Here is a 65589-nt window from a genome sequence, read left to right as displayed (position 1 = left end):
TGTTATAATCCCAGCCTATGCTATAAATCTAAGTAATTAAAGTCAACCTTTATTTCTTTCTACATCTTAACGTATTGCACTCCGATAGCCAATATTCTGGCTTCTGAGCATTTGGTTGCTAGCTCCGATAGCCAAAATAGTGGCTTTCCCAGGCGGTAACTTTGAAGCTCTGTTTTCCCCATTTACGGATAACATTATGTGAATTTTATTTCACAATAGTGTACATAAAGGATTAAATATTCCTTAAAATGTATTCGTAGTCAAAACACATTAAAGGATTAGCTTATATAGTGTTTATTAGAATTTTTGGCTTTTTTGACCTACTTTGTATTTTTCTGTGTGCCGTTTTATTTGGTCAGTCTGTATCGGTACATTGTTCGCGGCGGAGCTCCTCCTACTGTGGTGACCATTATTCTGTGAACGTTTCAAAACTGAAATAACAATGAAATATTTTTTAATATATTCTTATCGCCATGGATCAATTTAATGAATATTTCGAAGAAAGTGAAATAATAAATCAAAGTGTAAATAATATTGAATCTTCCTTGAATAATGCTTTTGAAAACATTGAAGACTTCCAACCTGACTGTGATGACGACCTTTTGATATTTGATAACGTTGACTCTATTGTGAATAATTCTATGCTAAACGGTAACGAATCAGATAGTGGAAGTGATATCGAAGCGCGACCAAGTAAAAGAAGGCGAGTTGTTTTTTTCTGAAAGTGAATCAAACAGTGATAACTGGGAAATTTTAAGTAATATTTTTCAACCAAAAATTTATGATTTTTCCATTGGTAGCAGACGCGCTGGTCCTAATATCCCATCAAATTGTAATGAGCCGCTAGATTTTTTCAAATTGTTTTTTTACTGGTGAACTAATAAAATCCATAGTCAGTAATACTAATAATTACGCAAATAATATTATTTCAAAAACTCAAAATTTAAGTAAAAATTCTCTTTGGCATTCTTGGAGAGATTTGGATGAAGGAGAATTTAGAGCTTTCTTGGGAGTCATATTAAATATGGGAGTGAGACCACATCCCAATCTCCAAGATTTCTTCTCGACTGCTTTTGTCGCTTACTCCCCATTTTTCAGAAGTATTTTTAAAAGAGATCGTTTTTTACAAATATTTTGGATGCTACATCTCAATTCCAATGAAACAGATAACAACGAAACACTTGAAAAAAGAGTTGATAAAGTAAATGGATTTATGTAACATATAGATAGTAAATGTAGAGAATATTTATATTTATATAATTATTATTATTAATTAATTATTAATTATTATAATTATATATGAATATATTTTATATTTTATGTTCAAATCTGCCACGGTGTTTCTAGAAGTGCACAATAACTCTGAGCATCGGTAATCGGCCGAAGGAATAGGCCACCTGTGCAGTGTAAAGAGAACCGAGCAACCGTGTCAAGTGTAAATGCGTCAAGTGATTTATAATGGGTATTCTTTGAACTATGGTGACTGTAAACAATATCCGATACGACAGGGCAACAGTACTACATCTCAAAAGTGAAAGTGTTTTTATGGACCCTAAATTAGCTGCAAAAATATCGTTATATGACCTTGGACGCGATAATAATACTACTCATAAAATTAGATCTCGGGGTTGTCGTGCTGGACGCTATCATAAAAAACATTTTACAACAAGTTTTAAAAGTGATAGTGTGTTGAACCCTTCAGTGACTGCAAAAGCAACCATATACAATCCAGTCCGTGATCCGAATGTGAAATTTAGATACAGGGGGTGTCGCGGTGGACAAAAAACAAAATATTTATGCAGGGAGGAACAATACGTTCCAATAATTATTAATAATAACAATAGTAATGAAAATAATAATAAGTATCCGTCAGTACAGGGTGTTCAAGTAGTCGGACCAATCGACAAACAGAATTACCTACCGTCTATAGCCCTCCGCGATTCTGATAAATTCCACAACAACTTAAATGAAATTAGATTAGAACGACATGCCAACTACAGGAGCAGACAGCTTGCGATTGGTTCCTGGAATGCGCGATCCCTTAACAACAAACTAGAGGTGGTGGACGATATTTTCAGCGACCAAAAACTCCATATCCTTACGGTCACAGAAACTTGGCACGAGAACAGTGATTCGTACTCAATTAAGAGACTCAGAGCTTTAGGGTATGTGGTTCTTGAAGAAGCCCGACCTAGTGGGGACCTACCATCAAACAATATCTCACACGTGAATCACGGGGGTGTCGCGATAATAGCCCGATCAGGATTACGGCTAAACAAAGTAGCTCTCGGTACATTTAACACGTTTGAGTATATTGGATGCAGGGTTTCTTCTTCAGGAACGTCGTTCATGTTGTGCACCCTTTATAGACCCGGATCGAAACCAATCTCTGTCGAATTTTATAATGAGTTTTCACAGTTTTTGGAACTCTCAGTCGGACTCTCCGACGCACTCATTATTACAGGCGACATTAATATTCGTCTCGAGCGCGTGACATCACCAAACACTGTTAAATTCTTAGATCTGTTAGCCAGCTTTGGATGCCACCAATGGGTCGACGTCCCAACTCATGATGCTGGTGGTACATTAGATGTACTAATTTCAAAGAACAGTGATACACCGCTTTCAGCAGATATTCGTGATATAGGACTGTCAGACCATCGGCTCGTTTGCACTGATATTGATTTTAACCCGCCTAGAGTACCATATAGAACAATTGTATCAAGGGAATGGCGTAAATTTTGCTTTAGCGATTTTCTGGAAGAGTTACAGACCTCTCTCTTATGTACACCCAATGTTTGGGAAACAAAGACCCCTACCGAACTTGTCAAGACATATAATAAAACACTTTCATGTCTGTTAAATAAATATGCCCCGACATCATCAAAAACACGGAAAGTTCGAAAGTCTGACGGCTGGTTTGACGATGAATGTCGAAACCAGAAGAGACTTATGCGGAAATTAGAGAAGACCTATAGGAAAAACTCGACACTCAACACGACGCCCGACGCCACCGAGATGACGGAGCCCGCAGCAGGCCCCTCTTGGGCAACAGGACCCAGTCCTGCCCCCACGCGCCCACCGATAGGCCCAGCGTCGGCCTACGTGGCGCCCCCGAGACCGCAGCAGCCGATGGAGACGGCTGCCCCCCAGGATGGAGGCTGGACGAGGCCGTCCAACCCCGTGAAGAGGCCCATGTCCCCACGGGGACCACAACCGCTCCAATGTGGCAACCGTTTTGAAGAGTTGCCCGAGGTAAGCGAAGGCGCCGGCGCGCCGCGTATCAAGCGTGCCAACACTAATTCATCTTTCTCCCCCGCAGGTACCGGCAGGAGAGACCGCGTTCCCCCGGTTGTGATGACCCTGAGGAACATGACACACGCGCAGATCACAGCTGCGGTCCAAGGACACCTGGGGGCTGGTAAGCTCTTCACTTTCAGGTACAACAGGGGCGGCACGGCTAACATCTTCGTGCGCACGATGGAGGACCACCGCGCCCTTACCAACGGGCTGCGAGCGGAGGCTCGCGGCTTCCACACGTTCACGGCCGAAGCGGAAAAAATGAAAAAGGCCGTCATCAAGGGCCTGCCGCTCGTTGAAGTGGAAGAAATCAAGGCAGATCTGGAATCACAAGGATTCCCAGCAGTGAAGGTAGCCGGTGCCCCAAAAGTAAGCCATAATGGCAAACATTCATTTCTTCGGCACTTTAAAAGGAACCATATTATTTTGGGAAACCAATCAATGATGCAATATTCAAATTAGTCACATGACCCTTTTTTGCATCTTAGGGATTAAAGTCCACAAAGCTCTCACGGTCCCAGAGACGTGGAATACTATATAAACAGGAACAAGCTGTTCCCCTACGTTCACAATTAACATCACTTGTGCTGCTTACACGCTGCACCTCTACGCATTATTGTCATTGTCATTTAATTAATGTACTTATCATTTAATTAAGTAAATAAGTGTACTTCTATCTAAATAAAGTAATTCAACTAAATCTATAAAGTTGTTTTTGTGTGGAATCCATATATTCACCTCAAGATACTTACACACTGGAACTTGTATCACTCCAAGATACGTACACACTCACACCTGCAGATCTTACATACACATCTTCAGTGTCCAGATCTCTAAATTATTATATCAACCACGAAGAGAACTTCTCGACAACCGCTCGCCGTACAGAGTTAAGTTTTTATTTACTGCGCCTCAACCGAGGGTCGTAGCAAATTGGTGTCAGAAGTGGGATTGCAAAGACATTCCCAAAGGATCTTTTGTGACGACGAAAGAATCCTACCTCATCACTTCACCGGAACAACGACGACAAGTCTGGCAGATACTCTCCTCGGAGAAACCCTTTTCGAAGGCAGGGACGGCTCTCCCTGAAATCAACCTAACTCATCGACGTGACCCTGGAGAAGAGAAGAAAACGGCAACAACGTAGATCGCGGAGACAACATCTACGGTGAACTTCAGTTCTTCAAGCAGCCAAGAATCCAATCCTGTCAACTCTAAACCACGAGCATCGAGACCTTCACTTCTACAAGCAGTATGAACTGGCGACTCGTCCTTCTTCTACTGTAAGTCCATAAAAATTTTTGTCCTGTAGAAATTTTTACACTGTACTTTCCCAATTCCCTTATTGACAATTAATGCATTTCTTCTCGCTTATACACCGTGAACCGTGTATTAGTGAAACTCTTATATTTCTTTTCTTTCTTCAACGCGTAATAATAAATTTCGTAAAATAATTAAAATTTAATAAAAACCTTTTAAATTAATTCGCGTTAAATTCAGTTCATTTCTTTAATAATAATAAATACTTCTCAAAATGAACGATAAACCTACTTCGTCCTCTCAGGAATCCCAGGAAATGACTTTACCATTACCTGTTTTATTTAAATTTATTAAATCTTACGATGGAAACAGAGATAAACTCTGTGCCTTCTTAACTAATTGCGACCGTGCTGTAGTACTAGCTCAGCCTAATCAACAGAATACGCTTCTTTCATATATATTAACTTCATTATAAGGCCAAGCAGAAGTCATCTGTGCCAATCACGTTCTCAATAATTGGTCAGAATTAAAAGATCTATTAAAAAGATCATTCGGTGAACGCAAACATTACGCACACCTATTATTGGAATTGCAAAATTGCAAACAATTTCATAATGAGAACGTATCTCAATATATTTTACGGATAGAAAATTGCATAAAAAACCTCTTAGTCTCAATTAATCAAAATAATAATAATCCCGCAGAAATGTTAGGCAGAACAGCCAGCATCCAAGAACTCGGTATGCAAACATTTATGTATGGAACTAACCCTTCCATAGCTACAATTTTGAGATCGCGCAATCCGAAAGACCTCAATGAAGCTTTTACAATTTCACTAGAGGAAGAGAGAATAAATAAATTACTGAATTCCTCTAAAACTAATAATATTAATAATAAATCATGTACGATTTGCGGTAAATCGGGACATAACAATTTCAATTGTTATAAAAATAAAAATCAAAGCAATAATTCGAACTTTAATACACGTAAAGTTATGTTCGTAAAAAATAATAATAATAATTTTAATAAATCTTATAACCCAAATTCGGGATCAAGTTATAATAATAACTATAATAACAATTTTTGTCCAAATTCGGGACAAAATTATAATAATAAAATGTGCAGGTACTGTAAAAAACCTGGTCACATAATAGATGAAGGCAGAGTATTTATTTATTTATTTATTTATTTATTTATTTATTTGTTAAGACATACACAGTACGATAAGATACAGTTAGAAATTTTTTAGTTATTACATAATTGTAGTACCTATTACGTATGTCCATAAAATGTCATTACGTAATTTCGCCTGAGATTGTTATAAAAGGAAGGAAGTGTGTGGATAGATAATAATAAATGAATTGAAAATAAGAATTATAATTATAATTATAAAATAATAATTATAATAATAATTATAAAATAATTATAAAATAAGAATTGAAAATGAGTATTAAAATATAAAAATGAAAATCCAAATCCCAACAACTCTGCAACTCTTAATTCGTCTTCCCTACCAAGGAAAAATGATTCAAAGGTAAATCATTTAAACTCCAGATCTGCAGTAGAATCTCGAGCCGATCTACTGTAAGTCGCGAGCTAGGCTCAAGAGTATTCAAACGTTCCATGTTAACATCTAATAAAAATTATATAAATTATTCGCCATCTCATTCAGATACGTTGCGTCGTGTGGTTCTTCAAATACCTACAAATGGTATTATTTTTAAAAGACATTTTCTTGTCGACACAGGAGCAGCCGTATCCCTCATCAAGACTCACTGTCTTGGCGAAGGTACTTCCGTAAATTCGGGCAAAATTATAGAGATTAATGGCATAAGTAGATCGAAAAAATCGATCGAATCTATTGGAATCGTTCAAATTAAATTAAGTTTCGGCAATGAAACTATTATTCATGATCTCCACGCGGTGGATAGTGACTTTTTAAACCTTGGTTATGACGGAATTTTAGGGAACGACTTTTTTGAAAACAAAAATGCGAAAATTGATTATAAAAATAATGTAATACGTATTAACGATTACTCTTTAAAGTTACATATTTCTGATCCTAATGAGCATTTGACTCCTATATTTACCTTATCCCCTAGATCAGAAACTCTTATTAAAATCGATATTTTAAACCCTGAAATTAAAGAAGGGATTATCGACGTAAAAATACCTATTGAAGGTGTATATTTAGCAAATGCTATAACTAAAGTAGATGCGAATAATAAATCGTTTTGTACTATTTTGAATTCAACAGACGAATATGTTGACATTAATATCATGAAAATTTACTTAAAACCTATCCCAGAAAATGTTTACCATTTTAATCAAAATTCTAATAACGATGGTAAAAAACGTAAAAAATTAATTCGTGATCAAATTTGTATAGATCATTTAAATTCGGAAGAAATTAATTCTTTATTAGATATTTGCGACAATTATAATTCTATATTTTATCTCGAAGGCGACAAACTTACAGCAACCGATGCTATTAAACATCGAATTATAACAAATACTCAAAGTCCAATACCTACATACGAAAAATTATAGATACCCTGAAGTACATAAAGAAGAAGTAAATAAACAAATAGATAAAATGTTAGAAGATGGTATTATTCAACCTAGTGTTTCACCATGGTCAGCTCCTATATGGGTTGTACCAAAGAAAATTGACTCCTCAGGAAAACCTAAATGGAGAATAGTCGTAGACTATAGGAAACTCAACGACGTGTCTGTCGGAGACGCCTTTCCATTACCTCACATTGTAGATATCTTAGATCAATTAGGTCATTGTAGATACTTCACAACACTAGATCTTGTTAGCGGATTTCATCAAATTCCTATGCACGAAGATGATATTCCAAAAACTGCTTTTTCTACTCCCAATGGACATTTTGAATATACACGTATGCTTTTCGGTCTTAAGACTGCTCCAGCAACGTTTCAACGGTTAATGAATAACGCATTAATCGGCTTACAAGGATTATATTGTTTCGTCTATTTAGATGACATTGTCATATACGCAAATTCTATAGAAGATCACTCTAAAAAACTCACAACTATATTTCAAAGACTTGCCGATAATAATCTGAAGATTCAACCAGATAAGTGTCATTTCATGCGAAAAGAAGTAACTTATCTAGGTCATTTAATTTCAAACGACGGTGTTACTCCTAACCCCGATAAAATCAAGGCAGTCTCTGAATTTCCTATTCCCAGGAATCCTAAAGAAATTAAATCATTCTTAGGTCTAGCTGGTTATTACCGAAGATTTATTGAAAACTTCAGTAAAATTACGAAACCCTTAACTTTTCTTCTAAAGAAAGATATTAAATTTGACTGGAAAAACGAACAGCGAAATGCTTTCGATACATTGAAAGAAAAATTAACTTCTTATCTTATATTACAATATCCAGATTTCACTAGAGATTTCGTTTTAACTACTGACGCCTCAAATTATGCAATAGGTGCAATTTTGAGCCAAGGAAAAGTTGGAGAAGATTTACCAATATCTTATGCGTCCAGAACTTTAAATAAAGCAGAAGGTAATTAAAGTACCTCTGAAAAAGAACTTTTAGCCATTGTTTGGGCTGTAGGACATTTCCGTCCTTACCTTTTCGGAAGAAAATTTAAAATTTACACTGATCATAGACCATTAAAATGGTTAATGAATGTTACCAATCCCAGTAGCAAATTGTTACGTTGGCGATTAAAACTCGAAGAATACGAATACGAAATAGAATACAAACCAGGCAGAATAAATTCTAATGCCGATTGTTTGTCTCGTATTCCAATAAACATTGTAACAGAAGATAAAAATTCACCTTCTCAAGATATCATTGATCTTTTAAACGAACCATGTCTCGACGAAATAAATGTCGATGATTTAGAAACTTATCTTAATAATTTACCTACAAATAATTTAGAAATAGATGATGTTCTATCACCAATACCTTTAAAAAATAATTTAAATAATGATACTTACGAAAATTACGTGAAATTTTATTCTAATAAAAATGAACCAACTATTTTTAGTTTTAATGAACATGATTCATTCTTTATAAATAATATGTCAAAATATATGGCATACCCAACTTCTATCGATCTAGATGATCAAAACCCTTTCTGTGCTGAAATATTATCCAATTGTTCAGACACTGACGAACTTTTAGAAATACCAAAAAATTTATATGGTATTCATGAATCAAAATCAACAGATAATAAGAAAACTTACTTTCATTGCTTTACCAAAACTCATTACTTCGACAAAGCAACTCCTAAAGATATTTTCCTAACACTTAAAAATTTAAGATCTAAACTTATTGAAAAACGTGTAACTGAAATTACGTTACCGAACTTCCAAAACTCATTTGATTCCATTCCTTTTATAAAAATAAAGGAAATTATTCAATATCTTTTTAGGAACTTAAAGATTAAAATCAATATTAATCACAATAAAATCATTAACCCTTCAACTTCGCAAATTCCCGTAATATTAAAAGAATGTCACGATAGCCCTATGGCCGGACATCCAGGTTTCTTCAGAACCTACAGTCGGATCAAAGAAAGATACCGATGGGAAAAAATGAAAGATGATATAGAAAATTATGTGAAAAATTGTATCCACTGTCAGAAAAATAAAACTGACAGAAGAGCATATAAAGCTCCAATGGAAATCACTACCACTTCCACGGAAGCTTTTGAAAGAATTGCGGTCGACATATTCGGACCACTTAATGAAACTGTCAATAATAATAAATACATCGTCACATTTCAAGACGATCTTACTAAGTTTTCTCAAGCTTATGCAGTTAACTCTACGGAAACAGAAACTGTAGCTGATTGCCTCGTTAAATTCTTTTCTCACTATGGAATACCTAAGTCAATCCTCACAGATCAAGGTGTTCAATTTACTAGTAATTTAATGAAACATCTTACCAACCTATTTAAAATAAAACATTTGAAAACTACTGTTTATCACCCACAAACAAATGGAGCACTAGAACGCTCTCATTCCACTTTAAAGGATTATCTTACTCATTATATAGATAGCGACCAAACAAATTGGGACGACTATATCCCTCTAGCTATGTTTTCATATAATACAAGTACTCACTGTACAACTAAATTCACTCCTTACGAACTTGTCTTTGGACATAAACCTATTTTACCAAGCTCTTTAGAAAACCCAGATTCAAGCCCAACTTACGAAAGTTATCTTAACCAATAAAAGTATAAATTCGCCATTACCAGATCACTTGCCCGTGAAAGAATCGGACATGCCAAAGAGACATCCAAAAAATATTACGGTAGAAATGTATCGAATAATATTTATAAAATTAACGACTTAATATTAATAAAAAATACTAATAAACCCAAATCATTAAGCAAGAAACTTATTCCTAATTGGAAAGGACCGTACAAGATTGTAAAGGTTCATAATAATCATAATGTTACCATACGAATGGAAAATAATTCATTAAAAAGATTCCATGTTAACAGAATTAAGCCATATCGCGCTTTCCCTCCTGTTCCAGGTCCTTCAAGACTATTTTTTCTTTCCCTAGACAAATACGAATTTTAGAAGATAATTATGCCTTAACTAAAAGCACATGTTCCAAATATTTATCATACGTACCTAACGACAATTGCAAAGATCTTTTAAAACCTGTTTTTAATACTATTAAAAAATGTAAAACTAAATATGATATGAATCAATTACACACCTCGTTTCCAACCAACGCACAAAGCGCGGTTTAATCGATGGTGTTGGAAAAATATTTAAAGCTGTTTTCGGAACCCTCGACTCCGAAGATGCGCAATATTATGACGATGCGATTGAACGCGTCATGTCAGATGACAACCATATTTATAATCTGATGAAAGAACAATTACAAGTCACTAAATCGACTCTTATAAATTTCAATTCTACCCTTGCTAAACTTAACTATGACGAATATACTATGAATAAAAATAAATAACTATTTTAAGGAAGACCACGATAAAATGAATATGCAAGAAATTAAAAATATACTTATCTCGCAAACAAGCTCTTTATTCGAAACAACCGAATACTTTTATGAACAAATTGATTCCTTAATCAATGTTATTTTATTTTCTAAACAAGGAATTTTACACCCAGACATAATTACTCCTCAACAACTTTACTTCGAGCTAAACTCTAATATTAAACATTTACCAAGCGGAAAAGAATTCCCCTTAAGTTTAAAACTCGAAAATATTCATTCTTTAATCGATATATCAGATTTAATTGCTTATTATATTGATGATAAACTCATCTTCATAACAAAAATACCTTTAGTAACTTCGCAGGAATACAACCTATTTCATGTAGTTCCTCTACCTGTTCCAAATATTGATATCCCTAATACCTTCTCCTTAATTATTCCTAACCATAAATATTTAGCAATCACAAAGGACAAATCTTTTTATGTGTACCTTGATAATTTTAAGAATAATTGTAAAACTATTACCAATGAAAATTTTGTATGTAAGGATCTAGATGTGTTATCCACTCTCTCCGATCCAATATGCGAGACAATTTTATTGTCTGCTTATATTAATGAAATACCTAATGAATGTTTTAGTAGGATCATCAAAGGCAACATAATCTTATGGCAGCCTATAAAAAAATAATAAATGGATTTTTACTTATTCTCATCCTTCTAAAGTAACTATCGACTGTAAAGATAGAAATAATATTTTTGATATCAAACTATTACATACTGGAATATTAACTTTAAATTCAAGTTGTAGAGCCTATGTAGGTCTCACACAATTAATTGCAAAAAGTAATCTCATCACAGAATATTTTAACCCTATCCCAACTTTAAACATTGTCGACGACAATTGCTGTAATATGAAAAAATATAATGAAACCTTAAATGAACTTGAACCGATAAATTTAATTAACTTGCAACACGATGACATTAATTTGGCATCTCATAAAATCGACCAATTCAATGACGATCTTAAATCATATAATTCAAAGCCACTCATTATTAAACATTCAACAAAATTTCAAATTGTTATCTATACGTTATCTGCTATGCTAACTATATTTATTGTTTACAAACTATTGAAATGTTGTAAATTCTTTAGAATAATTAATTCTTACTTTTTAAATAATGACGACGATAATAAATGTTGTGTCAGGATATATAATCAATGTAACAATCCTAGACGATCCACTACAAGGATCCAACCAAGTATGACATTCAGAAATTTAACAAATCTTGAAAACGAAGAAAGTTTGAAGTATAATTACAGCAACTAAACTTAAAAAACCGTTGCTTTCATTTTAAGGGGGGAGATATGTTATAATCCCAGCCTATGCTATAAATCTAAGTAATTAAAGTCAACCTTTATTTCTTTCTACATCTTAATATTACTGTTAATCCTAGCCGGTGCCCCAAAAGTAAGCCATAATGGCAAACATTCATTTCTTCGGCACTTTAAAAGGAACCATATTATTTTGGGAAACCAATCAATGATGCAATATTCAAATTAGTCACATGACCCTTTTTTGCATCTTAGGGATTAAAGTCCACAAAGCTCTCACGGTCCCAGAGACGTGGAATACTATATAAACAGGAACAAGCTGTTCCCCTACGTTCACAATTAACATCACTTGTGCTGCTTACACGCTGCACCTCTACGCATTATTGTCATTGTCATTTAATTAATGTACTTATCATTTAATTAAGTAAATAAGTGTACTTCTATCTAAATAAAGTAATTCAACTAAATCTATAAAGTTGTTATTGTGTGGAATCCATATATTCACCTCAAGATACTTACACACTGGAACTTGTATCACTCCAAGATACTTACACACTCACACCTGCAGATCTTACATACACATCCTCAGTGTCCAGATCTCTAAATTATATATCAACCACGAAGAGAACTTCTCGACAACCGCTCGCCGTACAGAGTTAAGTTTTTATTTACTGCGCCTCAACCGAGGGTCGTAGCAGTAGGTACCACGATGCTAGGTGCCAACAGAATATTTAATCCTTTATGTACACCATTGTGAAATAAAATCCACATAATCTTATCGGCAAATGGGGAAAACAGAGCTTCAAAGTTACCGCCTGGGAAAGCCACTATTTTGGCTATCGGAGCCAAATGGGGTGCATTTGGAAATATTAACCAATTTGGTTGTTTTATATTAACTTTGGTTTAGGTACATAAATTTAAAATGAAGTTGATTTTTAGAATCAGATACTTTAATTTATAGTTTATAAAACATAGTAAGTTACCTACTAAAAGTGGTAGATACTATCAGTATCACCCAGGTGAAAGACCATCATTCCGAATGGTAAAGTTGCTTGAAATGGCTTATATCTGATTAGTGACCAATACCATATCATTCGTTTTCCTATTCCATTCAAGTCTTCCAACATACTTTGGCTCCGAACAATTCAGACTCATGTGCGTTGTTCACATATGATACAATAGTTAAGGGGTTGTGCTGAAAAAAATTTCATCCCTAAATACTTAAATTACAAAGATTAAATTTGTTCCTGATGTCCTAGGAAGATCCAAAACACAGAGCACATCTAATTACAGGGGCAATTGAAATCCATAAAAACCAATTAATACGACGGATGAGTTAAGCATACTAGTTCTTGATATCCGGTACGTGGCGACTATACCAAAACTAAACGCCGAAAGGCACATTAATTTTACTAAATATTGTAGTGAAATACCGGCCCATACATGCATAAACACACACAGAATCTACAAGTCTGCTCTGATGATGTACACACTGTAATGCTTTTCGAAATGTTAGATAAACAAGGAGGAAGCATAGTATCCCAAAAATGAATCACGATAATACCTACTCAAAAATAATAATCTCAAATGAAATCTGCAGGATCTCCATTAAAATTTTAACAAGATTACAAAAAATCGACTCTTAAAAGTTTCTGAAAAACATTTGAAAATATTCAAATGAAGTTCCCCGGCTACACCCTATTCACATAAGGGTCCACCGACATTGGGCTTTTGACGGTTCAATCACTACAAATGCTGTTCTGGTTTTTCCTTCATAAAAGGAAGAATCTACATATTGGTGTTCCCGAATTAGTAATAACAATAACCCATTATTTGCCATCACATCAGAAATTACCATAATTTATTTTTTACCCACAATCTACAGTCGAAAAATTGCCACCGAATTAATATTCATCTCGAATCGAGGGGTTAAACATAAAGAAATGTGTTTTTATTATGATACAAGTAGTATTATTTGACAAAGGCCTTTTTATCTTGTGTATGTAACTGTGAAATTATTTGTGAATTTTGTTAGATATTTAAAAAATATTATTTTTCCGGTAAAATGTATAAATTGCATATGTTCATCTTCATACCGAGAAGATCATCATAATATTAATTGGTATCCATAATTATTGTTCATTGAAATATTTTTTATAAACATTATTATTCAAAATTCCAAACTTATTATTATACTATTTTAAAAAAATGCAGGTTAATGTGATGTTTAAGTAATTAACAGGTAGGTAGATATTTTCCTGCCAACTATGAAATTCTTTTTTCAATTAAATTGTTAATTCAAACCCCATCTTTTCGATAAAACACCTGATCATTATTGTTTGGCACTCAATTATTTTGTGAGTGGACGAAGATAATATTTCCCTTCGCACAATGTTTGGGTGAGTTAGGAATGTCAATCTTTTTTTTAATGGTTTAATTGTTTTTTAAGACTTTTTAAAAATAATTTGGCAAGATGACATAGAGTTTTACAAATTTAAATACTTTTGTTTCAAGCGTGATATTAGTAAATATTTAAGTTTTTTAATTACTTTTTTTTAATACTTCGCTAATTATTTTCCCATTTGATCTCTGGTGATTTGACGTGTTGTTTTTGTATTTTTTTGTATTTACTATGCTTATATAATGCACATGCATAATAAGGATTGACTAGATTATCATTTTTGGAAAAGCGTGTGGAAGGGTTTAGTTTTTCCTGTGGGAAGATTTAACCCGGACATAAAGTCGGAGAAACAAATCTAAACAAAGCATGGGACACAACATGACAAAGAAAAATAAAAAGGAAACGGTCTCAGCTGGAAATCGAACCCAAGATCTCTATTTTACAGGGACAACGCCTCTATAAATAGGTCGGTAGTTTCCTAGTATCGATGCATCCAGTTGGTTGGATTTTAAGATTGGTATGATATCAGCTCGACTCATGTCCATAGGCATATGTGTGTGTCGTAAGAGGCTTGAGTACAGGGCGGCTAGAATAGTATGGAGATGATTTCCTGCGTACCTTATGTGCTCGATACCAATACCGTCGTATCCTGGACTTTTACCTAGGGCGGTTTGCTTAATCGCGCATTCGATCATTTCAGGAGTAATGTTCATGATCAGGTCATCATTTGCCGCAGGCAGACATGTCATCATATTTAGTTTCATGCTATCTCCTTGATCCGCGCTTAAAGAAAAAAAGTCTTTAAATTCGTTAGCAATGTTTTCATCCCCCGTGATGTTGTTGACACTTAGTGGAGCTTTGCTCTTGGCTTTCAGCACAGTTGAAGTTTTTTGCCAAAACTTTTTGAAGTCTTTGTTGTGCATAGCCGTAGCTATGCTATCCATTCTTGCTTGATTTTCCGAGTGCTGACATTTTCGGAGAGCAATTTTAAAAGATTTTTTACTAGTTTTTCTTTCGTCTGCAATACAACCTTCCGTAGGCTTTCCGGCTTGGACCCAGCAAAGGAATGCATGCCTTGAGTGGCGATACAGAGTTGATACTTGATCATTCCACCCTGGAACAATGTCATACTTTTTTTTGGGTCCTTTATTTTTGAATGCTTTTATAGCGGAGTTTCTCAGTGTTTTCACGATAGTGTCGTAGAGAGAATCTAGTTCCATTTTGTGAACTCTGTTATCACAGTTAAATCTGGAGGTTTTATTTTAGGCAATAATTTTTCCGCACAGGCGTTGTAAGTTTTTACATCATTTTCGGACTTTGCCGCCCATTTTCCAAAATCTCTTGGTGGATTTTGTCTGTTAGATATAATAGGGATTAGATCCACATCTATTTCGACATTTAGTGGGAGATGATCTGACCATGTCGCATTGGCTGTGATGTTCACATTCCTCACTGCACTGCTCAACCCCTGTGTCATAATACAGTGATCAAGCCATCTGGTGGTTCCATGGGCATCAAAATCAAAATCAAAATCAAAAATCAAAAAATTATTTATTGTAAAATTAAAATTAAAATTACAAAAGGTATAGCTTATGGGTAGACCCCATTTCTTCCAGCTAACCACATTTATTTAATTACAATGTTTATACAGATAAAATAACAATATACCAATGAAAAAATAAAAAAAATACAAATATATAATATATATATACCAATAAAAATAGGCGTTTCATTTACGTGAGGTATTCACTCAACGTGTAGTGACATTTATTAACAAGGAAAGTGTTTAGTAAGGATTTGAATTTGTGTGTATCTTGTATTTGTTTAATGTTATGTGGTAGGTTGTTATATACTTTAATGGCCATGTAGTATGGTCCTTTTTGGAATATTGTTTTGTTTGCTTTTGGTATTAGTAAGTTTTCTGTGAGCCTTGTAGCGTATTTATGTGTTGAGTTTTTTAGTGGGAACTTGTCTGTAGATGATCGCACTAACATGCATAACTCCAATATATATACGTCTGTGACTGTCAGAATTTTCAGATTTTTAAACATAGGTCTACATGAATCTAAACGATCAGAGTTTGTAATTTTTCTTATGCATCTCTTTTGTATGATGAAAACATCTTTAGCGTTTACCGAGTTTCCCCAAAAAATAATACCGTATTTTATTATTGAGTATACATAATACTTTTTTTTTTTTTTTATTTTTTTTTTTATTATTTAATATTTGTATGTTTTTTACAATAAATATACAATTTATACATATTATAAAGTGTTATAAAGGTAAATAATAAAAGCTTTTCCTCACCATAAAGAGACGAGGCTCTTGTGTTTGGTGAGTGAATCCTAGCCTAATTATATGGAATCATGTTAGTAAGTAAATAATATATTTGCAAAACCAAAAGGGATAAGTAAGAAATAGGCAAGATTTATCAATAATACAGTTTCAAGATTTGAAGGAAATAATAATAAGAGTAAGATATGGACTTTTATAGTACTTTTAGGTAATTTTTTAATTTAATTTTAAATTCCTGAATATCTTCAATATTTTTTAGATATAATGGAAGGATGTTAAAATATGTTATACCTAGATAGAGATAGGTATTTTGTGTGTGCTTTGTATTAAGTTTTGGGATTTTGATAGTTTTTTGATATCTTGCTGATGAATTGAATTGTAAGTTATTTAACTGTATTTCTTTATAAATTTGTAGAATTGAATATTTTTTATATATATTGTCTATTGTGGGTATTTTGAATATTGAAAAGAGAATCTCAGTAGAAAATTTGGATGGTTTTTTTTTTTTTTTTTGTGTGAATTTAATATATGAAGTGGATTTAATATATTCTTATAAGTTCCTCCCCAGCCAATAATACCATATTGTAATATAGATTGTACAATTGCATAGTACACTCTTTTTAGGTTTTCTTGTCTAAGAATATTTCTAAGTCTTATAAATATATAAATACATTTTCTAATTCTTTTGACAAGTTCACAAATTTGTTTTTTCCATTTAAAATGTTGATATATATATATACCAAGATATTTAATTTCAGAAGTTAGACTAAGTATAGAACATTCTTGATTGCAATTAGTTCTGTTACATTTAAGTTGATGTATTATAATTTTTAATTCTGGAATTGATTTAAATTTGTTGATAGAGAATGGGATACATTTTGTTTTTCAGTATTTAATGAGAGGAGGTTTTTATCGAACCAATTTTTCAGTATATTAATATCAGTATTTGCTAAGTTATTAACATTATTCCAATCAGTACCTTCAATTATTATAACAGTGTCATCAGCATAAGATATTATTTTTCCATTTAATCTTTGATTGAATATGTCATTTACATAAATGATAAACAGTAACGGTCCCAGGACTGTACCTTGAGGTATGCCGAAGTGACTTGTTTTTTGTTGACTAAGTACATCGTTGATTTTTACGACTTGAGGGCGTTTGAAAAGGTAGCTTTTTATCCATTCTATAGCTGTACCACTTAATCCAATGTTTCTTAATTTACTTATAAGTTTGTCGTGTGATATGCTATCAAAAGCTTTTTTAAGAACTATGAAAATTCCAATGCATTTTAATGATTTATCTAATGAATTATGAACAAGACTAGTTAATTTTGCAATTGCATCCTGAGTGCTTCTACCTTCCATAAAACCGAACTGATTTTCATTAATTAATTTATTACATTTTACAAATTGATTTATCCTTTTTTTAACTATCTTTTCAAAAATTTTTGCTATGTTCGAGATTACTGATATGGGTCGGTAATTGCTAACTTCTTCTGGGTTACCAGATTTAAATATTGGAGTAATGGTAGTTTGTTTGTAGATTGATGGGAATACTCCGCTTTGAAAACTTGTATTTATTATATGCATTAATGGTTTGGAAATTAGTTTTGTTTTTTAAAATATCAACTGTAATTGCATCAAAGCCCGGAGCAGAACCTCCTTTCATTTCAGTTATAATAGAAACTATTTCGTCCTCTGTGGTGATTTCAAATGTTGCCATTTTTTTTTCAGCATCAATATTACTGTCTGGAGATGTTATATTTGGGTCAATATGTATAAGATTGGCTAGATTTTTCCCTACATTTGCAAAATATGTGTTAAATATATTTGCAGCTTTTGATGGGTTTTCTTTACAACATATTTTCGAGTTATCATGATTAATAGCACCGATTTCATTATTCCTGTATTTTTTTTGTCAATTATTTCATTTATCACCGTCCATACTCTTTTACTATCATTTTCAGCCTGATCCAACTTATGTTTATAATAACTTTCTTTTGTATGTTTTATAATATAAGAAAGTACATCGTACATCGCTTACGTAAGTGAAAGTATCAGAGCCTAGATGCACCATATCAGTGTATGTATAGTTATTCTCTGTACAAAATTGTGCAAGTTCACGTCCAAAAAGAGATCTCGGATCTGCATTAAAATCTCCTATAATAATTGAGTTGGAACTGTTTTGTTCCTCAATAATGGCGTTTATTTTTCCCAAACAGTTTGAGAATTCCGGTAAGTTTTCAGCTGAATTGGTTGGCATATAAACTGTTACTATAAGGAGAGTTCCATTGGATGACTCTATTTCAATAGCCGCGATTCGAGGTTCTCTACAATCAATAAGAGTAGTTTTAATTGTATTGCGCCATAAGATACCAACGCCTCCGTAGGGGCGGCCAATTAAGTCACAATTTTGATTAGGGAACTCACTTCTCTTCGATAGTTTCTAGCTAAAGGAACCCAAAGTGACAATTATATTTAGCTCTTCGTTGGTGGAGTGATCTCCACAGAGTGTCGGTAGCAATATAAACTTTGGAAAAAAGCAACAATAAATTCGGTGTAATTTCAACTTCCACAAAGTGTTTTATTCAAAGAAAATCTATCCTTTTGTTCTTAAAACTTATTTAAACACCTACTGTAGTGAAAATAAATTTAAAAACGAAAAAAATCCTATTTATTTGTAGATTAGGTCAATCCTCCGTTGTCTCTACTGGCAAAGACGTCAGTGATAGTTTTTTTAAGGCTTTTTTTTCAACTCTCAGCACTTACAAAGCATCGAGTCTATCTTGACTAAAGTAGAAAAATACCGTTTGCTCTCTACCGATGTAACAGGGATTGTACACATATTTTTTTTAACAATTTAAACCACATGAAAATACCTTGAAAAAAGCATCCATTTAAATAGTTGTCAAATACATATTGAACCATCGGCATTTGTGAACAGTTCATTCCTATCCAAAAAATTGCCAATGTATAGCGCCCTTGAGGTGATTTCTCACGAAAACGGCGCTATATAAATCAGCCAAATATTATTATTATATGTATAGGCACAAAAATCGAGATCAGGAAAAGTTGTTCTATACTCAGGAAAATGATCACAAAAGAGTAACGTATCTGGTGAAAGGTGATCTGTGAACTGAAATCCTGATTTTCTAAATCCTTGAGATAATATAAAATCACACACTTAAAAAACACTCACAACACTAAGCACGGAAAACAAAAACAAAAACTGCTCTGTTTATCGCACCCGCACAAACACTCTGCTTTATTATTTATAAAACTCCTTTTAAAAACTACGGTTTTAGGTTTATGTTTTTGACTTGCACTCCTGTAATACATAAAATGGGCCGGGTTCAGAGCATTGTTTTTTTTATAAATAGAACGACTACTCATTTTTGTTTCTTCCTGTCGCATCCTAAACATGTAACATATTGACTTGTCAGAATGTGTCTCTGCATTGTTATGCTGGTGTTTGTAGAATTCTGTCTTTGGTCGACACTGAGCGGAACTCATTGAGCAAACAAACTGAGCAAAAATCAAAAAAAAAGTATTCCCACAGTCACGTTTCTACAGCGCCGCCATCAACACGTTCCCGTGCGCGCCTCTCCATACTGTGCCTATCTACAGTTTACCGATTGCCACGTGCCCCCAGAGTGGTTATAATCGAAGTTTTTAAATAATCGAAGTACAACAAGTCATCTTGCCTTCACGTTTTTCTTTGCCAAATCAAGTTTTTTCGTGCAAGTGCCCCCCGCGCAGCCAAATTGTGCCACATACATTTTATCACGCGCCCACGCCGTGTTCAGTGCTCCGCCATCAACCAACCTCACGTGCCCACCGTGCCCGTGCCCCATTGTGTCGTGCAACACGTTCATTCGGCCTTCGCGTTTTTCTTATTAAAGTTTTTTCGCGCAAGTGCCCACCGCCCCAGTTATTGTGCAATTTCTCGCCCTCACACAGTTCAGTGCAATCTTATTCAAACCAACATTTCAAATTTCACTTCATTCACGTAATCTACGCCGTACAAAGTGCCACCGCCTCGTGTCTGTTCCCAGCCTTCCACACTCATATTCCCGTTCAAAAATCACCCCAGTTCCAGTTCCAAACAAACTTTTTCTCACATCATCCAGTTCCAAAAATTTAACCAGTTCCAAATCACTCCAGTTCCAAAATCACTTCAGTTCCCAAACCTTTCCGGTTCCTACCTACAGTCAAGTGCTAATCAACATACAGTGTCTTTGAACTTTTGCCGTGAATCCGGGTTTCAACAGAGTATTAGCCGCCTGAACGACGAGTAGGGCTCGTTGCTCGCTCAAACCCGGGTTTTCGCCGAAATCAGAACTGCCATCACTCCAGATTCACCATCACACCTACCGCTACCAACTCAGCCAGTCTACCACGCCAGCCGCCCACCTGTAAGTGCTTTATTTGTCTTATTGTTTTATCTGGCATACAGTTCTCTCCAAGTTTTTAAAGTCATTATTTTCATTCTTTCATTCAATTGCAAAAATCTTTCGTCTCTCTCTCCCCCCAACCACCTACCATGTCTATCTCCCGTTCCCAAACATCCATCCCCATCGATATGGAAATCGCAAAAATCCAACTTGAATTAGAAACTTTCTTTGATTCTCACCCCGTCCGAGATTCCGCCACCGACGAGGATATATCCTACATATACCGTCTACAATCCCGCCGTCTCGAACTAGCCCGCTCCCCTGCCCACTCCCCTTGCACTTTGCCGCCCAACGACGGTAATGTCACCCCCACAAACCGCGTCATCACCCATTCCCAAACATCCAGACCCATCGAGTTGGTACTCGAAAACATCGATCTTCAAATAAAAAAATTCGTTGAATCACACCCAGACAAAAAATCCATCAATCCTGAGGAAAAAACCTATTTCATCGATCTAAACCACCGTAGATTGGAACTAATCGACTCCCGGTCTCAATCATCCCCACCCAACTCCCCCCCCAATGACGGCAACGTCACCCCCACCAACCGCTCCACCACCCCCCCGCCCTCAACCCAAAATACCTCCTCCTCCTCAGTCACAGCCACCCCCCCGCCCTCCACCCAAAGCACCCCCTCTTCCTCAGGCACTGCCACCCCCCCGCCCTCTACCCAAAGTACCCCCCCCCCCCCCTCCTCAGACATTTCCACCCCCCCTCACCCTACCCAATGCACCCCCTCCCTCGCAGGCAATACCTCCCCCCCGACCAGCGCCCGCAAGCGTCTTGCCTCCTCATTCTCGTCACAGTCCAGCGACTACTCCAACAATTCGGGGCCAGAATACTCTGGCTCCAAATCTTCAGCATCAGCTCCCTCTGGTGCTGAAGACATGGCTTGGGTAGCCACAAAGCTCTCCCGCAAAAGAAATCGAGCCTGGCAGTCGCCCAGCTCCTCCCGCAAAAAAGTCCCCTCATCCCCCATCAAAAAAAAACAACTCCTGTTCACTTCAGTTAAATCTCCCCAACGCTCCCCCCCCTCCCCCCCACCTCCCAACTGTCCCCCAGTCAACTTGCCACCCCCCCTCGCCCCATCTATCACCCCCTCTAACCCCATTCATCCCCCCCCAATCCCCCTCTTCACCTGTAACCCCCCCCAAGGCTTCTCTACCCCCCCCAACTCCCCCCGGGTGGTCGTTTTGACCGAAAAGATCCCTCCAGTGGTGCTCCATTCCAAATCGGGATGGGCCTCACTCGAGCGTACCCTCACAGACAAAGGGATAGACTTCTTCGCAAAAAATCAAGCGAAGTTTATCACCATTCACCCCAAATCCGCCCGCGACCTCAATCGCATCATCCCAATCCTCCTCGAGCGCAACATCGACCACCACTCTTTCAAATTGCCTGAAGACAAACCCCTAAGGGTTGTCCTCAGAGGTATCCCTGAAGATATATCAACCCAAGATATTCACAACATCCTTTGCCTCACCTACCCCGTCCTCTCAGTCCACCGCATGCGGTCCGGCCCCTCCCGTCGTGAAATACCCCTCATGCTGGTCAACCTGACCAAAAATGAGGTGGCAAAAAAAATATTCACCGACCTCCCTTCCATCCTTCACCTCCAAATTACCGTTGAACCCCAACGCAGACCCCCCCTCAGTCAGCCAATGCCACTGTTGCCAAGCCTTTGGCCACTCCTCTTCCTGCTGCAACGCCACTTTTCTCTGCGTCAAATGCGGCGAACCTCACCCAACCACCTCATGCACCAAATTCCCCGATACCCCAGCTACATGTGCCCTTTGCACCGGCCCCCACCCTGCCAACTACCGAGGCTGCCCCGAACGCCCCACCCCCCGCCCATCATATAGATTTCCCCCCTCCCACCCCTTTAACCTACGCCCCCTCATGCATACTCCCATCTCTATGCCCAACAATTGGCCCCTCCCTTCCTACTCCACCACTGCGCCCTCCCCCTCTTTCCCCCAACACCATCCAACCCCTATCTCTACCCCCCCCACCTCTTCACCTTCTGTCACGATTCTTCAAATCCCCCCTACCACCTCACTCTCTAAACAGTTTCAACGAGCCCCCCCTACCCCCCTCCCTGTTACCACACTCTCACTCCCGAACCTAAAGGTCCCCCCTAACCCCCCCCTACCACTTCACTCTCTCAACAGTTCAAACGAGCCCCCCCTACCCCCCCCTGTCACCACACTCTCGCTCGCGAAGATACGAGTCCCCTCTACCCTCCCCCCTACCCTCCCCCCTACCACCTCACTCTCCCAACAGTCCCGTCGAGCCCCCCCTACCCCTCCCCCTGTCGCCACACTCTCGCTCACGAACCTACAAGTCCCCCCTACCCCCCCCCTGTCACTTCAACCCACCCCCCGGACCCTCGCGTCCACCCCACGCCCCCCTATTCTCTCACGTCTCTGCCACCCCTCCCCCTTCACCCCACCTCATAACTCTAACCCCCCAAATCATTCTGGCCCTGTCCAACGCGGCCTCCCAACTGAGATCAGCGCTTGAATCAAACAGCCGTCTCGTCGCCCACGTCAATTCACTCCTCAGCTCCATCCAAATCCAAAACTCCACAATCAACATTCATCCCCCCCCCCAACAACCACTAAAATCTTTCGTCAAATCTCCCCCCCATCTGCAGCCATTCTAGCAAAAAAAATTTCACAAACAACTAAATAATTCTACTCCTACAACCAATTTTAACTCATGTTGAAAGAGAAAGGGGCCTTTTTGGCCCGGAGCTCTGTATGCCATTTATTCAAAAGTCAAAAGTCATTGAATGAAAAAGAGTAGATGTTAAATTAGAGCCACAATGTCGACAACAATATGACACAAAAAATCCCGGTTAAAATGCTACTGGCAAACTGTTCCTTTTGATGTGGTGGTAAAATTATGGACACCATTCTCCCTGGGCAATGTACTTACCCACGGTTTTGACTCAATAACAATATATGTGAACATTCTCGTAAATTTCTTTGAGCGATATGTGAAACGAACCACTGCTCTGAATATAGGTACAAAACGCTATGCTTTTGTTCAGCATGCAGCACACATTGTATAGACACCTATTTGTACCTATGCGTTATGTTATATCCGAATCGAGTTTTGTGGATTTATTTGTGATAAGGCATGTGGGAAGAAATTCAGGGAGTGCTTCGCTCTTCCGCTCTTTAGGGCTTTAGTTCCATGAGTATATCCATAGTGAAGAAGCAAAACTTTCAAGTTATTTGCTGGAATACTTTGTCCTTATTTAGACTAAAAACTCTTGGAATCAGTAACAAGTGTGTAGGACGGCCTGTAGGCTAAAGTCCTCTATATTATTCTTTCAAAATCTCTGTCTATTGCTAGAAACCTAACTACCAGTCCACCTCGGTACCGAGCATAGAGGGGAAAACTATATTACTGACATCTGTCGGATAAGTCTAAGATCTAATATAACCTCTAAAGTCTAAGTTCTATCTACACTAGAGCCATCTATGTCTTGTAGCTCCAACTATCACACTGTTAGCAAAAACATTTTAATATACTCCCTGTATTGCTTTAACGTGTATCCTGTTAAGTATACATGTAAAAACCCCTTTGGGTACAGATACATAATTAGTATCAGCCCATAATTTTAAATTTTAACCACAAATTATTTTCTAACTTTGTTAAGCGCTCTATTAAAAATGGAACCATTAGCAAAGTTCACCACCAGTTACTTTACAGGCTCCTGCCTAGCACCTAGTGGTCAGAGGTAAAACTAGGGCTAACAGATAAAACAGATGTTTTGCCTTATCAATTGGCTTTCTTTGACAGTGTTTGTTTACAATTAGCTTGTCAATGTGTTTTACTTGGTTAGATTATAAAAAGCCTCGCCGGCTGGATTCCTTCTTCTTCTCTCCTATAAAATAGTAACAAGCAGTCATTATGGTCTACAGACCATTAGTAAAAGTGTTTTGTCCGGGTCGGGAATAATTTAACTCTTTGTAACATTAAATAAAGTGAAATGCAGTTTTGTGCAGTAAACACAAAAAACCATGCATCTGTTATTGAAGACTTCATCAAGCCCAAACAAATCTTAACACACTCGTTATATTGTCGCTATGTATACGTCTCATCCTTGGGTTGTATGACCGATTTTAATACATTTGAAGATAAATTATGGAACATAGCTACCAGGTTTTTCAGTGGGTTTACCGGGATGTTTTGTATCTTCACGTTGTTAGATTGTGACTCATATTTTCTTGAGCTTCAACCTTTACTTTCTAGGTAATCCACTATTTTTTTAAGATGTACGTCTTAGGAGATTTGTAATTTCTTGATGTCTTCTTTAATTTGCGAGATTTCACTATTCATTTGGTGGTTGATTTCTTCAATTTGTGTGCTAAGAAAGTCAACAGACTTCACAATATCTTTGAATTTATCCATGATGTTTTTTTCCATCTGCTTTAACTTTTCGTCAATTGTTTTAGTGAATTGATTTAGAAAATTATTATTACGATTTGTGGAGAATCTTCTGCATTTTGTTTCATAGATCTTGTGTTACTTTTCATTATTAGATATTAATATATTCTCTGCCTGAGTGAGACTGTAGCACTATATAATCACCGCAACGTAATGTTTATGAAAAGAGATTTTTTAATTTTTAGTAATAAAATGAGATTCCACTGCACGAAAAACTTTCAATCAAATGTTAGAATCACTAAAACCGCTTATGCTGTTTTGATTATTTATATTGATTTCAGAAGCGAGGCAGAAATCTATATGAATAAAAATGTAAATGTTCATTTGTTAAAAATCTTAAAACTTGGTAAGTTCGTCACCGATTGCTGTAAAATTTTGACACAACGTCGCATTCGAATACGCGTGTGTTTTTATACGCCTATATTATAAAGATGTCACCTGTGATAGGTAAAAACATGCTTTTAAAAATAATAAAAAACAGCGCCATCTGTTGGACGTAAAAGCAACATACGCTATTATTTCTCTGTCTGCACCGATAGACTGAGCCACAGCAACGCGTGGCGAGTTACATCTAGTTATAATAATTATAATTATCAATCATAATTTTGTCATTGCTTTATTTCAGATTTCAATAGTGATGCCTGCGCTAAAGCAATTACGTTCTACCGTGGATAGAATGAAAAGTATGTCTCCTGAACTCATTGTGAAGGCCAATGCTTCGCGGCAATTTATTTTACAAATTAAGACTGATATGGCTACTGTGTCCTCAAGATTCCAAAATATGACTGTGGATAATTTTAATGGTATGTAATATTTTAAAAAGAAAATGATATAATCGCAAGTATCACCAAGAAAAACAATTTTTTCTACAGTTATGAATTGTCAAATTGTCAAGCTCATAATAATAATAATAATAATAATTGGATAATTTGTATAGCGCCGTTTTTGTGAAAAATCACCTCAAGGGCGCTGTACAATTTATTTCCTTGGATCTACATTTGTTATTTAGACCAACTGTGCCAGCACGAGGTTCGTCATCCGTTCAGGCATGTGTCTGCCGCCAATATAGCGCTGACATGCGTCTGCTGCCAATAAATAGCGCTGACACAACATCCTCACATAGACAACAAACCTTGGCAGCACGCACCGCTGTAACGCTCGACGAAGACAGAAGATGGAGACTCTGCTGCAAGAATAGAATAGGTAGCGAAGGAACTGTACCAGCTGCTGCAGCGAGAGAGACTACCCCGTCCACCAACTGTGCCAGCACGAGGCTCGTCATCCGTTCAGGCATGTGTCCGCCGCTAATATAGCGCTGACATGTGTCTGCTGCCAATAAAGAGCGCCGACACAACATCCTCACATAGATAACAGACCTTGGCAGCACCGCTGTGCAAAATCACCTCATCCTAGTCTACCTTAGTCACTCCAGTCACCCCCCAGCCATTCATGCCACCTAGTGAATCCTCTCGACCCTTTCAGACTCCTTCCTAGCTCCAATACCTAAATAAAATCCAGCAAAAAAAAAAAAAAAATACAATTCTTTCTATTGTCGTGGTCCGACGATTCACACCTCTGTCTCAGACCCTTAGGGCTCGCTTATCGCAGGCTATAAGTAAAATCTTGAACCTAAGTCAAAGTGAAGTTTATGTGTGTCATCTGTAACAAAATACATAAACAAAAACAGAAAATAAAAACAAAAACAAAAACAAAAACAAAAACTTTAAACAAAATATGATTGAAATATCATTGCGAATTCTAACTGTACAAATTTCATCACGCCGGATTTCTTCGCTCGAGAGCTTTTGCCGCTTCAGAAAGCAGACGTTTATTTTATTTATTGGACAATTTGTATAGCGCCGCTTTTGTGAGATATCACCTCAGGGGCGCTTTACAGTTGATGCAGGTAGGTATTACAAAAAAATATAAATATTACAAAAATAAACTGAATTTAAGTTAAGTAAAATGAAGTACAGAAACAGGTGACACGAAGATAGAAGATGGAGACTCTGCAGCAAGAATCCCAGGTGGTGAGGAAACTGGTCCAGCTGCTGCAGCGAAAGAGTCCACCGCGTCCACCAACAGTGCCAGCACGAGGTTCGTCATCCGTCCAGGTATGTGTCTGCTGCTAACAAAGCGCTGACACAATATCCTCTCACAGATACCAGACCTTGGCAGCACCGCTGTGACGTTCGACGAAGATAGAAAATGGAGACTCTGCAGCAAGAATCTTTGGTGGTGATGAAACTGGACCAGCTGCTGCAGCGAGAGAGTCCACTGCATCCACCAACAGTGCCAGCACGAGGTTCGTCATCCGTCCAGGTGTGTGTCTGCTGCTAATAAAGCGCTGACACCTCACATGGATAAGAGACCCTGGCAGCACTGCTGTGACGTTCGGCGAGTTCATCATTCATCTCCATGTAATCCTGTTCCTGGTGATTGTTGAAGTGGTGCATTCCGCCCGCAATAAAAAACGACGGGATAGTAAATTACCATGGGCTTAGCAAAACACTTGCCTTCAGAGTTTCCGAGAATTCCGTTTAAAACATCTGGGGTGCATTTACCGACCGACGTTCGTTTCGAATATCGAATATTTTTGCGCAAAATTTCCGAATATTCACTTTTAAAGCACTGCATTCAAATCACATATTATAAAGTTCTAATAACTGGTTGTTAAGTTTATTTTTATTTAAGTTAAAATGTTATTTTATTGATTTTAAAAATAAGGGAAAGGATAATTTAAGGGATTTTGCCTCATTTCCCTTGAAAATACAAAAAAAAACACAAAGCGGTTGTAGGACGCGTTGGAACGCGTCCTGCTGCCACGAAGGGCGCTATACACATTATGATGATGGTGTAATTCCCCATTATATTTGCTGTATTGTTTTCTTTATTAGGAGGCCATGAAGTAAATAATTTCTCTTAGGAACTATGTCGATTTTGGAGATGCTGTGTCGAGGGTCATTTTAAGGAGAGGAATGAGTGAACATGGGTCTTGAATGGCAGACAGAGTCTGGCAAATTGTTCCACAGCCGAATTGTTGAACTCAAGAACAAGTCGTAGAAATTACCCATTCTCTTGCGACAAATGTCAACCGTGTAGAAAACATTTGTTGTTTTTCCTGACTACGCACTGTTGCCGAAGAGATCAATGATGCCAGTTCCTCTAATCATTTTATATTGAAATACCGGAAGAACAAGGCCAACATTCCCACCTGACGCCTCTGCTCTTAATATTGCAATCCCAATCTGTCGAGATAGGGGAACTATCAAATAGACCGCAATGTAATTATTTAATGTTGTTTTCAGATGCCGATAAAGAAGAAGAAGACGATGACCAGAGAGATGAATCATTCATAGTTTGCAGAATAGACATAAAGAAATTTGCCATGTTTCTAAGTGCGGACCAAATCACACATTCAAAGGTCCTCTGTTCAATGTCCCACAAGAAAATAGTGAACTTATTCATAGAAAATGAAGGCATTATGACATTCCAGTGTTTTATACCTGCCTTGTGTTTTTAATAAATATATTATTTGATTTGTAAGATAAAACAATAAATTATTTGTATATGTATATGTAATGTATGAAGGTATAATTGAAAGGCACATCAGCTTGCAAAGGAGTTTATTCTAGAACTGGCGGTACAATATGTTATTGCCCACACAGTGGGTAGGACGCCTCATTGCCACACGTCACTACACTTTAAATATGGTTTCTTTGTACATACTTCATACATACCACATACATGTATCATGAGCCCTACGACCATAGATAATAGACACAGGGGAGATGGACTATGAACCATTATTAGAATGAAACCGTGCACACAATGCAGATCGCCAAATTTATTTAGTCATACAGCTGCAAATCACATCTACGCACAGCTGCGCCCCGCCTCTATTTCTACCCACCACCAAATGCATATCTTTCATTGGCTACGCCACTTTGATAATCCATTCCGTTTTATCGTATCTCGGTGACAGTTGGCACGCTTCAATGTCATATTTCCCCTTGTTTCTATCTATGAGTACAACCCTTGGAGAGTCTTGCCTGTCTCCAGGAAAACCTCCACTCCTGCTATTTCCTTCCAGTATATCGTCGACGGCAATCCATCACCGCGTAAATCATATTTGGCCACTTTTCAGGAGAGACATAAAACAACTTTTATTAATATATTTACATCGAAATCGCGGCAAATCATTTTATTTTTCATGTTCAATTGTCTTTACAATTATGTATTTAAACACATATACGTTTTTAACCGAAAATAAAATAATAAATGACTTAAGCGGTGATGTTCAGTAAAATACGGCAAAAGTTTAGACTTACGCGGAAATTTATTCTTGTTGGGAGTTAGGTAAATAATATCATTATAGTTTTAAAACACGGAAACGTGGAAACAAATGTTATTTTTTTATTTTTAATAATAATAATATTTTACAACAAAGTAATATTATGTTACATGACATTATTTAGACAAATAAAATAGTAGATAGGTACCTTATCATAAACATACACAAAATTATTAGTTACTCAATGACACCGACAATCATCAACGTAAAAATTAAGCTCTTCAATATTTTTATGAGGATTGCAACAATAACATTTGGCTGTCATCAGTTGTTTTGTTTTGCTCTATCTAAAATTAATTTTTCACCATTCTTTTTTGTTTTCTGGCAAAAAAAAGTGTTGTGTGTTGTGCCTTGAGGTTTCTTCTCCCTCCTGATCTTCCAGGAGTCACTTTTCGCTGCTGATTTCCAGATATTTATAAACTTTTTTACTTCTGTCATTTTTCATACTATTATTGTAGTTGTTTACTGTTGTGAATAATGGAGGAAGATTTCCCTCCTGGACCCCCTACAAAGCCCCCAGATCCCTCTCCAGACCCCCCAGACGGGGAAAATGTAGAAATTTCTGACAGTGATTCTGTCATTTTGACTTCTACCAAAAAAAGGAAATTTACTCCTTCTTCCCCAATAAAACTTGACTCTCCTTCGACTTCACAGTCCCCACCAGCACTTTCTCAACTTTCTCCAACAAACTTTTATTCTCCTCATTCCCGTGGCCCATTCATAGCATACGCCCAAAAAACTGAGCAAGGAAAAACCATCCACCCTCTTGAATTTGGCAAATTCCTTTAAAATAGCAAGAATCTTTCAATCAAACCTGGAGGTGTAAAAGCCGAGGGTCGCTTCCGAATCTCCGTCGAATTCCTCTCAGGGCCAGCTGCCAACAGTTTCATCAAAAATATCTTCATTTCATCTAATTCAAAGTTCAAGGCATATATCCCTACTTTCAATGTCACTCGCATGGGCCTGGTCAGAGGTATCTCGACCGATCTGTCCATCGAAGAAATTCTGTCTTCACTTTCAACCCCCCAACACATTGGCAATCCCATAAAAGCCAGGAGGCTAAATTACAAGGACTCCTCTGAGGGTATAATTACCTGGGGCCCTAGCATGAACGATCGATAAAGCCCGATATTGACAAAATTCGATAAAATTCGTCATATAAGATCAGTTACCGATAGTTGCGAGCATGGTCAATGGTAGATTGGATATATTCCGACCGACAATTGACAAAATTCATTGTCTATGGTCAGTTGGCGTTATTTGCGAGCACGTTTGTCAAATATTCCAACCGACGATTGACAAAAACCCGCCAAATCTATCGCGGACTCTTGGCTGTCAGTTAAACTTTCGATATAAAAACAACTTTTTAATAATGCCGTTTTTTTTACAAAATTACTGGTATATCAATGAACGGAGGCAGGCTAACGATTCTAAAGAAGCTCGTAAGATTGAAAGACGCCGTTTACACGATCAATTGAATCCGTTTGAACTTGGAGAGACTGAATTCAGACACTTGTTCCGGATATCTCGTATAATGGTTAAAGATCTTATAGATCAACTAACTCCCTTTTTAGTGTCAAAAAGTACAAGCGGACTTCCAATGTACATTAAAGTAAGTGCATTTAATATTATTATGATATCTTTGTAAAAACACAATGTCGATCATTAATAAAAGGATTATAATGTTGACAGGTATTAGCACCAATAAGTTTCTTCGCCACAGGAAGTTACCAACGTGGGGTGGGGCAAGACCATATGCTGGCTATAGGTCAGACAACCGTCAGTAAATGCATCAAAGTGTTTATGAAGGCAGTGTTGGAGCACCTTTATAGAAGGTGGATACATTTTCCAGCAACAAACGAAGCCAGGAAGCAAGTTGAGAGTGCTTTCAGGGACAAATTAAACTTTCCTCATGTTCTGGGCTGCATTGATTGCACCCACATTGCCATTGTGACCCCTTCCAGACATGAAGAGCAGTATAAAAATCATAAAGGATTCTATTCGCTCAATGTTCAAGTGGTAAAATGTTTGTTTTTACAAATAAAACAGTTGGTGTACGGTGTTTTCACATTTTATTGAAGGTTTTACATGTTTGTTATACAGGTATGTGATGCTGAGTTGACAATATTAAGTATTAACACACGCTTCCCGGGTACTGTCCACGATCAATTTGTTTGGAATAGTAGTACAGTAAAAACTGAAATGACCAGACTATGTAATCAGAGAATTGGGACGTATTTCTTGCTAGGTATTATATTTCAACAATCCATAACTTAGTAGTTATATATACCTATTGTAATGGGTGTTTATGTTTCAATTAGGTGACTCCGGGTACACATTGGAACCTTATCTCATGACCCCAATATTTGATGCAGCTGAGGGAAGTGCAGAGTACAAATATACAAAGGCGCACTGTAAGGCGAGATGTTGCATAGAACGTCTATTTGGAGCATGGAAGGCTATATTCCGTTGCCTTAGGAAAGATAGAGTTCTCCATTACGAGCCAGAAGTTGCTGGTCAAATAATCACTACATGTGCTATTTTATACAACATGATGAAGCACTATAAGTCAGTTTCCTTATTTAACTAAATGAAATGCATTTAAAGAAAGTAAGGCAACAATTCAAAATAATAATCGTTTTATTTCAGATTAACAGATGAATTTATTGATAATATCGTGATAGAAGAGATTGAGCTATTAAACCAGGCTGAAGATGTCAGCAGAGTAGTAGCAGCCCGCGGAGTGAGAGATCAAGTCGTTCGGAAGTACTTCTCTAATTAATAAACTCATCTTACCCATCTAATAAAACAAAGTTTAAACATTTCAATCATTTACTATTAAATATAAAAAAAACTTGAAAGAAAGTAAAGCAACAATAAACAAATACAATTTTTGTGTCATTTCTATTTTTAATGTTTGGATGAAGAACTGCCTGTGCCCGCATTGCTGAAGAAGATTCTCACTGACCACTGAACCCGCCAAAAACACATTTAAAATTTTGTGAGACTAATTGTTAATTACCTTACATAATGATATTTTTGTCTAATTTCAAATCTAGCTGCTACATTTAAGACAGATTCTAACATCTTGTTACTATGATAAGATAATATTTCATATTTATGTGATTACATAATTACTATTTTTGCTAAACTGTGTATTTTTTTAATTCCCCATTTTCCTCTTCCCTATCTCCTTCAGCCTCGCAACATACCCCGATTGGGGATACCATGGTCTCACTGGCTCCAGACGGGAGCACATAAAAAAAGTATTTTACTAAAACTGTATGAATATAACATATGTCTATAAATCTACAAAAACCAAAATGGCTTCATACACACAAATACAACATTTATGTAAACATTACAAGTCATTGAACACTATACAAGTACATAACAAATTACATATATGTACTCAAATTCACCAAAGACTGAAAGTGGCTAAAGAAATACAGGCTATGAGGGTGTACACGTATACAATCTCCTTCCCGATAGCTTGAAAACAGTAATAGAATTAATATATTTAAGAAAACCGTTTGATTTTAAAATTAGTGAACAAAATTGAAATGTACTTATATAAAATGTGTACTTAAGTTAATAAAGCGAAATATGTATATTTCTTAACTTAATAAATAAAATAAAAATAAAATAAAACTTATTCTAATGAACAAGTAAAACAGAGATATTGCAACAAATGGCACACATAAAAATTAAATTGAATTTTCCTCGTCTTCAGATTCCAACTGCAATGAATAGTTATGGGAAGTCGATGGTACTGGATCTGTTGGTCTAGAAATAGAAAGAAAAGTGTATTATTAGAGATTTCATTCATTATACTTTCATCGTTCCTCTGCCAGTTCCATGCCTCACTGCTATATATATATATATATATATTAGAGTAGGTACCAGCTTTCCATTGTAGGCTGCTAGCCTCGCTTCATGAACTTTTAATTATCGTGTTTCTCGTGCCTCTCTTGAGACATACTCAATCATTCAAGTGACATCATAATAATATGAAATATGTACTGTAATACCTCAATATCTGTTGTCGGAGTATGTCAACCCTTTCTTCTTGTGCTGCAGTGTACCTCTGAAACGATAGATATTAATTCATTAATTTACCGATGAGACCATTTTTTTACATCGAAGTATTTCCGTTTTACATTGTATATGATGACATTAATTTATGAGACGATGTATGAATGTGAAAGAGGCAAGAAGTGTGTGCCAAGACCGAGTTGATTGGCGGTACATCCTTTATACTGGTACTGCCTACCCCTGCGGGAAACGGCGTGATGGTTAATTAGTAAGTTAATGAGAATAAGAAGGCCGCCGCTGAACTTTGAAAGGTTGCCACTGAACTTTGAAAGGTTGCCACTGAACTCTGAAATTATAAATAACAATTCATAAATTTTACTTAATTTGAAATTACTTGGGAGTGATTCAAAAAGAAATATGTAGGAAATACCTCAAAAACATCTGTAAATCTGTTGGCGACTGTCACAAGCTCTTTAAAGATGTTGTTGCTGGCTTCTTGAGCTTTTGCCATACGACAGCCGACATCTGGCGTAGCAGCTAGCTTCCTCTTCTTGGCTGGGTTGGGTTGACTTCTCAGCCCAGTTTCCATCCCTACACTGGGCTGAGGCGTGAAGAGCTGCTGATCGGAGTACTATAAAACACAAATAATTGGCATTGATGATGAACGATAACTTCCATTTTGACAGCAAATATATATTATATTAACATTCTAAGACATTAGTGACCTCAATATCCAGCACAAGTTGTTCTGGTCCCTCTCCTATGCAGCTTTCGGGAACTCCACTGCCCTCAGAACTGGCTCTGCCAATGATACTAATCACTTTTTGAGTGATGTCACTTAATACCGGTATGGTAACAGTGTTTCCAGTTCTGAGAGCAGCTCGCTTGGCATCGGCGTTTTTTGCCCGCGACTTACACTTTAAATCACGCCATGTCTGAAAAGAACAAAAATAATATCAGCTTAAAAGTGTTTTACGGACTTATATTAAGTGTCTTCATGATCGATGAAAATCAATCTGACTGGCCGTCGACCGTACTTTCTTGCTGAAATTGTAATAAAGCATTCTGAATGTCTACAAGCACATCTTTATTGATAATCCCATATAAACAAGATAAATAAATAACTTACATTGATTCATTTGACTTCGACATCATAATAAGTTGATTTTTGTAGATAATACGTAAAGCCGTTGGTAACCGTTGAAGTTTGACGTTTGACGTTTGAGAAGCGATCCATAGACAACTGCTTCAGTATTGCCAGCGTATATCGATTTCTTATTTATTGCGTTATCAATATTGATATAGTTACCGATAGCTTTTACATGCTAGGGGGTATTGATATAAACTCGTCGGAAGTTACGTCTGTCGATCCGATATTGTAAAGTTATCGAATTTTCTGTGCTTGACCCTGGAAGCCCTCTCAATCTGTTGTTATCACCTTTGAAGGTCAATCTCTTCCCTCCCATATATATTTATTCTTCAACTCATTACCAGTTGAAATGTATACATATCCCACCACTCAATGTTTCAATTGCTGCCGTTTTGGTCATACCAAAGCTGCATGCAGATCTCAACCCAGATGTTTTAAATGTGGAGAAAACCACGCAGCTGACCAATGTCCTTCTTCCTCCTCACCTAAATGTTTTAACTGCTCAGGCTCACATACAGCTGTCAACACATCTTGCCCAGAACAATCTCGCCAAAAAAATATTAAAATTTCTATGGCCTCTCAGAACTTGTCTTTTCTACAGGCTTCTAAACTATTCCCGCCTGTTAAAAAATCATTTGCTGAGGCTTTATCCAGCAACTCCTCATCCAACCCTCTTCCCTCCACTACAACAACTTCTTCTCGTTCAACTAAATTCACATACAAAAACGCTATCTCTAAACTGGCTCCTGGATACGATCAGCAACAACACAACTCACTGCTCTTAAATCCCAATGGTTCACCTCTTTCAAATGCCACAAATGGGTGTGCAAATAATTATAATGCGTCCTCAATGAACTCTCTTAAACTTTCTGAAAAACTCTCCCAAGACAATTCTACATTTATCCAAACTCTTATTATGCTTCTAATTGACCTTATTTCTTCTCAAACTAATCTACCGTCCAACGCTGCTACTATTATTTCCACATTAAAATCATTTATTCAAAATGACTCTTCAGGATGTCAGAATACTTCAGTGGAATAGCCGAAGTGCTATTTCTAACAAATCTGATCTCCTTAACCTATTAAATTCCAACTTTATTTCTTTGGCTGCTATCTCGGAGACTTGGTTTACTCCATCCACCCACTTTAATGTGGGAGGGTATTCCTGTCTCCGCGACGATCGCCCGGAAGGTTCGGGCGGCGGTGCTGCCCTTTTTATTAAAAAATCCATATCATTTTCCCCAATAAATAATATCAAACCCCCCAATGCTGACTTCTAAATGGTTGCAGCTAAAATAAAGGACACATCCTTTATTTCAGTCTATCTTCCCCCAACAGCCCACTTCAATAAACAAACTTGGTTGCAAATTGTAAGTCAACTAAGCCCTCCTTTCTTTATATTAGGCGATTTTAATGCCCATTCCCCCGTCTGGGGTTCTGCTTTCTCCGACCAGTGTGATGGATTTCCTAGATCAGTCCAACCTTTTCCTTTTGAATGACGGATCTCCTACTAGGATCTCACGCCCCAGCACAAACCCCAGTACAGTGGATCTCTCGATATGTTCTACTAGTCTGGCTTCTCTCTCCTCGTGGGTGGTGTCCCCCGACCCTTGCTCCAGTGATCATTTCCCGATCATCATTACTTATCAAACTTCTTTCCAATCGGACAAGTCTCATATTTCGACAAAGATTAAAACGAAACACACCAAATGGGATGAATTTAACTCTCATATGGACAAGTTCCTACTAAATTCACCTGCCACCGATATATTTTCCGTCAAAGATGATTATAATAACTTCAAATCAATGCTCATAACTGCAATAAATAAATCAAATCCTCCCCCTAAAACTAAATCTCTCAAAAAACTCCCTCCAACTCCCTGGTGGGATGAGGAATGTTCCAAAGTAGTAAGAATTCGGAAAGCTAAATCTCTTTCCTATCGTTACAATATGACTATGGAGAACTATCTTATATACAAAAACGCTGAATCCAATGCCAAAAGGGTATTGAGGTCAAAAAAAAGATCCGGTGGTACAACTTCTGCAGTTCAGTATCTCCGAACACTCCAATTTCGGAAGTTTGGTCTATGATCCGAAGATTTCGATCCTCTTTCAGTTCACCATCTCCTCGAGCGTCTCATTCTAAATGGATAGATGAATTCTTGGACAAAATTGCCCCCCCTTCTGTTCCTAACTTAGATGAAATAACGCCCATCTATAATACTCCCATGTCTAATCATTGGCTAGACTCTCCATTCACCTTAATTGAGCTAAAAAATTGTTTATCAACAGTCAAGGACTCATCTCCAGGCAGAGATGGTATACCTTACAGCATAATCAAAAATAGTAATGATAATGTTGTAAACCACTTCTTAAGCATCTTAAATAAAACCTTCCAGACTTGTATAATGCCTGATGACTGGAGTTCTCAAATAATCATCCCTATTTTAAAAACAAACAAATCTCCAAATTTTTGATCCAACTACAGGCCAATCGCTCTTTCATCCACCCTCAGTAAACTTTATGAAAAATTAATTAAAAACCGATTAGAATTTTTTGTCGAGAGTAAACAGCTTCTCTCTCCATCTCAATTTGGATTTAGGAAAAAAAAATCCACTCAGGATAACCTTGCCATCATCAGCACTGATATTAATTTACCAATTTCTAAACAGGAAGTTTGTCTTGCCGTCTTTATAGATATAGAAGGCGCCTCAGGGCCGCCGAGAGGGCACGTTAGCCAAGTCCGAAACTTGGGGCCCGGGCCTAAGGGGGGCCCGGGACGGGGCCCGGATATTTTACTAAAAAATGCCAATGACACTAGGAACGGACATGGGCCGGGCGCCTAGGCCCGCAGTCCCGCACGCTCCGTAGGCCCTGAATTGAACACTTAAAAACTATTCAACCAGGAAACTTTTCAGAACATTTAAATCCACTGCAGTTACTAAATACTCTTTCAAACCAAAAACTGTCAAATCTCTTCCCTAATGTAGTAATTGCCATTCGAATTTTCTGTACTCTGCCTGTAACAGTTGTGGAAGCAGAAAGATCTTTTAGTTTGTTGTCTAGAGTGAAAAACTTTTTGCGTTCCACAATGGGTCAAGAACGTTTAACAAGTTTGGGAATGTTATCTTTAGAAAATGGTCAGGCCAGAAACTTGGATTTTGATGATGTTATAACTAGCTTTGCAAACAAGAAAAGTAGAAAAGCAAAATTTTAGATGACAATTTTTATTTGCCTATGTTATTTTTTTATAGTTTGTGGAGTTTTTACTATAATTTTAAAAATATTCCAATTTAGTATTCCATTACTAACGTATCTGTGTTGTTATAATATATTTTTTTTATTTGAATTTTATTTTAGTAATTTGTACATTTAAGGTTACCGATTTCTAATTAATTATAATATTCATATTGCAGTTAATTAATTATAATATTTCAAATTCACTATATTTTTTCTTGTTTTATGAAGCTCCTACAATACATCTTGAACTTTTCAATTGGTGAGGACTTTAGAGTTTCTGGTAGTGTGTTATATAACTTAATTCCTTTGTACGTACAGCAAACTGTTTTGGGTATTCGTTTTGTCCTTTTTGTTTAATCTTATTTCCTTGCTAGTCCTTGTGTAATGTCTGTGAATGTCCTTAATGTATACAATTTTATTTGAGAAGTATTTTGGTAACATGTTGTTTAATATTTTTTGAATAAATATCAACGTGTTCAAGATCAGTATTTGTTTCACGGTTAACCAATTTAGTTCCTTTAACATTTTAATTATTTTTAAAAATCTATTTCTTTGGAGTTTTATTCTCATTACTCTGTTTTGGAGAATTTGAAACTTTTTCTGTTCTCTTTCTGATCAGTAGTTGAAGTGTGGAGCAATAATAGGCCACTTGCATCATATTTTTTAATTTTTTTTTTCCGGTTAAGGAAAATATTCTAAGACATTCTGTATTATTATTTTTTTAATCGTATTTTTGAAACCCTGGGGATTTTTTGAAAATTTCATAATTTTATAGGTGATAAAAAACAATGATTACATAGCCGAAAATCATTTAAAAAAAAAAGAACGATTTCCACACGAATGACACAGCAGAATAACGAGGCATACCAAAAATATTACATCTCATAAATATTTTTTTCCTTGATCCATCTTATTGATCATAAATCATTATAATGTACAACGTCTATATTAATAAATCCAATGTAATATACTTGTACTTTTAAATTGTAATAATAATAAGAATATTATAAAATTTGATTTTGATAAAATCAGCACCATAACCATTATACCCATTATACCTCTAAAACAAGTACCATAAATGAACAACTCACACAAGTACCGACATCTAAATTGTACGGGGTTCTCTTTACATCTGTCAAAAATTCAAACCAAATGAAAAGTTCGCAGAGAACAAACAATAAATCTAGTGAACGAATTCAAAAATTCGCCTGAAATCAAAGTGATGCCATATAAAAAAATTAAATCAGTGTGGAATTTTACAAAATTAATAGGAACATTTTCAGTAGACGGGACATTTTCATGTAGTGACGACACGAGCCCAAATAATGGATTTATTTATTTAAAAATAAAAATAAATGTACATTTCTACAAAATTTTACTAACATTTTCGTAATCTTAGTAAAAAGATCTATCCACGCGATTTTTTCCAAGTCGTTATGAAATCCATGCAAGTGGCCTATTGAATTGTAAATGGTGATGGCGATTTTTCTGGAAATTTTAGGCTGGATTCTTCCCAAAAAAGATATCTTTTTGCCAATTTTTTTTTGGGTATATTCGGCATGTCTATTGAAGTTTAGTTTGGAATCTAATATAACTCCTAAGTATTTGATTTCAGTAACATTTTCAATAATTTCACCATCAATTTTAATTTTGCTTTCACTGAATGTCTTCTTATTTCCAATCACCATACATTTTGTTTTTAATTTAAGCTTATTTATTTTTAGCCATCTTGATACATCATCTAGTTCATTATTTAAAATATTTATTAGTTCTTTATAGTTATCTCCAATTAAGTATATAAGTGTATCATCGGTGTACGGGACGGCACTGTAGTCGCCGGCCGCACAGACGATATAGCGGGAGTGGCCGGCTGGCCGCTTCGACGCCTTGGAAGGGAAGGTCGGGAAAAAGTAGGGAGAATATTAAAAAAAAATGGAAAAAATGGGGAAAAATATGGGGAAAATGAAAAATGGGGAAAAATGTGGTAAAAAATGGGGAAAAATTACGAAAGGGAAAAATGGGGAAAATGTGGGGGGAAATGGGGAAAAATATAGGGAAAAGGGAGAAATGGGGAAAATGTGGGAGAAAGGTATAAGGCAGGGGGGAGGAAGGTAGGGGGGAACCTGCGCCCTGACTAGGGACGCTTCGACTATTGTAAAAGTTTCTTCTTGATGAACACCAGGGAGCCGGAAGAAAGAAGAAGGCCAGGTTGAAGTGAAGGTCCAGGGCAGAAGAGGCTTGAAGATGGCAGTCAGGGCAGTCCAGGAGAGGTGTTGGTCGTTCGATGGTTGCTGGCTCTCTGCCGAATTGCACAAGTTGTCCGCCTTTTAAAGGACCAACGGGCCTAGCTCTCCCTTTGTTAGCGACAAATTCCGAGAATTATTCTTGGGTTCCCGGAATTTGTCACAGGAGAGAGCGCCGTTGTTGCGTAACTTGGAAGGGGACGATTTTGACTAGGTCCCTGACTGTTCTTCAACCCACTTTGCCCGGCTCATTTTTATTCAGATACATTTTGTGAGTTTGCACATATTACAGAGAGAAAATATATTTTACAAGGCAGCTTTGCACAATATTTAATTTGTGCAAATTTACATATTAAAGAGAGAAAATAGCTTTGCACAATATTCAATTTTGTGCAAACGGCAAGTTTTGTAAAGGAAACTGCGTTTGCACAATTTCAAATTTCATGCAAATTTAAATATTAAAGGGAGTTGGTATCTAAAAGGGAAGATTTGCACAATATTCAATTTTGTGCAAACGGCAAGTTTTGTAAAGGAAACTGCGTTTGCACAATTTAAAATTTCATGCAAATCTTCCATGTTTTGTACAAATTTATTATGATAGGTATTTTAATTTATAAGAGGGTGTTGGGGGGTCAAGCCTTTGTTTTTTGTCTATAATGATGACTGCTTGACCCCGTGGTTTTATTTATTAATCAACAGATAAGATTACAGATTTTATAGAGAGAATTTTGTTGCATAAATTCGAATATGCGCAGAGGTGAGTTTGTAAAGGAACTGCCTCTGCGTAAATTCAGATTTATGCAAATTAATCTAAGTCGGTGGAGGTACGTCCGGTACAATTCTCCCCCCGGTGCAGTCACGGCTGCGCCTAGCGGTCCGGACGTGCAGGTCGGCGGCGTCCTCGACGTCCGGTTCCCCTTGGCCGCTGGGGGTTGGGGCTCCCATGCGGCATCCGTGGTCCGGGTGCTGTAGAGGGCGGCGCTGGTGCTGGTGCCGGTGCGGGCGCTGGTGTTGGTGCGGGGAGGATGAGGGCGAGTTTTACAGCAGGGCGGGTGTACGTCCCTGTGGCTGTTTGGACCCGGGCTGTCCTCACTTGGCCGTCGGCAGCTGGGATGGCCTCAACGATACGTCCGCGCGGCCAGCTGTTGCGTGGCAGCGCGGGGTCTAAGATGACCACCAAGTCACCAGCTTTGAGGGGGTCAGTCGGGTGGTGCCACTTCTGTCGGGCGCCCAGGGTGGGGAGGTACTCACGGAGCCACCGCCTCCAGAACATATCGGCGAGCTGTTGGCTGATACGCCACTGGCGACGGAGACATACCTCCTCCTCCTTGCTGTCGTAGAGTGACAGATGTGGGCGGTTCCCGGCAGACCCCATGAGGAAATGATTCGGGGTGAGGGGCTCTTCGTCCCGCGGGTCGACAGAGACATGAGTTAGTGGCCGATTGTTGACCACAAACTCAGCCTCTGCCAATGCTGTGCGCAGGGTTTCCTCCCTTGGCGCCCTCTCCTTTAAGGTGGCGCTCAGGGCTCGTTTTACCGAGCGCACCAACCTTTCCCAGGCTCCCCCCATGTGGGGACTTAGGGGGGTGATGAAGCGCCACTCGATGCCCTTGGTAGCCATGGCGTCCGTCATCCTGTCATCTTGCTGCAGGGCTGCCGTGGCATCTCGAATTTCCGCGTCCGCACCACGGAAGTTTGTCCCGTTGTCTGAGTACAACACCTTGGGCTGACCTCTTCGGGCGGTCATCCGTTGTAGGGCCATAATGGCCGAGTCAGCAGACAGCGAGACCGCTAGCTCCAGATGGATGGCGCGGGTGGAGAGGCAGGTAAATAGGGCTCCATAGCGCTTCTCCCGATGTCTGCCGACGGTGACCTCCATTGGCCCGAAGTAGTCCAGTCCGCAGTGTGTAAAGGGGCGGACGTGGTGAGCCAGGCGGGTCGGCGGGAGAACCCCCATCAGTGGAGGAGAGGGCTTGCTCCGTCGTAAGCGGCAGGTGGGGCATTCATGGCTGATTTTCCTGCTGATGGTACGGAGGCGCAGGATGAAAAAGCTGCACCGGATCTCGGCCACAGTTTTCTCCGTGCTTGGATGGTCCGCCTTTTCATGGTAGTGGCGGATCAGCAGTCGGGCGTATGGATCGGAGCCATCCAAGATCACGGGGGTCTTCGCCACGCTCGTGCTTCCAGTGAGCTCCCTCAGCCGTGAGCCCATCCGCAAAACGTCATCAGGTCCGAGGAAGGGGGCCAAACTGACGAGACGACTGGCGGCAGGTAGCGCCTGGCTGCGACGGATGGTGTGCAGGTCAGTGGAGAAGGCGTCTTCTTGGGACCTTCTCACCCATCTGCGCTCAGCCTCCGTCAGCTCGTCTGCTCGTAAGGAGCCTTCAGGGGGTCGGCTTGGGCCCGTCCGACAGCGCCTGATGAAGCGTAGCACCCACGCTGTAGCCCGGATCAGCCGGTGCCATGACGAGAACCTCTCGACCAGAGGTAGGGCCTCTCCGGCTGTGGTGATGTGCCCGACGTAGTGTCGGGGCCGGGTCTCGAGGGTCTGGTCGTCTGGCTTTGTGAGGGTGCGCTCCTTTGGCCAGTCGCTCTCCGGTGTGGTGAGGAAGGCGGGGCCGTTGAACCATCTTCCTTGGAGTGACAGGTCGGGCAGCTCCAAGTCCCGTGTGCCGATGTCGGCCGGGTTCTGCTTGGTGGGAACCCACCTCCAATTGGCTATGGAGGTGAGTTCATCTATTTCGCCCAACCTGTTGGACACGAACGCAGAGTACGTGCGCGGATCGGTGCGTAACCAGCACAGCACTGTGGTCGAGTCCGTCCAGAAGATGGTTGAAGCTATCCTCGCTTGGCTCTCCAACCGGATGGTTCTGGCCAATCTGGCCGCCATGAGTGCGGACTGCAGCTCAAGGCGGGGTATGGATAGCGGCTTGAGAGGTGCCACCTTACATTTGCTGGCGATGAAGGTGGCTTTTAGGGTGCCCTGCACTTCCTCCACGAAGTAGGCGACGGCACAGCAAGCTTGCTCCGAGGCGTCGCAGAAGAGGTGCAGGGTCACGCTGCTTGACCTCTGTCGGAGCGACCGTCGTGGGATGGAGACGCTGCTTTCCTGGAGCAGGCTCATCCAGTCCCTCCAGCGTTCAGCGTGCTCCGAGGTGATGTGGTCGTCCCATCCAACGCTCGAACGCCACACGGCTTGCAGTAGGATCTTCGACCGTATGGTGAGGCAGGAGACGAAGCCCACCGGGTCGAAGATCTTCATCACGATGGAGAGGAGCTGCCGCTTTGTAGGCCGTGTGGCTTCCTCTAGACTGGCCGCTTCCAGGAAAGTGTAGATGAAGCGGTCGGTAGATGGGTCCCACACCAGTCCCAGGACCCTCTCGGTCTCGCTGCTCCCGCTGCTGATAGCTACCGTGGAGGTGGCGCGGTCTTCAGGGGGCACATCGGCGATGGCGTCCAGGCTGTTTGAGGCCCAGTTCGTAAGGTGGAACCCTCCCTTTGCAAGGAGGGCCCTTACGTCTCGGACTAGGGCAGCAGCTTCGTCAGGGTTGTCCACTGCGTCCAGGTAATCGTCCATGTAAAACCGTGAACGAATGGCTGCTGCGGCGGCCGGGTACTGGTGCTCGTACTGACCGGCCACCCTGTTCCGCACGTACTGGGCACTGCTGGGTGAGCAGGTAGCCCCAAACATCATGGACGCCAGCTGGTAGGTGTCCGGCTGTTGCCGGTCTGGCGACCTCCATAGGTAAAGTTGGGACGACTGGTCCTCTTTCCTGATTTGGATCCTCAGGAACATCTCCTGGATGTCGGCGGCGATGGCTATACCGCCTTCCCGGAATCGGAGGATGTTCCCCAGGAGAGAGGACAGCAGGTCAGGGCCAGTGAGCAGTTGGTCGTTAAGTGACGTCCCTCGGCATCGGCTGGCGGCGTCGAACACAACCCTTATTTTCCCTGGCTTGTTCGGGTTGGTGACGGCGAAGTGGGGAAGGTACCACTTCCGTGGGGCAGGGAGCGACGCCTCATTGGGGGAGAGGCGTCTGGCGTAGCCTTTGGCGACAAGCTGCGTCATTTTGTCGCTGTACGCCGCTGCCAGGGTTGCGTCCGCTGCGAGCTTCTTCTCGAGGGACTGGAGCCGCTTCAGCGCACACTGCCGGTTGTCGGGTAGTGTGGCGTCAGGGTGTCTCCACAGGAGGCCAGTTTCCCACCGCCCAGAAGGTAGGGGGCGGGTGGTTTCTGCCATTAATGCCATGGCCTTTGTGTCCATGGCATTGACTCTCGCCGCAGACGTGACGCCGAGGGAGTCGACGGCAAAGTTGGATGTTACCAACTCCCTCAGGCGGGCATCTGCAGCGGTCTCCGACTGGAGGGCCAGTGTGGTAGCTGGCCCGTCATTGCTGAGGCTCGAGCCTCCGTGGGCGATCCACCCCAAAGCGGTCCGTGACACTATTCGAGTAGTGCTATTCTCACGGACCTCTCTTGACACGATAAGGTGGGCATTATCCTGCCCGATCAAGAGTTTTGGGGTGACGCGTCTTCCAGGAACGCGCTGCTCCGGCAGGCTCAGGTCAGCTACTGTGTGGGCGGTGATGGTGAAGGTGGATTCCAATCCAGCGCCCCGGATCGTCAGTTTCACGCGTTGGGAGCGGGCGTCGGAGGTACACATCCCCTTCGCCCCGTGCAGCCGCAGACTGTGGACTGGGCCGCGTGCGCCGATCTGCGTTGCGGTGTCAGCGTCGATGAGGGTGATGGTGGATCCCTCATCCAGAAGAGCGAACGTTGACACTTCCCCGTCCGTGGGGCCCCGCAACACAACCGGCACTATTTTTAACAGCACGCGGCTGTCCACTGTCTGGCGTCAAAGGTTCACCTCCGCGACCGTCTCCCGGTGGAGCAGCCGATGATGCGGGTAGCGACACTCACCCACACCACACCACACTGTCTCCTTGCAGTCCCTGGAGTGGTGCGCCTCCAAGCACTTGCGGCACAGATTGTTAGTGCGGACTGTCTCCCACCGGAGGGAGAGCGGTTTTGCAATAAACTCGCGGCACTCCCGAGTTCTGTGTGGCTCACCGCACTGAGCGCACGCACTTTTCACTTTGTTTTTGTTTATTGTTCTCACTACGGGTGGTGGTGGGCGGTTGGCCTTCCCCTCTGGCGGTGTGGCCACAGCGTTGGCCAGCACGTGCTCCCGGCGCCCTTTGCCGGATCTCAAGGGATCCACCATCCCGCTGACCGGGATCACGCCGGCGACGCCCCTCAGAAATGCTGCCAACTGGAGGATGGTGGACTGGGTTGTTTGCCCCAGCATCCGCAGCTCCAGCAGCCAGGCCATCCTCAATGTGCATGGCATCTTGGCAGTGATGTCGGCCAGCAGGGCGGGGTTGGTGAGGTAGCCTCCCGTCCTCAAGTCCCGCAGGGAAGCCACCAGGTTCTGGATTGTCCCGGAGAAGTCAGCAATCTCCTCCAAGGTGGCTTCGGCAGACAGGAAGGGCAGCTTCCTCACCTTGTCCAGCATAAGGTTCGCTATCGAACCCGATCCGCCGTACCGCTCCTCCAGGGTCGAAATGATTTCGGGCACGCGGTCCGGGTTCAGTAGGAGCGAGTATACGTTTTCCCTCGCCTTCCCCTTAAGCGCACGCTGCAATCGTATGAGATTCTCGCTCAGCGTGAGCTTGCAGGTCGAGGTGGATTGCTCGTACTGCGCAATCCAGGCCGGCCATTCGAGGGGGTCGCCCGAGAATATGGGGAGGTCCTTGGCGGTGGACTGCCGGGCAATGAGGGCGGTCATCCGAAGGTCCTCCTCTACTGAGGGACGCGGGCTGTCCTGGGCGCGCGTGGAGCGGATGGCGTCAGCCAGCAGGGTGCTCAGCTGTGCCAGGAACGGGTCGGCGCCTTGTCGGACCCACTCGCTGGTGTGATGGGCAGTCTCATCGGCTGTCGGCTGCGGGGGAAACAGCGGCGAGAAGCTCTGAGATGAGGCGCCAGGGTAACCGGCAGGAGGTGCGCCCGGGTGCTCGCCAGGGTAGGCACCAGGATGCGCTGCAGCGGGCGCAGCAGGGGGCCCGCCCCCAGGGTAGGCGCCAGGATGCGCAGCAGCGGGCGCAGCAGGGGGCCCGCCAGGGTGCACGGCAGGGTAGGCGGCGGGATGAGCACCAGGGGGCGCGCCAGGGTGCTCGCCAGGGCAGGCACCAGGATGTGCAGCAGCGGGCGCAGCAGGGGGTCCGCCAGGGCGCTCAGCAGGGTAGGCAGCGGGATGCGCACCAGGGGGCGCGCCGGGGTGCTCGCCAGGGCAGGCGCCAGGATGCGCAGCAGCGGGCGCAGCAGGGGGCCCGCCAGGGTAGGCGGCAGGGTGCGCACCAGGGGCCGCACCAGGGTAGGCGGCAGGGTGCGCACCAGGGGCTGCGCCAGGGTGCTCGCCAGGGCAGGCGCCAGGATGCGCAGCAGCGGGCGCAGCAGGGGGCCCGCCAGGGTAGGCGGCAGGGTGCGCACCAGGGGGCGCACCAGGGTAGGCGGCAGGATGCGCACCAGGGGCCGCACCAGGGTAGGCGGCAGGGTGCGCACCAGGGGCCGCACCAGGGTAGGCGGCAGGGTGCGCACCAGGGGCCGCACCAGGGTAGGCGGCAGGATGTGCACCAGGGGCCGCACCAGGGTAGGCGGCAGGGTGCGCACCAGGGGCCGCACCAGGGTAGGCGGCAGGGTGCGCACCAGGGGCCGCACCAGGGTAGGCGGCAGGGTGCGCACCAGGGTAGGCGGCAGGATGCGTACCAGGGGCCGCACCAGGGTAGGCGGCAGGGTGCGCACCAGGGGCCGCACCAGGGTAGGCGGCAGGATGCGTACCAGGGGCCGCACCAGGGTAGGCGGCAGGGTGCGCACCAGGGGCCGCACCAGGGTAGGCGGCAGGATGCGCACCAGGGGCCGCACCAGGGTAGGCGCCCAGGTGGGTGCCAGGGGGGTCCGCCCCTGGCAGGTACTGCGTCGCGGTGGGGAGGGCTGCGAGCAGCAGAGCGAGCTGCCTGCTCATTGTCCGGTTCGCCTTCCGGAGCTGCCTGACCGTGTCCTCTGTTGTGATTGAATCCTCCTCTGCATCGGAGGACGGTGCGCTGTCAGGTGTGATGTTTGGATACTCACATAAAATAAACGAGACAAACATACTCCAAAAATTTTTTTGTTTAGAATATGAGAAGATTTATGGACAGACAGGCCTGGAGTAAACAGATTCCCACGGGAAAGGAGAGACCGGAGCGACAGTCGAGTTTGGAACTTGGGTGGATTGACAGCCCCGAGAAAGGGATACAAATCAGAAGTGTTGTTTGAAATTGCAGTTAATTATTGAATTCAAATGGTATTAGAGAATATTGCGGAATATTGAATTAAAGTGAAAGATTATTGATCCGGTGTTTGTGTGAAGTGAAAGTGATTCGACTCAGTGGGAAAACAATTAATAATAATGACAATAATAATAATTGGATAATTTGTAGAGCGCCGTTTTGTAAAAACCCACCTCAGGGGCGCCAGGTGTTGTGCAATCGCGATTGTGTTATAAAGTTGTGTTGATTTGAACGTGATTTCGTATACAGTTCGAACTAGATTGCTTGTCTTAAAAACATGAAAATAATAAAAATATTGATTGCGTTTTAAAATAGAGTGAATGTACTTAAAGGCAGGAAGTGTTTAATCGGGCTAAGTTATTGATTTGGCGAGATGGCATTCTATCCACGGAGACCGAAAACCAGAGAATCAAATAGATTATTAACTGTGGGTTCGAATCCTAACAGATTAGGGAGGTACAAGTTTATTTACAGGAATATTTAATCACCCTTTTATAAGCGTAGGGAGGAGGTCGAAAATTAAAGTGATTTAGCTATATAGTGTAACCAGGTAAGTTTCACACGAGGATTTGGAGGTGACTAACAGGGTGAGTTTTTTTATATTATTTATTAAATTTCAGAGGACCCTTTTAATAATAATAGGATACGACCGAGGTACAGGAATCGAGTTTGCAACGCCTGCAACCCAAATAATCTTCCCATAGAAAGGGATACGCTAGACGCATTGTCAATCAGCTGTGAGCGAGAGACGAGTCAACGACCTTTTCATATATAGGCCGAGAGGCGCGGAGTACAGTCAGTCAAAGGGGAAGTTTTGCTAGCGTATGCCGTCCCAAATTGAAAGCGTTCGGATGCAACCAGACGGAACAAAATGAAAACTTTTCTTCTGTTATTTGACTTTTCTAATTTAATACTTTTCATCTATTGTTTGACTTTCTAAGTTACGAATTGGGATGCACGAAAACAAATCTAAAGACGAAAGAGGGAGATGGTAATCTCCGAAATAAAACTACCAACCGAACAACTTTTCTCAACAGGTATCTTTCGAGAGGTAGGCAGCCTCTTTAAATTAAATGCAAAACATCAAACCAATTATCCGTTTATACCTTACCTGAGAGGATAGGTATTCAGTAGAAGTTACCCATACCTAATACACGAGGATGCTAGTAACCTCATAAAATAAATACTGGAACCAAATATTAAAATACAGACAGTCCTCATCCTAAATTTGGCATATCGAGTAGACCTTACATATATCTCACATGATAATTGGCTGAATGGGTAGGCACACAACCTATCGTTAATAAGCAGGCAGAATGTCGACAAGATCGTCGTGTGTTATATGTGTATTGACCTAGAAAGGGATGTAAATCCCCGACGGCGTGGGAGTTACAACGTTTTCTGGAGGTGGCACGTAACTTAGGACCTTGCGTGTCACATTTTCGCGACTAGATTCGTGATAAAGGGATGTTATGGTTTTCCCCTTCTACACTCAGTAAAGTAGTTTATCCTGGAGGTGTTTGAGATTGGGGCAATTCTGAAATTGGTGAAGAGACCTGGTTTTCTTTATTCTGGCGTGAAGGTTGCCGATTTGGAACAAGGGGAGACCCGGCCGGTTGTGATATCCAGACACGCAGATATCGATTGCCTTGTTCGAATTATCATCCATCAGTTTTGTTTGGTAAGCGGAGGAGCCAGTCTTAACTTGAAAAAAATTCATTTCCTTTCCTCTCCTTCCCCTCCCAAAATATATACATGGATGGCGCCGACAACTAACACCATGAATTTATCGTATGTATATCACATATATAAAATCTAACACTTTATTATATTCACATTACCCTACGATAGGTAGAATCGAGTAGCTAGGGGGGGGTGAGCAGGCGACTTAGAAGATAAGGTTTATAAAATGGTTTTGAAAAACAGCGGTAATGGATTCAACTCACTCTATCTCAAAAGAACCAAGGGATACCACACAAAACATAAATAACTAGGTTTCTAAACCGAGAAACAAAAACCCAACACAACGTTCGGTGAAGCCTTTTTATACTGAACCGTCACGTGAAATGAGTACGTTCAAGGTCGTACGTCACGTAGACAAACTAGGATGTACACACTTGAAGGGGTGTGTAATAAAGAAAAGACGGCAGGGAGGACCTTCCTACCCCGGATATATATATAACCAAAGCCTTATGGAAAAGTTACCTACGGGACTTAAGGAAAATGTATCGTAGAAAGAAGAGAAGGAAAAGTTTGAAGTAGAAAGGGCAGATCATTACATCTGGTGCCGTGACCAGGAGAGATAGATATACAAGCTGGTTTGAATTCATTACTGTTGTTGAAAAAAAAAAATGGATTTCATAAACCTTATTAATTCACATTAACAGCAAAATAAATGGTACCTATCGTCAAAAATGATAACAGAGACATCGTACTTCAAAGTCAAAATAGAATAAACAGACAGACCCGGAAAACATTGAATTCATTGTGACGACAAAAAACATCTAAAATGTTCATAAACAACGAAGCCAAAGGATAAACAAACATCGAAATCGGATTAATTATAACACAAGAATAAGATAGCTGGGACAAATCTAAAATAAACATTGCATCGGATATCGTGAAGTATATGGCATATTTTATACCGTTGATATTAGAATAACTGTAAACAATTATTGTTTATTCCAGATCTAAAAGGCAGAGAATGTTTAAGTCATAAATAACACAGACGGACAAAAAACCATCGGATCACAGCCGAGGACACAAAATAAATCAACATGAAAATAAATAACACTCGAACATAATACAAATAACGCATTGAGATGAAAAAAACACAAAGTTAAGTCAAGTACTGTTATGTAATAAACAAAACTCGGAGTTTAAAATTCTAAAATAAACAAGTGTGACATGACATATTGAATTTCTACCCATAGCGACACGAAACACTTGAAAAAGCTGAGGGCGGAAAAAAAACTCACCAGTAGAACAAGCCGATAATCACGGAAACCAAAAAATAAACAGATGGTAGGTTGCGAAGAAAAAACCGAAGAACAGGGGCGCTCAACATTTTGGAAGAATTAAAATAAAATTTAAAATAAAAATAAAAAATAAATACAGAGGTATTCGAGAAACGTAAATTACCTATAGTTATTTCTAATCCCATCGACTAACACGAGGAAGCGAGATTACCCGCTGGGCTTAGAACTAAAGGGAGGCTGTGATGTTTGGATACTCACATAAAATAAACGAGACAAACATACTCCAAAAATTTTTTTGTTTAGAATATGAGAAGATTTATGGACAGACAGGCCTGGAGTAAACAGATTCCCACGGGAAAGGAGAGACCGGAGCGACAGTCGAGTTTGGAACTTGGGTGGATTGACAGCCCCGAGAAAGGGATACAAATCAGAAGTGTTGTTTGAAATTGCAGTTAATTATTGAATTCAAATGGTATTAGAGAATATTGCGGAATATTGAATTAAAGTGAAAGATTATTGATCCGGTGTTTGTGTGAAGTGAAAGTGATTCGACTCAGTGGGAAAACAATTAATAATAATGACAATAATAATAATTGGATAATTTGTAGAGCGCCGTTTTGTAAAAACCCACCTCAGGGGCGCCAGGTGTTGTGCAATCGCGATTGTGTTATAAAGTTGTGTTGATTTGAACGTGATTTCGTATACAGTTCGAACTAGATTGCTTGTCTTAAAAACATGAAAATAATAAAAATATTGATTGCGTTTTAAAATAGAGTGAATGTACTTAAAGGCAGGAAGTGTTTAATCGGGCTAAGTTATTGATTTGGCGAGATGGCATTCTATCCACGGAGACCGAAAACCAGAGAATCAAATAGATTATTAACTGTGGGTTCGAATCCTAACAGATTAGGGAGGTACAAGTTTATTTACAGGAATATTTAATCACCCTTTTATAAGCGTAGGGAGGAGGTCGAAAATTAAAGTGATTTAGCTATATAGTGTAACCAGGTAAGTTTCACACGAGGATTTGGAGGTGACTAACAGGGTGAGTTTTTTTATATTATTTATTAAATTTCAGAGGACCCTTTTAATAATAATAGGATACGACCGAGGTACAGGAATCGAGTTTGCAACGCCTGCAACCCAAATAATCTTCCCATAGAAAGGGATACGCTAGACGCATTGTCAATCAGCTGTGAGCGAGAGACGAGTCAACGACCTTTTCATATATAGGCCGAGAGGCGCGGAGTACAGTCAGTCAAAGGGGAAGTTTTGCTAGCGTATGCCGTCCCAAATTGAAAGCGTTCGGATGCAACCAGACGGAACAAAATGAAAACTTTTCTTCTGTTATTTGACTTTTCTAATTTAATACTTTTCATCTATTGTTTGACTTTCTAAGTTACGAATTGGGATGCACGAAAACAAATCTAAAGACGAAAGAGGGAGATGGTAATCTCCGAAATAAAACTACCAACCGAACAACTTTTCTCAACAGGTATCTTTCGAGAGGTAGGCAGCCTCTTTAAATTAAATGCAAAACATCAAACCAATTATCCGTTTATACCTTACCTGAGAGGATAGGTATTCAGTAGAAGTTACCCATACCTAATACACGAGGATGCTAGTAACCTCATAAAATAAATACTGGAACCAAATATTAAAATACAGACAGTCCTCATCCTAAATTTGGCATATCGAGTAGACCTTACATATATCTCACATGATAATTGGCTGAATGGGTAGGCACACAACCTATCGTTAATAAGCAGGCAGAATGTCGACAAGATCGTCGTGTGTTATATGTGTATTGACCTAGAAAGGGATGTAAATCCCCGACGGCGTGGGAGTTACAACGTTTTCTGGAGGTGGCACGTAACTTAGGACCTTGCGTGTCACATTTTCGCGACTAGATTCGTGATAAAGGGATGTTATGGTTTTCCCCTTCTACACTCAGTAAAGTAGTTTATCCTGGAGGTGTTTGAGATTGGGGCAATTCTGAAATTGGTGAAGAGACCTGGTTTTCTTTATTCTGGCGTGAAGGTTGCCGATTTGGAACAAGGGGAGACCCGGCCGGTTGTGATATCCAGACACGCAGATATCGATTGCCTTGTTCGAATTATCATCCATCAGTTTTGTTTGGTAAGCGGAGGAGCCAGTCTTAACTTGAAAAAAATTCATTTCCTTTCCTCTCCTTCCCCTCCCAAAATATATACATGGATGGCGCCGACAACTAACACCATGAATTTATCGTATGTATATCACATATATAAAATCTAACACTTTATTATATTCACATTACCCTACGATAGGTAGAATCGAGTAGCTAGGGGGGGGTGAGCAGGCGACTTAGAAGATAAGGTTTATAAAATGGTTTTGAAAAACAGCGGTAATGGATTCAACTCACTCTATCTCAAAAGAACCAAGGGATACCACACAAAACATAAATAACTAGGTTTCTAAACCGAGAAACAAAAACCCAACACAACGTTCGGTGAAGCCTTTTTATACTGAACCGTCACGTGAAATGAGTACGTTCAAGGTCGTACGTCACGTAGACAAACTAGGATGTACACACTTGAAGGGGTGTGTAATAAAGAAAAGACGGCAGGGAGGACCTTCCTACCCCGGATATATATATAACCAAAGCCGTATGGAAAAGTTACCTACGGGACTTAAGGAAAATGTATCGTAGAAAGAAGAGAAGGAAAAGTTTGAAGTAGAAAGGGCAGATCATTACACAGGGCCGGCAAAGTGAGTGTCAGCAGGGCTGGCAGCGCGTGGGGCGGCAGGTCCGGCAGGGTCAGGGCCGGCAGGGCCGGCAGGGTGAGGGCCGGCAGGGTGAGGGCCGGCAGGGTGAGGGCCGGCAGGGTGAGGGCCGGCAGGGTGAGGGCCGGCAGGGTGAGGGCCGGCAGGGCCGGCGGGGTGAGGGCCTGTCACCAGCTCCACGTCGGGTTGTGAATCTGGGGTGGAGGCTGAAGCCTCGCGGCCACTCCGCAGGGACGGCATCTTGGGACGTCACTGGAAGGCGTGAAGGAGTGAAGGCGTGAAGAGGCGATCGCGGCTCGAAGGACCATGTACGGGACGGCACTGTAGTCGCCGGCCGCACAGACGATATAGCGGGAGTGGCCGGCTGGCCGCTTCGACGCCTTGGAAGGGAAGGTCGGGAAAAAGTAGGGAGAATATTAAAAAAAAATGGAAAAAATGGGGAAAAATATGGGGAAAATGAAAAATGGGGAAAAATGTGGTAAAAAAGGGGAAAAATTACGAAAGGGAAAAATGGGGAAAATGTGGGGGAAAATGGGGAAAAATATAGGGAAAAGGGAGAAATGGGGAAAATGTGGGAGAAAGGTATAAGGCAGGGGGGAGGAAGGTAGGGGGGAACCTGCGCCCTGACTAGGGACGCTTCGACTATTGTAAAAGTTTCTTCTTGATGAACACCAGGGAGCCGGAAGAAAGAAGAAGGCCAGGTTGAAGTGAAGGTCCAGGGCAGAAGAGGCTTGAAGATGGCAGTCAGGGCAGTCCAGGAGAGGTGTTGGTCGTTCGATGGTTGCTGGCTCTCTGCCGAATTGCACAAGTTGTCCGCCTTTTAAAGGACCAACGGGCCTAGCTCTCCCTTTGTTAGCGACAAATTCCGAGAATTATTCTTGGGTTCCCGGAATTTGTCACAGGAGAGAGCGCCGTTGTTGCGTAACTTGGAAGGGGACGATTTTGACTAGGTCCCTGACTGTTCTTCAACCCACTTTGCCCGGCTCATTTTTATTCAGATACATTTTGTGAGTTTGCACATATTACAGAGAGAAAATATATTTTACAAGGCAGCTTTGCACAATATTTAATTTGTGCAAATTTACATATTAAAGAGAGAAAATAGCTTTGCACAATATTCAATTTTGTGCAAACGGCAAGTTTTGTAAAGGAAACTGCGTTTGCACAATTTCAAATTTCATGCAAATTTAAATATTAAAGGGAGTTGGTATCTAAAAGGGAAGATTTGCACAATATTCAATTTTGTGCAAACGGCAAGTTTTGTAAAGGAAACTGCGTTTGCACAATTTAAAATTTCATGCAAATCTTCCATGTTTTGTACAAATTTATTATGATAGGTATTTTAATTTATAAGAGGGTGTTGGGGGGTCAAGCCTTTGTTTTTTGTCTATAATGATGACTGCTTGACCCCGTGGTTTTATTTATTAATCAACAGATAAGATTACAGATTTTATAGAGAGAATTTTGTTGCATAAATTCGAATATGCGCAGAGGTGAGTTTGTAAAGGAACTGCCTCTGCGTAAATTCAGATTTATGCAAATTAATCTAAGTCGGTGGAGGTACGTCCGGTACAATTGGCAAATAGTCGTACTTTGCATTTTGAAAATATTTTCACCATGTCATTAATATAGACTTATAGAGTATGAACAATAGGGGTCCAAGGATCGATCACTGCGGTACTCCTAATTTATTTTCCATTGGTTTTGAAAATTGATTATTTATTTTTGTTACCTGTTTTCTGTCTTTCAAATATAATAATTTAATTTAGCCTCAAGATATCTTGATTAACGAAGAATATGTAAATACACACAAACAAGAAACACAAATATTTTATTTTGAGTATTCACCATAACTTTTTAAACATTTCCATTGAATAATTATGCTAAATTCGAATGATTGGTATAATGGTATAAGAAAAGGTAATGAAGTAGTATTCCTAGCAGTAGCAGGTAAGCATGAACTTATTAATTGTTATCTCACCCCCAGCCCCGGTAAGTTGTGGGGAGGGGGCCCGGTATAGTCTACTAGACTTGGGGCCCAGATTAGCTGTCGGCGGCCCTGAGGCGCCTTTGACAATGTTTCCATCCCAATCCTGAAAAAAAAACTTCTAGGCCTTGGCCTTCCCCCCATGTTTGTCCAATCTATTATTAATCTATTTCTAGATAGAAAAATTTTCATTGAACTTCCAGATATTTCTCCTCAAAGTAGGTCTATTTGGAAGGGTTTACCACAAGGCGATGTATTGTCCCCCTTACTGTATAATATATACACATGTGATATGCATGTCACTATTCCCCCACAAATAAAAATTATCGAGTTCGCAGATGACATAGCTTTCTTCTTATCATCCAAAATCATCCCTCTTGCCGTCAAATATCTTAACGAAGCCATGAATGCCCTTTGCACATGGCTCACGTTAAATGGTCTTGAACTTTCAATCCAAAAGACTCAGTGTGTCACCTTCTCAAACCGCCATAAAAACCCCCCCGTTCAAATTTTATTTAAAAATTCTCCAATCTCCAACGTTTCTGAAGTAAAATTTTTGGGAGTAACATTTGATAGGAAACTTAAATGGTCTTCCCATATTAATAATTAAGTTACTAAATGCGAAAAAAATTTAAATATCATCAGATCATTATCTTGCGTTTGGTGGGGAGCTCACCCTACTTGCATTAAGTTGCTTTACAATGCACTTATTCGAAGCCATCTCGACTATGCCTGCCCACTTTTTAGTACTGCCTCAAAAAATGTACTTAATAAATTAGACAAAATTCAATCTAAATCTTTGCGAATAATAACTGGAGCGATGCAATCGTCACCCATCAATTCCCTTCAAGTAGAATGTTCTGATCCTCCTCTTTATTTAAGGCGTCAACTATTTGCTGACAAATTTGTTCTTAAATGTTTAAATTCTAAATTTCATCAGGTTATCCCCAGCGTCTCGTTGTTCATTGACTCAAACCATTCATCTACAATCAGAGCTTCAACTAAACCTATTCCTGACATCTGTAAAAATTTTAAGTCTCTCTCAGAGCTCCACATCATCCAAAATGATCTACTTCCCTTATACAAACTAAAATATAGTCACGTCACCCTATCCCCGACAATATTATAAGGGATCGGAATCTTTAAAAGTCATTCCAATCTCCCGGCCCGAACTGTCAATAATATGTTCAATGACATTATTTTATCTAAATGGCCCAACTTTTCTCTTTTATTTACTGATGGATCCAAATCTCCCGACTCTCCTAACTGTGGTATAGGTATTAACGTTTACTACAATAATTCTAATGATAGAATATTTCATTCAATTTCAAATCAATTTTCAATATTTTCAGCTGAGTGCATTGCAATAATAGAATCTCTCAAATATATAATCAAAAATAATTTTGAACATTCCCTCGTTCTCTCTGACTCTCTCAGTTCCCTCCAAAAACTTAAATCCAGTCCTCTTTTTCATCCTGATGATCACTTTGTATGCCTTATTCGAGTGATGATAGCCTCCATTCAAAGCTCTGGTAAAACTGTAACTCTGATTTGGATTCCTGGACATGTTGGTATCATGGGTAATGATATTGCGGATGCCTTGGCAAAACAAGGAGCGTCCAACCCTGTTGTTACCCTCGTAAACCACATTCCCTTATCTGACATTTTTTCCATCATCAAAGAAAGATCCCGCAATGTGTGGGCAGAGTATTGGCACATTGCTAGCCAATCCAAGGGAGCCTGCTATGCCTCAATACAAAAAAAAAAAAAAAAAAAAAAAAAAAAAAAAAAAAAAAAAAAAAAAAAAAAAACTCAATACAAAGGACTATTCCATCAAAACCGTGGTTTCAGCAATTCCCTCATTTTTTCAAAAAAGAAATTTCTTCACTCATTCGAATGAGGATCGGACATTGTTCCGTTCCTTCCCACCTTTTTAAAATTCACGTGCTTGACTCCCCAGATTGTACATTCTGTGGTCTAGAAGTGGGAACTTTAGATCACATATTTTTTGGTTGTCCCTCTCTAAACAAATATCCTCTCTTCTATCAAGCCTTAACTAAAATTGCCTCCCCTCCATTCAACATTTCATCTCTTTTAAGTCTGAACTCGACTCCAATTTTCATTATAATTTTGAAATTTGCCTATTTAAATAAAATTAATATTTAAATTCACCTTTCATTTCTAAATAATTTTAAATGATGGCCAAGAACACCCTTGAAGGGTGAAAGCCAGAAATAATGGAAAAAAAAAATATTTTTATGTAAAAAAAATAAACTTACATTGTAGGTACCTCGTGTAATGTTAAAAATATAAAAAATAAAGTTATTGATATAGTAATGAATCATAATCAAGTCAACATCAAGTACGTAAAGTACCTGTCGTGTTCTGTCAAGCTGTTATTTATACTAAGAAAAACACAAGTTTAACTAATCCGCCGAAAGTAAAAGACTATCTATCGTGAAAAACAACGAAAGTTCAACTTGTGGAAGTGTTATCTCTTAAATCATTTGCTTTTAAGCACATTTTTAAAGTTATAAACTAATCATCCAAAATAATTGTTTCACTAACAGAAGTACCTACCAAGTGATATTTACAACAACAAGTGCGTTCATTGGCTGCCTTTGATTATGAGCTCACTTTTCTGGGCTCCAATTGGTTGCCTTTGATTATGAGCTCACTTTTCTAGGCTCCAATTGGTTGTCATAGTGTTTTGAAACTTTAAATAACTTCTGCATTCTAACAAATCGAAAATAATTATTTTATTTAAAAAAAATACTTCGTTTAACCTTTGCCGTTGATGCATATGTTTTAAAATTATGGGGAAAAAAAGAACTCTGATAAAAGCCCTATAATTGCTTCCCCTTACACCTCCCAGTCTGAAGAATCGGACTCCGACGCTGATGAGATTGAAGCCGAAAATAACCCTGACCTGAGTCATGTATCAGGACATAAAATATTATCCGGGACTCAAATTGCCCTAAAAGCCTTACAGGACGCATTGGCTGAAAAGGCATCCAAAGTGTCTAAAGAGCAGCAGCTCAAAGTATCGAGAAACGTGACAAATGTTCTCGGTTCCGTTGCCCAACTTTTGCTGGAGAAGGAAGAGCTTAGAGGAGACCTTAATTCGGCCCTAGCTAATATCAAGGTCTTGCAGGCCGAGAAAACAATGGCCGAAAATTATACAAAACAGCTGCTGGACAAAATTCAACAGCTTGAGTCAGATCTGGGTCCAGTAATGCGCCGTGTGGCTGATGCAACAGAGGCTAGCCTTTCATTTGCTGAAGTTACAAAGAAAAAACTCCCAGTGCCTCCACCACTCACTCGTACCAGTATCAAAATAGGGAAACCAAGACCATCTGTATGTTTTTTTCCCAAACAACCGGGGGTCGATGATAGCGATGGGACTAAAAAAAATTATTAAGGACATCGTTAAGCCATCGCAATTAGGAGTGAGGATAACGGGAGTAAAAAACATAAAAAAACAAAGGAGTCATTATCCACACTGCCAGCAGCCAGGAACAAGAAAGGCTTTTAAATGATCCTGTTATATCCAGCTCTGACTTGCTGAGTGCCCGTCTTCCAGTTAGGAGGCAGCCAAGGTTAATATTTTTTAACGTGCCCCGTGAACTATCGGATGAGAAATTTTTAGAGAATGCCCTCTCTGGAATCTCTGAAGGTGACAACTTTAAAGAGTGTGCATCCAAGTGCAAACTTAGTCATATGGCTGGAGCTCGAACCGGACCGTCTTGCCACAGAGTGTACTCGGTGCCCGCTAACATTCGTCATGCATTGGTGCAACAAGGTCGTGTATTCGTGGACTGGACCGTTTGCGGTGTGCGTGACTTTGTAGGACTTACAGTGTGTCTGAACTGTCAAATGGTTGGACATTCTCACAAGTACCTACTGCAAAGATACAAAGAGATGCTCTCATTGCGGTGTAGAAGGACACGCGCGCGAGGCCTGCCCCGCTGCTGCTGCAGCACCCAGTTGCGCTACATGCGCACGTTTTGGAAAGCCTGCAGTTTCCCGGGCCCACCCCACTGGAGATAAGGACTGCCCGGCGTACAAAGCGGCTTTATTGAAGGATCTCTCCACCATCGACTATGGCGTTTAATCATACGGAAAAAGATGACGAGGTAGTTGCTGTTGATGCATTAAATATACTATATCAAAACGTGAGGGGTATTCGAACAAAGACCGTAAGTGTGCGCAATGAAATTTTAATCAATAATTATGACATTATTTGTTTTTCTGAAACATGGCTGAACTCAACAGTGTTTAGTGAAGAACTGTTTGATGACAGATATATAGTATTTAGGAGAGATCGTGAGTCAACCAAATCTGCGTCTAAAGAAGGTGGCGGAGTTCTAGCCGCCGTTTCTAAAAAACTGCTTGTGTCCAGAAAAACGGAATGGGAGAGTGACAATGAAGATTTGTGGCTTGTAATTAAGTCTCGTTCCAACTCGCTCATCTTTATTTGCATCCTCTATATTCCTCCTAGTGTAACTGTAGACAATTATTGTAATCAGATTGAAAAATTACAAGATCTGTATTTAAAGTATTCAATTTCCAATTCACAGTTTATTATTATTGGTGATTTCAATTTGCCCGAAATAAAATGGTTACCTGACAATTCATTTAAAAATAATGTACTTTCACCTTCTAATTATAAAAGCATGAAAGCACACAGTCTTGTCAACCTTTCATCAATTTGCAACTTGTATCAATTCAATAATGTACTAAATACAAATGAAAATTTATTGGATCTTGTTTTCTCTGATAAAGTTAACATAGATATACATATAGCACCAGGCTTAACCAAATTGGATCAATATCACCCTTCATTTGAAATAATGGTGAAACAGAATAAAGATCAATTTTTAGAAATCAATAGAAGTGACTCAAAATATAACTTCAGGAAGGGAAACTTTCATGAATGTCGACAGGATCTATTATCTGTTAATTGGATAACTCTTTTTAAAAATGAAAATGTGAATAGTATGATTATCTTGTTCTATGAAAAATTATGGGAAATAATTGACAAACACTTTAAAAAATATATTACTAAAACAAAAAATCAATATCCTGTCTGGTTTAATCAGCATTTGATTGCTCTTCTTAAGAAAAAAAACAGCATTAGACTTAAGGTAAAAAAACATGGTAACGAGTCAGATTATAGAGAATTTTCTTATTTAAGGAAAGTTACAAAAAAAAATACAAAGCGAATGTTATAAATCATACATCAACTCTGTCGAAAGTGGTCTGCAAGGTAACATAAAGGTGTTCTGGTCATACTCAAAATCATTACGAAAAACCAATTGTATTCCTAAAGTAATGCATCTTGACGATATTTCCGCAAATGACGGTGAACACATAGCAAACATATTTTCTAAATATTTTTCATCTGTTTATACCAATTCGGTTCAATGCCAAACATAACTGAACACAATCAAAGCAATTTGGGTAAAATACATATTGGTGCAGATGAAATAAAATGTTTTTTGAGTAAAATAGATTCCAACAAGGGTCCAGGCCCAGATAATATTCCTCCTTTCTTTGTCAGTTGCTTTGCAGACTCTTTATGTTTACCGCTTTTTATAATTTTTAATACATCCCTAACCACGGGAACTTTTCCTGATCTGTGGAAAAAAGCACATGTGGTACCAGTATTAAAATCGGGAGACCAATCTTTAGTAAAAAATTATAGACCAATCAGTATATTATCCTGTTTTGCTAAGGTTTTTGAATCTTTGATATATAAAAATATTTTTTCGCATTTTAAGCCCCTTCTCTGCACTAGGCAACATGGGTTTGTTCCTCAAAGATCTATTAACTCAAATCTTTTGGAATTTTGTAATTATGTATGTAATTCTTTTAATGAAAGATTACAAGTAGATGCAATTTATACTGATTTCCAAAAAGCTTTTGATAAAGTTAATCACTCCATCTTATTAAAAAACTTGAACAAATAGGAATACATGGAGATCTACTTCGCTGGGTGAAATCATATTTGTATAACAGAACTCAATTAGTTCTTATTAATGGATACAAATCATCCCCTATAATTGTAACTTCCGGTGTACCACAGGGTTCAAATCTTGGCCCCCTGCTTTTTCTTATATTCATAAATGACCTTGGCTCGAAATTAAATTGTGATTATGCTTTTTTCGCCGATGATCTTAAAATTTTTCGTAAAATCAAGTCTGTTTCCGATCATCAACTGCTTCAAAACGACCTCGACACACTTAATAACTGGTGTACTGTCAATGATATGCACTTAAATGTTGAAAAATGTTACATTTTAAACTTCACTAGAAATAGAATTATAAAGGATTTTTCCTATGTTATTAATAATATTATTCTCAAAAAAGTATCTTCAATAAGAGATCTAGGAATCACTCTTGATTCTAAATTCATATTTGATGTACACATTAACGACATTAAGTGCAAATCATTAAAAATGATGGGATTTATTCATAGAATATGTAAACCTTTCCAAGATCCTCAATCAATTCTAACTCTTTACAATGCCTTAATTAGAAGTAAACTTGAATATGGAAGCTCTATTTGGAATCCACATTACTGCAAATATGAAAATATTGTAGAATCCATTCAAAAAAAAAAATGCTAAGAATGTTATCCTTCAAATGTGGATTACATGACCATCTAAGATCATATGACGTACGTCGTGATTACTTCAAGATTGATACACTTAAAACTAGAAGGCAATTGACTGATCTCATATGTTTACATAAAATTATTCACGGTCAACTTGATACTACATTATGTCTTAGCAATATGTATTAAAATAAATGTCCCCAATTCGCATTGTTTAAGGCGCCACAATATTTTTCACCTGAATACATTTATAAATAATATCGCCTACTTTAGCCCTCTGACCCAGATGTGTCGACTATATAACAAGATAGAGTGTGCTGAAATAGATATTTTCGTCGATAATTTGTACGGATTCAGAAAAAAAGTTCTGGCGCTATTAAAAAATATTAGCTAATTCATTGTGTCAATTTTCTCTCTATGCATAGTACCTCTCGTATTTCTTATGCCTCTTACCACTTGTAATAATGTATAATGTAATGTGTTACTTGAGCGAGCTTGTATATGATTGTGTATTTTATTTTTATTTTTTGATGTTTTTGTTTTCTAATTGCATGTATCTGTATTTAATTGTATGTATCTGTATTTAATTTATTGTATCTTTATTTAATTGTAGATTTTTGTAATTGTACAATAACTGAGTTTTTATAAGTGGATTGTTCTCACGTAAGTGTGATCATCTGTAAAACCCAGTATAAATAAATAAATAAATAATAGCTATGACAATCTTGCGGTATTACAGATTTCAGTTCCTGTAAATGTTTCCACTTGGATTCTTTTATTTTAATTCTATCTTTGTAAAGTTTTGGAATATTATCATTATAATTTTTATTATTCGACAATTTTGGTCGTCGTGGCAATTCGGCAAAATCGTCTTGGAAGTTTGTTTTAAAATGAATTATCCCATCTGGTGAGTATTGTAACACACATAGGTTATTAACAGTTTGATCACTAACTATTCTGCCTGGCCTGATTGAATCGTATAAAAAAGTATTTTTTTGTGCAAAAAGAATTCGAATGTCAGTATTTGAACGTCGTATGGCTTATTAGGAGTTTTTCGAGCCAGTTTAGTGACTTGAACATACTGACTTGGTAGGTATATTTCTTGTTTTTTTAATTTATTTTCGATTCTACTATGTACTGAATCACATTCCATGTAGGTATGTCCCTTCTCTAAGAATTTTTGTGTAATGATGATGTTGAATTTCATGGAGAGACGAAGCAAAGCATTACTGAGGATGATATTCCTATTTTGATAGCCGCATCCATCGCTATAAATTATAACTGGACGAGCAGGGGCTTTGTTTAATTCTCCTACAATGTAATAGTGCTTACCTTCTTATTTCACGAAATGCGCGTAATTTCTACCGTTAAGCCGGAATTTGCAATTATTATAGCATTTTAAACTGATTAAATTTTAAAAGTGAAGCTAGAACAAAGATTTCTCAATTTGACAAAATTATCAAATTGAAATATTTTTAAACATACCTGAAAAAAAGAGAAAAAAACGTTAACATTGAATGATTTAGGCCGTTTTAGAATTTTTTTAATAATGACGAAGGGGAGTAAAAAGGAATTATTTTCTCACAAACTAAATATCTGTATTTTTAAATATTGAAGCTAAATTAGTGATTATGTAGCATAGGCTTTATTTAAAACCTATAAAGTGAGATAAACATTACCATTTTGCAGCCAAATCGACGTTTCTTACCAAGTTCGTGTGTAATTCTTAGTTTAAATCTCCCGCCAATGTCACCTGCTAGTTCCTAATGCATCCTTCAGGCGGCGCCAGTAGTGGGGACGCCATCAATGATGCTATAATTTCGTGTTTCATTAGCATTTATTTTGCGAAGGTCAAACACGTTTGGTTTGTTTACAAACATCAAATACCTTAAAATAACCTGTTTTTCAGTATTTGCGCAAAATTTACATTTTTTTTTCGAGGTTATTAACAGTGTGACTGTTCGAAATCCGTAAAATTGCGATTTATTAGAGTTTCGTGTGTTTTTGTTTAGTGTTTTTGTGGTTTCTTTGTGTTCTCTTGATTATGTCGGATTCCGAACGTTCCGAGAGCGGGGAAGCCGAATTTTCGAGGGCGGAAGTCATGAAGGTGATCCACACGGACACGCGGGGCAAGCGTTCAAGGGTCTGCGCGGAAGACAAGGCCAAGAGGCAGAGGGTTTGTGAATTAGCTCCCGCCGACCCTCGAATTGACCTGTTAACACAGCAGATGTCCCAGATGCAGGAAATGTTGCGTCTGCTGCTAGAGAAGCGTTCGGAGGCTCCCGTCCGTGGCGCCTTGGATGACGATGACGATGACGAGGACAGCATCTCCCTGGACACCCCTGCGTCGCTTCGGGAGGAATTGGCAGGAGATTTGGGAATGGGACTCATCCATCCGAATAAGCCGTCTCGCGACTTGGATCTCGGGGAGTGGACAACTGACCTAAAGCAGCCGAAGATACCATCGGCCGACCCAGGGAGGGTGAGAAAAGTGGAGCTCCTTCAGCATCTGGGGACGGCCAACTGGAACAATGTCCGCTACCTCGAGATCCAGAAGTCGTATGCCGCAACCCCTCTCTTCTCAATGTTGGCATTAAACCCTGAATTGAAGCGCCTAGGTCAGGAGGAATCGGCCAGTACGTCAACGGACTCCTTCTGCGGCTCCCTGACCAATGCTCTTTCCCTGCAGGCTGATCTCCTGAAGGCCTCCTTGCAGGAGCTGGTCAACTGGAGTGCGGAACCGGGCACGAAGCTGAGCACTTCCACTCTTTTCGAGAAGGTGCAGTCTCTCTTCGCGGCGGGGTCTGAGTCCCAGAAGGTGTCCAAAGACATCATGCAGATGGTCTGCGGAAAACGGGCTAGCCACATTGAGTATCGACGAGAGGGGGCATTGCGAGGCATCAGCGACGGATACGTCCGAGATGCCTTACGGAAGATTCCGCCCACATCGGAATATCTCTTTGACCCGAACCTCCTGTCGGCCCAGCTGGATAAGTTGGGGGGAGTGAAGAAGTGCCTCGCTCCTCAGCCTAGCACGTCGCGACCAGCTCCTCCCGTTAAACCTGTGACTGTGCAGAACTCGCAGCCCTTTCGTCCTAGAGTACAGCAGGGGAGAACCATCGCGAGAAGGGAGCACCCTGAGAGTCGAGGTCCAGAACCAGCCCGTAGGGCCGCTAAAGCTTTCCCTCCCCGAGGTAGGTTCCGGCCCAAGGAAAGAGCAGGGAAGCCAGACCGTAAGAGGTTTTAACAGCGGGCCCTCTTTTCAAGGGGGTCAGTTGCGCTCATTCGCAGGTAGGTGGAGGAACCTTGGTGCCCCTACTATCATCCTTAAGATGTTAGATGGCTACCGAATTCCATTTTCATCAAAACCTCCACTAAATAATAATATTGATTTATTTAACTCCCCTTTCGCCAC

The 65589-nt window shown here is 39.8% G+C and overlaps 1 protein-coding gene and 2 long non-coding RNA genes across 3 annotated transcripts; 1 reads left to right on the top strand and 2 right to left on the bottom strand.

Moving 5' to 3' along the window:
- The first annotated feature begins 24834 nt into the window (after positions 1-24834).
- Positions 24835-28980, top strand: LOC149408751 (uncharacterized). The gene is made up of 3 exons (XR_016305401.1): positions 24835-25280; positions 26101-26278; positions 28784-28980. It is a non-coding gene; the product is annotated as an uncharacterized LOC149408751 (long non-coding RNA).
- A 5358-nt stretch (positions 28981-34338) lies between these two features.
- On the bottom strand, positions 34339-35081 carry LOC149408750 (uncharacterized). The gene is made up of 3 exons (XR_016305402.1): positions 34994-35081; positions 34590-34799; positions 34339-34495 (listed from the first exon to the last, which is right to left on the bottom strand). It is a non-coding gene; the product is annotated as an uncharacterized LOC149408750 (long non-coding RNA).
- Positions 35082-41365: 6284 nt separating this feature from the next.
- Positions 41366-53809, bottom strand: LOC149408749 (uncharacterized). Its single transcript, XM_089650472.1, has 4 exons — positions 53541-53809; positions 46489-46729; positions 45418-46438; positions 41366-45315 (listed from the first exon to the last, which is right to left on the bottom strand). The coding sequence occupies exons 1-4, from the start codon at positions 53807-53809 to the stop codon at positions 41366-41368; spliced, it is 5481 nt and encodes a 1826-aa protein (XP_089506598.1).
- Positions 53810-65589: the final 11780 nt, after the last annotated feature.

This window comes from Hesperophylax consimilis, unplaced genomic scaffold (genome assembly GCF_061612785.1).
Source record: "Hesperophylax consimilis isolate HC1 unplaced genomic scaffold, BYU_Hcon_1.0 scaffold_102, whole genome shotgun sequence".
NCBI lineage: Eukaryota > Metazoa > Arthropoda > Insecta > Trichoptera > Limnephilidae > Hesperophylax > Hesperophylax consimilis.
The sequence above is the reverse complement of the archived record's forward strand: the minus strand, read 5'-3'. Positions and strand labels throughout refer to the sequence as shown.

Coding starts and splice junctions, on each gene's coding strand:
- LOC149408749 (XM_089650472.1), bottom strand. CDS start 53,809: ATGCCGTCCCTGCGGAGTGGCCGCGAGGCTTCAGCCTCCACCCCAGAT. Junction 46,730..53,540: donor ACTCACTTTGCCGGCCCTGT/GTAATGATCTGC, acceptor TACCCTGCTGAG/CGCCCTGGCGGACCCCCTGC. Junction 45,316..45,417: donor GACAGTGTGGTGTGGTGTGG/GTGAGTGTCGCT, acceptor TGTTAAAAATAG/TGCCGGTTGTGTTGCGGGGC.